Source organism: Rhinoderma darwinii, assembly GCF_050947455.1.
Source record: "Rhinoderma darwinii isolate aRhiDar2 chromosome 4 unlocalized genomic scaffold, aRhiDar2.hap1 SUPER_4_unloc_4, whole genome shotgun sequence".
Classification (NCBI taxonomy): domain Eukaryota; kingdom Metazoa; phylum Chordata; class Amphibia; order Anura; family Rhinodermatidae; genus Rhinoderma; species Rhinoderma darwinii.
This window is the reverse complement of record NW_027461759.1, coordinates 121,297-193,385: the sequence shown is the minus strand read 5'-3', so window position 1 is coordinate 193,385 and position 72,089 is coordinate 121,297. Positions and strand designations below refer to the sequence as shown.

The window sequence follows — 72,089 nt, the reverse complement described above, 5'->3', positions numbered from 1 at the left end:
TAGTCACATTCCCAAACAGTCTCAGCACAACTAGAGAGATTTATCGTTCAGGGGTCTGGGAAAGCTGGGTGACCACCATTACCCCTCCTACTGGAGTGTGAGAGGTTCATTAGTCACATCCCCAAACAGTCTCAGCACAACTAGAGAGATTTATCGTTCAGGGCTTTCCCAGTACAGTTGCATCATGTGTGCTTCATACAAGGGGGGGGGGCCCGTCGGGGGTCACGAGAGCGGGGGTCTGTGAGATAGAGAGTGGGACAGACAGAGACACACACCTTACCTGCAGTGCAGCTGGTCTTCAGTATGGCGCCTGCTAACTCCCTGCAAACAGCTGCTCTGCTGTGTGACTCTGACCTGCGTCTGCGCAGTACAGAGACAGAGAGCAGAGTCAATGGAACGGCTCCCGTTCATTGACTCCTATGCCCTGTAGCTGCCGTATTCCATCTCTGTATGCGTCGTTAATCGACACATACAGAGATAAAAAAAAAAATGGCAGCCCCAATAGAGTAAAAGAAAGAAAAAAAAGAAAAAGTACAACACAAATAAATAAAATTTATTTTAATGACATACTAAAAGCAATATTATATAGAAAAAAATAATTTTGTGATCATCCTACCATATATCCAACTTTACAGGTGTTTAGAAAGGTGCGGAGTAGAGAGGGAATATCACAACAGTTACCACCCCTCACTCCGGTTTTGGGTAACCCGGAATTTGGCCCAGGTGTAAAGGATCTGCCAGGCACAGCTTCGGGGTTAACTTCCAGAGGTAATCAGTCTTCACCTGAGTCTATCTCTCTGAGACTGACTCCAGCTTCCACCACTCAGGCTGGCAGGCTTAGGAGTGGGAGAGCCTATCGCAGCCTGGCCAGACTCAGCTAGCTCCCGCCCTCTGTCTATTTATACCTGCCTTTCCTGTTCCTCCTTGCTTGTGATTCTTTCCGTGTGGTTTCCTGGCCCAGCTACAGCTCCGAACAATTTGATCCTGCTCCATTCTGACCCTGGCTTTCTGACGACTCTTCTGCTCTGCGTTTTGTACCTCGTGCTCTCCTGGTTTGACTTGGCTCGTTCACCACTCTGTTGCTCACAGTGTTGCCGTGGGCAACTGCCCCTTTCCCTTTGCTTTATATTCCCTTGTATGTTTGTCTTGTGCACTTACTGAGCGTAGGGACCGCCACCCAGTTGTACCCCGTCGCCTAGGGCGGGTCGTTGCAAGTAGGCAGGGACAGAGTGGCGGGTAGATTAGGGCTCGCTTGTCCGTTTCCCTACCCCTATCATTACATAATCACAAGCCCATATACCTAGTCTACCCTGGTCCCTGACACTACTATGGACCCCCTTGAGACCCTGGCTCAGCAAATGCAGGGTCTCTCCCTACAGGTCCAGGCCCTGGCTCAGAAGGTCAACCAGCCTGATGCTACCTTGGTAGTTCCCCTCACCTCAACTCCTGAACCCCACCTCAAGTTGCCCGACCGGATCTCAGGGGACCGGAGGGCTTTTCTCTCCTTTCGGGAGAGTTGCAAGCTTTACTTTCGCTTAAAGCCCCACTCCTCAGGTTCTGAGAGCCAGCGAGTGGGTATAATTATGTCCCGGCTCCAGGACGGGCCCCAAGAATGGGCCTTCTCCTTGGCTCCTGAACTTTCCTCCGTTGATCTTTTCTTTTCTGCTCTCGGACTCATTTATGACGAGACTGACAAGACTGCCTTTGCCGAGAGTCAGCTGGTGACCTTACGTCAGGGTAAGAGACCTGTTGAGGAGTATTGTTCTGACTTTAGGAAGTGGTGCGTAGCTTCTCGGTGGAATGACCCTGCCTTAAGGTGCCAGTTTAGGTTGGGTCTGTCGAATGCCCTGAAAGACCTGCTAGTTAGCTATCCCTCTTCTGACTCCCTAGACCAGGTTATGGCTTTAGCGGTACGACTTGACCGACGTCTCAGGGAACGACAACGCGAACGTTTATGTGTTTTCTCCTCCGACTCCCCCATGATGCCTCCCGAGGTTCCGTTGCTTCGTTCTTCCCCGGAAGACTCAGAGGTACCTATGCAACTCGGGGCCTTCGTGTCCCCCCAACAACGTAGAGATTTCCGCAGGAAGAATAGTCTCTGCTTCTACTGTGGGGATGACAAGCATCAAGTGAACAACTGTCCTAAGCGTAAGAATGCAGCCAGAGAACTTCCGCGCCTAAGTGATCATCGGGGAGGTCACTTGGGCGCACAGGTATTTCCCGTAAATATGAAACGTAATAAGATCTTGCTTCCCTTTCAGGTCTCTTTTGGTGGTAGGTCTGCTACCGGCAGCGCCTTCGTGGATTCAGGGTCCTCTGCTAATATCATGTCTGTGGAATTTGTTATGTCACTTGCTATGCCTTTGATTGATTTGCCTAAACCTGTCCCGGTAGTGGGTATCGACTCCACTCCTCTTGCTAATGGTTATTTTACACAGCATACCCCTGTTTTTGAACTCCTTGTTGGCTCCATGCATTTGGAGCAGTTCTCTGTACTGTTGATGCAGGGATTATCGTCCGATTTGGTTTTAGGCCTTCCCTGGTTGCAGTTGCATAATCCCACGTTTGACTGGAATACTGGGGAGCTTACCAAATGGGGTAATGAATGTTTGACGTCATGTTTTTCTGTTAATTCTATTTCTCCCCCTGAGGAGGTGAACACGCTACCTGAGTTTGTTCGGGACTTCGCTGATGTTTTCTCTAAGGAGGCCTCCGAAGTGTTACCTCCTCATAGAGAATACGATTGCGCTATCGAATTGGTACCAGGAGCTAAGCTTCCTAAGGGTAGGATATTTAATCTTTCTTGTCCCGAACGTGAAGCCATGAGAGAGTATATCCAGGAATGCCTGGCCAAGGGTTACATTCGCCCCTCTACTTCTCCGGTAGGTGCTGGCTTCTTCTTCGTAGAGAAGAAGGATGGTGGTCTTAGGCCATGCATTGACTACCGTAACCTGAATAAGGTCACTGTAAGGAACCAGTATCCCCTTCCTTTGATTCCTGATCTCTTTAATCAGGTTCAGGGGGCCCAATGGTTCTCTAAGTTGGATCTACGGGGGGCGTATAACCTTATCCGCATCAAAGAGGGGGATGAGTGGAAGACTGCGTTTAACACGCCCGAAGGTCATTTCGAATACCTCGTCATGCCCTTTGGGTTGTGTAATGCGCCGGCGGTCTTCCAGAATTTCATAAATGAGATTTTGAGAGATTACCTGGGGATATTTCTTGTAGTGTACCTTGTTGACATACTGGTGTTTTCCAAGGACTGGCCCTCCCACATTGAGCATGTCAGGAAGGTGCTCCAGGTCCTTCGGGAAAACAAACTGTTTGCAAAAACCGAAAAATGTGTGTTTGGGGTACAGGAGATACCATTTTTGGGTCAAATCCTCACTCCTCATGAATTCCGCATGGACCCCGCCAAGGTTCAGGCTGTGGCGCAATGGGTCCAACCTGCCTCCCTGAAGGCGTTACAGTGTTTTTTGGGGTTCGCTAATTATTACAGGAGATTCATTGCTAACTTCTCGGTCATCGCTAAGCCTCTTACGGACCTCACTCGCAAAGGTGCTGATCTCCTCCACTGGTCTCCAGAGGCTGTCCAGGCTTTTGAGGTCCTTAAGAAGTGCTTTATCTCGGCCCCGGTGCTGGTTCAGCCCAACCAAATGGAGCCATTTATCGTGGAAGTTGACGCATCCGAGGTGGGAGTGGGTGCTGTCTTGTCCCAGGGTACCAGGTCCCTCACCCATCTCCGCCCCTGTGCCTACTTCTCCAGGAAGTTTTCGCCCACTGAGAGTAACTATGATATTGGCAACCGCGAACTCTTAGCCATTAAATGGGCATTTGAAGAGTGGCGCCACTTCCTGGAGGGGGCTAGGCACCAGGTAACGGTCCTTACCGACCACAAGAATCTGGTTTTCCTAGAATCTGCCCGGAGGCTAAACCCGAGACAAGCTCGATGGGCGCTATTTTTTACCAGATTCAACTTTTTGGTTACCTATAGGGCTGGGTCTAAAAATATTAAGGCCGATGCACTGTCGCGTTGCTTCATGGCCAGCCCTCCTTCGGAGGAAGATCCTGCTTGTATTTTGCCTCCCGGTATAATCATTTCTTCTATTGATTCTGATTTAGTCTCTGAAATTGCAGCTGATCAAGGTTCAGCTCCCGGGAACCTTCCTGAGGACAAGCTGTTTGTTCCCCTGCAATACCGGCTAAGGGTACTTAGGGAAAATCATGACTCCGCACTATCTGGTCATCCAGGCATCCTGGGCACCAAACACCTCATTGCCAGAAACTATTGGTGGCCTGGGTTGCCTAAAGACGTTAAGGCCTACATCGCCGCTTGTGAGGTTTGTGCTAGGTCCAAGACTCCCAGGTCCTGACCAGCGGGCTTACTACGTTCGTTGCCCATTCCCCAGATACCTTGGACACATATCTCCATGGATTTTATCACCGATTTGCCTCCATCCCAAGGCAAGTCGGTGGTGTGGGTGGTAGTAGACCGCTTCAGTAAGATGTGCCACTTTGTGCCCCTCAAGAAACTACCCAACGCCAAGTCGTTAGCTACCTTGTTTGTCAAACACATCCTGCGTCTCCATGGGGTCCCTGTAAATATTGTTTCGGACAGAGGGGTACAATTTGTTTCTTTGTTTTGGAGAGCCTTCTGTAAGAAGTTGGAGATTGATCTGTCCTTCTCCTCTGCTTTCCATCCTGAAACCAATGGCCAAACTGAGAGGACTAATCAATCTCTAGAACAATATTTAAGGTGTTTTATCTCTGACTGTCAATATGATTGGGTCTCATTCATTCCCCTCGGTGAATTTTCCCTTAATAACCGGGTCAGTAACTCGTCAGGGGTCTCCCCCTTTTTCTGTAATTTTGGGTTTAATCCACGGTTCTCCTCAGTTTCACCTGGTAGTTCCAACAATCCCGAGGTAGAGGTCGTTCATCGTGAACTGTGCACAGTCTGGGCCCAGGTTCAGAAGAACCTAGAGGCTTCCCAGAGCGTACAAAAAACTCAGGCTGATAGAAAACGTTCTGCTAACCCCTTGTTTATGGTCGGGGATCTGGTGTGGTTATCATCTAGGAACTTGCGTCTTAAGGTCCCGTCCAAGAAGTTTGCTCCCCGGTTTATTGGGCCGTATAAGGTCATTGAAGTCCTCAATCCTGTCTCCTTCCGGCTGGAGTTACCCCCATCTTTTCGTATACACGACGTGTTTCATGCCTCCCTCCTTAAACGCTGCTCCCCGTCCTTAGCTCCCTCGAGGAAACCTCCTGTTCCCGTTCTCACCCCTGAGGGGGTGGAATTCGAGGTGGCCAAGATTGTGGACAGCAAGATGGTCCAAGGCTCCCTCCAGTACCTGGTCCATTGGAGAGGATACGGGCCTGAAGAGAGGACTTGGGTACCCGCCCGGGATGTTCACGCTGGGGTATTGGTCCGGAAGTTCCACCTTCGTTTCCCCAGTAAACCAGGTCCACTTAGAAAGGGTCCGGTGGCCCCTCATAAAAGGGGGGGGGGGGTACTGTAAAGGATCTGCCAGGCACAGCTTCGGGGTTAACTTCCAGAGGTAATCAGTCTTCACCTGAGTCTATCTCTCTGAGACTGACTCCAGCTTCCACCACTCAGGCTGGCAGGCTTAGGAGTGGGAGAGCCTATCGCAGCCTGGCCAGACTCAGCTAGCTCCAGCCCTCTGTCTATTTATACCTGCCTTTCCTGTTCCTCCTTGCTTGTGATTCTTTCCGTGTGGTTTCCTGGCCCAGCTACAGCTCCGAACAATTTGATCCTGCTCCATTCTGACCCTGGCTTCCTGACGACTCATCTGCTCTGCGTTTTGTACCTCGTGCTCTCCTGGTTTGACTTGGCTCGTTCACCACTCTGTTGCTCACGGTGTTGCCGTGGGCAACTGCCCCTTTCCCTTTGCTTTATATTCCCTTGTATGTTTGTCTTGTGCACTTACTGAGCGTAGGGACCGCCGCCCAGTTGTACCCCGTCGCCTAGGGCGGGTCGTTGTAAGTAGGCAGGGACAGAGTGGCGGGTAGATTAGGGCTCACTTGTCCGTTTCCCTACCCCTATCATTACACCAGGTCTGTCAGATCAGACCTTTAAGATATGGGTACAGCAGGGGCATTTTAGAGTAAGTCATTTTTATAGGGGCAATGCATGGCTGCGTGCAGGGTCGCCATCAGGAATTTCAGGGCCCCCTACAGCTAAGTTTTCTGGGCCCCCCTACCGTGGCACCGCCTGTTAACGGTACTCCGTCCAGCACTATATCATGCTACCCAGGGCCGCCTTCAGGGGGGGTATTATGGGTACTGATGTGAGAGGTCCGGCCAAACCTAATTGAAAGGAGGGCCCGGCAACTGCCGCGACTTGCCTTTGGTAGAAAAAAAACTGGCCCCTGCAATGGGGCCCGTTTTTTTCACCAAAAGAATGTCGTGAGCTGCGGGCCCCCCTTTCAATTAGGTTTGGCCGGGTCTCTCACATCAGTACCCATAATACCCCCCCCTGATGGCGGCCCTGGGTAGCATGGGGGTCGTCATGGGGGCCGTCAAACACTGCCGCCCATGTGAACGATCGCGCGCACACGCAAACTCCCGCGCATGCGCACCTGCAACCGCCTGGAACCGCGCACCGAATTTTGAGGCAGATTTTTACCTGCCCACACTATCTTGCCGCGTTTTTTGCCCGTGGCGATTGAGGACAGCAGACAAAAAACGTAGGGAAAAATGCATTTTCTGCCTCCCATTGATTTCGATGGGAGGTCAGAGGCGGAACCGCGGCAAGAAAGGACGTGCTGCTTTTTCTTTTTTCCGCGACTGGCTCCCATTGATTTCAGATTAAATCAATGGGAGGCGGTTTTGGAAGTTGTTTGGTGCTGATTCTGACGCAGTGTCCGAGTCAATATCTAGGCCCAAAAACTCTGAACTGGGCCTTATTGTTAGGGCTTATTCAGACGAACGTGTAATACATCCGTGCAACGTGCGTGATTTTCACACGCCTCGCACGGACCTATCTAACTCTACGGGGCCGTGCAGACTGTCAGTGAGTTTCATGCAGCGTGTGTCCGTGTGTCCGCTGTGTAAAACTCACGACATGTCCTATATTTGTGCATTGTTCGCGCATCACGCACCCATTGAAGTCAATGGGTGCGTGAAAATTACGCCCAGCACTTCCGCAGCAGTATAAACTATGACTGAAAACAGAAAAGAACCACGTGCTACAAACATACAAACAGAGTGTCATAATGATGGCGGCTGCGCGAAAATCACGCAGCCACGCATCATACGCTGCTGCCACACGGAGCTGTTATGGACCTTTTGCATGCGCAAAATGCCACGTTTTTGCGGACGCAAAAAGCACACGCTCGTGTAAATCCGGCCTTAGGGTAGGAACACACTAGGCATGAACAATGCGGATTTTATGCAACACATTTTATTGTGGAAAATCCGCAGCGTATTACAGTCGCAGCAGAGTGGATGAGGTTTGAACAAATCTCATCCACACGCTGCAAAAATAATGGACCTGCAGTGCGGCTTTTGGCTTTTTAAGCCGCAGCATGTCAATTTATTCTGTGGAATCGCCGCTCCTCTGTTGCGGAAATGCTGCGGTTCTGCCGCAAAAATCACACATGAGAAAAAAAAAGGCACTTTTTAAAATTTATAAAAAAGTTTAGACTTGCCCCGGCCGTAGTCCTGGTGACACGATCCTCTATTCTTAGCGCAGCCCGGCCTCCTGTCATGACGTTTCATCCCATGTGACTGCTGCAGCGGTCACATGGTCTACAGCGTCATCCCAGGAGGCGGGGCTACGTTCAGAAGAGAGAGATGCGTCACCAGGACTAGTCTAAACTTTTTTTTCCCTGCAGGATTCCCGCAGCGGACAAGCCTCACGAAACCTGCGCCACTATTTGGTGCGGTTTTGCTGTCGGAATTCCCTGCGGCTACCGGGGCGGATAACATGTGTAGTTTTACTCAGCATATCCGCCTAGTGTGTTCCTACCCTTATGATGTCGCTCCTGGAGCTGCTGCCGGTCTCTAAATAGGCAGTTGGTCCAGTAGAATTTGTAATTCTTTTTTTTTGTGAACCAGCTTAAAAAAATACAAAACTTTTGTGTTAGGGCCTGTTCACACTGGCGTAGCTATAGGGGTCGCAGCGGTCGCAATTGCGACCGGGCCCCGAAGCCAGGGGGGCCCACGGCCCCCCGCACCACATCAATAAAAAGTTACTATAGTAACTCGGGCCGCGGGCCCCTGTTACTATAGTAACATACTTTACTTACCTTCCTGGTTCCGGATCGCAGCGGAGGTCCTGACGTCAAGCGCTGTGCGCAGCGCATGACGTCTCAGCGCTATGCCGCCGCGCACAGCATCGAGACTACAGAACTCCCGCCGCGGCCGAAGAGGAAGGTAAGGTTAGCCCTGACTGGCGGGGTCTGACTCCCGGGACCCGCCAATCAGCTGTTTTGAAGGGGCCGCAGCACTCGTACGAGAGCTGCTCCCCTTCATTCCTGTCACTTCATTCCGGTCACACTGTGAATCGGTGTCGGCGATTCACAGTGTGAGCGAGTAGTGAAATGAAGGGGAAGCAGCTCTCGTACGAGTGCTGCGGTCCCTTCAAAACAGCTGATTTGCGGGTCCCGGGCGACACATCAGCTATTGATGGCCTATTCTGTGGATAGGCCATCAATGTTTAGGGACTGCACAACCCCTAAGCCTACGATGTATCAGGCTTAGGGGGCCCATGAGACAGGATCACAGATTGTGTGATCCTGTCTGCTGGGCCCTGTATCTAAGCCAATCACATGGTAGGCTTAGATACATGGCCCATGCGTGATCCTGTCTGCTGGGCCCTGTATCTAAGCCTACCACACTGTAGGTTTAGATACAGGGCCCCAGCACACACTAATCTTATACTGTATAAGATTACTGTCTGCTGGACCCTGTATCTAAGCCTACCTTGTGGTAGGCTTAGATACAGGGTCCCACAGACAGTATCACACATGGGCCCTGTATCTAAGCCTTAGGGTATGTGCACAGACACTAATTACGTCCGTAATTGACGGACGTATTTCGGCCGCAAGTACCGGACCGAACACAGTGCAGGGAGCCGGGCTCCTAGCATTATAGTTATGTACGATGCTAGGAGTCCCTGGCTCGCTGCAGGACAACTGTCCCATACTGTAAACATGTTTTCAGTACGGGACAGTTGTCCGGCAGCGAGGCAGGGACTCCTAGCGTCGTACATAAGTATGATGCTAGGAGCCCGGCTCCCTGCACTGTGTTTGGTCCAGTACTTGCGGCCGAAATACGTCCGTCAATTACGGACGTAATTAGTGTGTGTGCACATACCCTACCACATGTGTTACTAATCATTTTTTGTGTGTTTTCTTACAGGTTCGGTCGTTGGACTACGGCGGATTCCAGGACTACTTCGATGACAGCTTTTTTTTTTATTAATAAAATGGTTAATGAGGGTTGTGTGGGTTTTTTTTTTATTTCAATAAAATATTTTTTCTATGTCTTTGTGTTTTTTTTTTTAAACTATATTACTACCGCCTTAGTAATGGCCGCCGGCTGATTGACAGCATCCATTGCTAAGGCGGGGCTTAGTGTTAACAGGTATAGAGGCTAACACTAACCCCCATTATTACCCCGTTACCCACCACCACCAGGGGTGCTGGGAAGAGCCGGGTACCATCCAGTACTTGACCATCTGTAGTGATGGTTGGCCACTGGGGTGGCCGCAGGCTGGTATTATCAGGAGGGGAAAGGTCAAAAACAGTGGCCCTTCCCATTCTGGTAATGCTGCCTGCTGCTGCTTTATTGTATCTGGCTGGTTATGAAAATGGGGGGGACCCCACGTCATTTAAAAAAAAAAAAAATAATTGGAAAGAACGATGTCGGGTCCCCCCCAATTTTCATAACCAGCCAGATACAACACAGCAGCAGCAGGCAGTATTACAAGGGTGGGAGGGCCACTGTTTTTGGCCTTCCCCAGCCTAATACTACCAGCCTGCGGCCACCCCGGTGCCTGCCCGTCACTACAGATGGTCGGGTACTGGTTTGTACCCGGCTCTTCCCAGTACCCCTGGTGGCGGTGGGTACCGGGGTGATAATGGGGTTTAGTGTTGGCCTCTGCACCGCCTAACATTAAGCCTCGCCTTAGTAATGGAGGTTGTCAATCAGCCAGCGGCCATTACTAAGGCGGTAGTAATAAAGTTTAAAAAGATACAAGCACATAGAAAAAATATTTTATTGAAATAAAAAAACACAACCCTCATTAACCATTTTATTGAGAATAAAAAAAACGCCGTCATTGAAGTCCTCAAATCCGAAGTCCAACAACCGAACCTGTAAAAAAAACACAAACACAAAAATAATCAGTAACACATAAAGAAGCAAAATGTCAGCGAGCTGTGATACAGCTGCGAGCTGTGATACAGTCTGCTGAGCTGTGTATCTAATCCAATCATGTATGATACTGTCTGCTGGGCCCTATATCTAATCCGATCATGTGTGATACTGTCTGCTGGGCCACTGTATCTAATCCTATCATGTGTGATACTGTCTGCTGAGCTGTGTATCTAATCCTATCGTGTGATACTGCCTTCTGAGCCACTGTATCTAATCCTATCATGTGTGATACTGTCTGCTGAGCCACTGTATCTAATCCTATCATGTGTGGTACTGTCTGCTGAGCCACTGTATCTAATCCTATCATGTGTGGTACTGTCTGCTGAGCCACTGTATCTAATCTTATCATGTGTGATACTGTCTGCTGGGCCACTGTATCTAATCCTATCATGTGTGATACTGTCTGCTGAGCTGTGTATCTAATCCTATCATGTGTGATACTGCCTTCTGAGCCACTGTATCTAATCCTATCATGTGTGATACTGTCTGCTCAGCCACTGTATCTAATCCTATCCATAGTTTATAGGGTCGTAGTGCTATAGATATGCTATGCTGTCTCATATACACACTATTTTTTGGGGCGGACACATATGTATTGGGGCTATTTCCCGGACATTTTAAGCCCTGAGGGTATGTTCACACGGCAGCGTCCGTTACGGCTGAAATTACTGTGCTGTTTTCAGGAGAAAACAGCACCGTAATTTCAGCCGTAATGGCATGTGGAGGCGTCTTTTGCTGCGTCCATTACGGAAGTAACTGAAGCTGGTTTTCCATGGAGTCCATGGAAAACGGCTCCATTTACGTCTGGAGAAGTGACAGGCACTTTTTTACGCGCCGCCTTTTGACAGCGACGCGTAAACAAAAATGACCGTCGGCACAGAACATCGTAAGACCCATTCAAATGAATGGGCAGATGTTTGCCGACGCTTTTGAGCCGCATTTTCGGACGTAATTCAATGCTAAAACGCCCTAATTACATCCGTAAATAGTGTGTGTGAACCCAGCCTTAGTGACGCCCCCGGCTGCTAGTGCTGCATTGTTGGGTCACTTAGGAGACCCAGCGATGCAGCTGAAAGTGGACCGTCGGCCATGAGAAGTTTGCGGGGGGGGGGGCCCAGTAAGAATTTTTGCATCGGGGCCCATGAGCCTCTAGCTACGCCCCTGCCTGTTCACATCACCGTTCGCTTCCGTTCCGGGGTTCCGTCTGAGGTTTCCGTCGGGTGAACCCCGCAACGGAAAGTGAAAGTGACAGCACAGCTTCCGTCACCCTTAGCGCAGTCGACTACGCTATTGATTCCGTCCGAAAACCTGCCGGAACGGTGACGAACGGAAACCATTAGCGATGTTTCCGTCACCATTGATCTCAATGTTTCCACAATAAAATGTGTTGCATAAAATCCGCAGTGTTCATGCCTAGTGTGTTCCTACCCTAAGGCCGGATTCACACAAGCGTGTGCTTTTTGCACGCGCAAAAAACGTGGCATTTTGCGCATGCAAAAGGTCCATAACAGCTCCGTGTGTCAGCAGCGTATGATGCGCGGCTGCGTGAGTTTTGCGCAGCCGCCATCATTATGACACTCTGTTTGTATGTTTGTAGCACGTGGTGCTTTTCTGTTTTCATTCATAGTTTATACTGCTGTGGAAGTGCTGGGCGTGATTTTCATGCTCCCATTGACTTCAATGGGTGCGTGATGCGCCAACCACGCACAAATATAGGACATGTCGTGAGTTTTACGCAGCGGACACACGCTGCGTGAAAATCACTGACGGTCTGCACGGCCCCATAGACTAACATAGGTCCGTGCGAGGCGCGTGAAAATCACGCACGTTGCACAGACGTATTACACGTTCGTCTGAATAAGCCCTAACAATAAGGCCCAGTTCACAGAGTTTTTGGGCCTTGATATTGACTCGGACACTGCGTCAGAATCAGCACCAAAAAACTTCCAAAACCGCCTCCCATTGATTTAATCTGAAATCAATGGGAGCCAGTCGCGGAAAAAAGAAAAAGCAGCAAGTCCTTTCTTGCCGCGGTTCCGCCTCTGACCTCCCATCGAAATCAATGGGAGGCAGAAAATTCTTTTTTCGCTGCGTTTTTTGTTTGCTGTCCTCAATCGCCGCGGGCAAAAAACGCGGCAAGATAGTGTGGGCAAGTCAAAATCTGCCTCAAAATTCTTTAAGGAATTTTGAGGCAGATTTTTTTTTGCCTGCAAAATACTGTGTGAACAGGGCCATACATAAACAGCACTTTGAGATAATTTACTCACCGTGTCAGAAGAGCTGCTCCCACTCCAGTCCTCTTCCGGCGATGTCTTCCAGGTGAGGTCTTCGGTCCAGACGTCCAGTCCTTCACCTCCAGCCAGGCTCCAGGTAAGTTTTGTCCATGTGTGACCGTGGCTGCGCGAACTTCGTTCGCGGGTGCGCGCACCGGCGGTCTCGAGTGCGGCCGTTCGTGGGTGCGCGCTCGTGACTGCGCATGCGCGGGAGTTTCCTTGTGCGCGCGATCGGTCGCGCGCGGGCGGTTTGACGGCCCCCCCATGGGGAGGGGGCCCGCAGCAGCTCACGACATTCTTTTGGTGAAAAAAACGGGCCCCATTGCAGGGGCCCGTTTTTTCCTACCAAAAGAATGTCGCGGCAGTTGCCCGGCCACCCTTTCAGTTAGGTTTGGCCGGGCCCCTCACACCAGTACCCCTAATACCCCCCTGATGGCGGCCCTGGCTGCGTGGAGAAGAGCGTTCCCAGCCAGAGGGTCTCCCGGACGCGTCCCAATGGCAGGCGTTACAGTTGACTCATTACTTGTCAAGACTACCTACACCGGCTTCCTATGACCGAGCTCTATCTTCCTTTGAAACTATGTGTTCTCAAACGGGGCATGTGAGACGGGCCCTGTCCAGTCTTTACTGCGTGCTGCTCACTCCTGCTGAGGATTTCATCCCACCATATATTACGAAATGGGAAAGAGATCTTCAGATTACTCTAACACAAGAGCAAAAAGAAAAGATCATGCTCCTCACACATAAGGCGTCTATTAGTAACGCCTATCAGGAAACCAGTTTTAAAATACTATCCCGTTGGTACAGAGTCCCACATGTGCTACATAAAATGTTCCCGGATGTTTCTCCTTTATGTTGGCGATGCGGCAGAGAAGAGGGAACGCTTTTACATATATTCTGGAGCTGTGAGAACCTTCGCACCTATTGGTCAGAGGTTCAAGATATCATTCTGGAGATCACAGGAATCTCGCTGGGAGATGATCCGGCATGGATTTTGCTGCACCACCACGATATACCTGTGGGGCGCTACAGGAAGATGTTAGTGAGACATTTGCTGAACGCAGCTAAGGCTTGTATTCTCGGGGGGTTGGAGATCCTCTGAGCCTCCTGTGACTAGACAATGGCTGGAGCGCAATCACGAAATTCGGAGAATGGAGGAGTTGCTCCATTCCGCACCCGAACGAGCAACACAGTTTCAGAAAACCTGGTTCTATTGGTTTGACTTCTGCAAGTCGGGCAGATACAAGAGGGCCATGGGTGAACTGATTAGTGGAGAACCAGGGAGCTCTTGAGTTCTCTCTGGTCTGTGATGTGCTGTGGGGGGGGGGGGAAGAGTGAGGGGAGAACATCTCCCCTTCTCCCGCTTAAGATTTTCCCTATACCCCCCCCCCTTCCTTTTGTCCTTCTACCCTTCGTTTACTTCCCTATTTGAATCAATCGTTACTAAGAATTGACTGAGATGTGGGTGATGGAGGGGCAGATGAGGGTGTAATGCTGGTATTCCTGTCTTGCTATACTAATGCTTGTAGTGTATTGATGGTACTATGTTGGGAGGACTTTGATTGCATATTTACTTATTGTTGTTGAAATATAGGTTGGAATGATCGGCCCTCATGGGCTTTTTCTGTACCCATGTCACCCCCTTTTCTTTTTCTGTATCCCCATTTCTTTTCTTGAAAATAAAAAAATTGAAATATAAAAAACAAAAAAAACAAAGGAGGAAACCCAGCGTCTGGTGATGTCCATGGGTTCCAGACTTCAGGCCATCATTGCCTGCAAAGGATTCTCTACAAAGTATTAAAAAAAAAAAAAATGGTAATGTTAATTTGTCCAATCACTTTTGATCACCTGAAATGAGGAGGTTGTGTAGAAAAATGGTGGCAATTCCTAAACTTTTCACAGGAGATTTTTGTTTAACCCCTTGAAATAAACCTGAAAGTTTCAACTTCAATTGCATCTCAGTTGTTTCATTTCAAATCCAATGTGGTGGCAGCAAAACCCAAATCATGAAGATTGTGTCACTGCCCAAATAATTCTGGACCCAACCCACACACCCACCCACACAGCAAACACTCTGAACAAGCATAGCTGCAGTGTAAAGAATGGGGGTGGGACAGAGCAAGAGTATTGAACTACAGCGAAGCTGGAGTCATTGATCATATCCAAGCCCTTATGAAGATTAGTCTAAAATGATGAAGATCAAAGTTATAATATACATTTTTTTTTTATTTGAAAAAATTAACAAATCTTCACAGAATAAAAACAGGAAGCGGATCATAAACTCAGCAGAACAATTAGAAGGTCGGCCAGATCAGGTTTCATTAGCGGTTGTGTCCAGCGTCTTTGTTAGCGGTTTTGTCCAGCAGTGCCGCCTTGTGGTCATTTTCTGTGCTACATCCTGGACCCCTACAACCCATTACATAGCTGGACAGAAAAACGACTGCACTACCACCCTGCAAACTGCAGTGGCAGCCATATTGGTTGTAACAACTTTCCCATGAACAGATAAAACAAAGAAAAAACCTCCACTGTAACCAGTGTCAGGAGGGGGCGCTAAAGCCGGTTTACTCTTCCAAACTGGATCTTTTATGCAATGGTAAAACTTGTATTTCCCAATAGATTTTCTCCATTAATATAAAACTATTTACACGTGATCATTCTTCATCAAATCTTGAGAGATAAAACGGCAGCGTTATCACAGTTCATACGGGATGCCTCGGATTCTCCGTGCGAGCTGCATGTCCTTCACAAAGAGAGTGCCCCTATTGGCCTGGTGACTGAAGAGGTAAGAATCTTCAAAGAGACTCACGAGGAAGTCCTCAGCTGACTGTGGATACAGAAGAGCATTAGTCCCTCTTAAAGTGACAGCACTCCCGGTATAATTTACTACACAGCTCGAAGGACTGATCAGATTTCACTTTTATGAGCTGTTAGCTAGAGTGATGGTGGGGGGGGGGGGGGGGTCTGGCCTCTGGAACTCCCACAATGCATTACAACCCCTATGCAAATGTCCCGCTAGGGCATATGGATGTGTTAGAGGGGGCGGGGGCTGAGTAGTGAACCACTGCAAAGAGCAGCTCCCTCTCTGGTTGACCCATGCGTTACATGGACAGTGCATTGTATGAGATACTGACCTCTTGTAGCGCCATAAGTGCGGTGCTTTGCCAGTAGTAAAACACGCCGCGGGAATACTTCAGGCAGATCTCTCTCACCTGCAAGAATAAAAGGGGAATATCACTGACAATAAAGAGGAGCAGCCGCAGAGGACACATCCACTCACCAGGTGGAAAAACGGGGTTTTCTGAATGAGCAGATTGGTTGATTTTTGGTACTTTCTTATTTCCATCAGCGCACGGGCTCCTGGGCGGTAACGTCTTCTTCGTTGCGTGCTCGGTCTGTGACTTGTTTCCCCTCTACCTGTAAGAAAGAAATCCATAATCACAGCTGAAAATGAATCTCCCGCTACATGGAAATTCACTGTCTGGCCGGGTTCACACGTAGGGTAAACACGGCGGATTTTCTGCAACCGATTTCATTGCGGAAACTCCACAGCGTAATACAGAAGCAGAAGAGTGGAGGAGATTCAAACAAATCTCATCCAGACGCAGCGGAAAAAAACCGCCAAACTTACCCAGATCTCTCTGCTCCTGCGTTCAACCCGGCCTCCAAGGATGATGTCTCATCCCATATGACTGCTGCAGAACATCAGAGGGACACGTCACCATGGCTACGGGTAAGTATGGGTTTTTTTGGTTTTTTTCTACCTTCTATGGACATTCCAGCCGAAAAACTGCAGTTTTTCAGCCAGAATTACCTCCGGAGCAGCCCAGGGCCAATACGCTGTGTACTTTTACGCCGCGTATCTGCCCTGTGTGAACATGGCCTATTACCTTAATGTCCCCCAAGGAACATCAGGTAAACAGATTTAAAACAGAACATGCTACCTGCAGCCACCACTAGAGGGAGCTCATTGTATATGGTTGTACATTGAACTTGGTAACAAAACAGTATGCAGTGAGCTCCCTCTAGTGGTGGCTGCAGGGAGACAAAATTATACCATGTAACTGTCTACGCAGGAGATTTAGAGCTCCATTTCAGAAAACTGTGCTCCAACTGCTGTAAAACGACATTAAGAAATTAATCAGCACAGAATGTTGGACCTAAAAAGGATATAAATGTGGACGAGGGGTTAGAGTCAGTTCACACATTACGTAAATACGGCATATACCTGTATTATAATGCGGAAAAATCGGCAGCATAATACAGTAGCAGCAAAGTGGATGAGATAAAACACGTCTCATCCACACGCTGCATAAACGGAGTAGAAAAAAGGCTCAGAAATTGACGTCACAACATCGCGCCTGCCTGCGCGGAGCCGCTCACGGCAGAGTGCATAATTGGGCAAAGAGCAGTCAAACTTGACTATTTCCGTCGATCACATAGGGAATGAATAGAGCGGTCGGACTGCAGGTTGGAAATTCTTAGATCCCTCATTTCATAATATATCTTCATGGGTGTGAGCTGTGTTCTCAGATTCCCTTCCCAGGGCCATATAGTAACGTGCTTCCTGCAACCACCACTAGGGGGAGACAATTGTGCACATGCATACAGCTCCTGTTGTGCCTATACAAATCAGTCCTCAGTTTGCTCCCCCTAGTGGCGGCCTTGTGCTACAGAAATTTCTGTATGTAACAGATTTTTACCTGCATAGAAACGAACCCTCTAAGATATAAAGCTGAGAAACGGATTACAATCTAGTATTACACGACCCGAGGTTATCTGGAATTCATTTTTAAAATAAAATATATAATGAGAGTGATAAGATGATCAAGGTGCAACTTTCTCTTACTTGGCGGAGATTGAGGAGGAGCTGCAGGTTTCTTCTGCGGCTGCGCCGACTTCCTGCGGGACGAGCTTTTCTGTGGTGGTTTCATGATGATGTAAAACGCTGCTGAGAGTCATACAATCAGTTAAGCAGATAAGAGACGGTGACAATTCAGCAGAATCACAGGTGACGTAGGATAAACGGAGCGGTTTTATACTGACTGATGCCACCAATGCAAGTGACAAGAAAGTGATGACATTGACGGTGAAGATATGAGATTGCCGGATGTCAGTAATTAACGCACGCTGCATCAATGAATACAATAGATCCTCGTGGCATCAATTACCAGAACAGCGACATCAATGATCTATTTAATAATGCGGCAACAGAAGAGCTACCCGCAGCAGATCCCGCAAGCAATGGGCAGATGTTTGCAGACGTAATGGAGCCGTCTTTTCAGGCGTGATTCGAGGCGTAAAACGCCTGAAAATAGGTCGTGTGCACAGAACCTTACAGAGAATCCGTAATCCAGACAAAGGTGGGAAATTTCAAACTGGAGCAAAGGAAAAGTGGAGCAGTCGTCATGGAAATGAAAGGCCGCAGCTGGAGGACGATGAGCTGTAACAACAATGCAGTACAAATATACAGAAATAAAACATCTAATAATCCATATCAGCCCCCCCACTCCCAGTAATGACCGTCAGCCCCCCACTCCCAGTAATGACCGTCAGCCCCCCACTCACAGTAATGACCGTCAGCCCCCCCACTCCCAGTAATGACCGTCAGCCCCCCACTCCCAGTAATGACCGTCAGCCCCCCACTCCCAGTAATGACCGTCAGCCCCCCACTCACAGTAATGACCGTCAGCCCCCCACTCACATTATAATGACCCCTCAGTAAAGCCACCATCAGCCTCCGTCCCCCCAGTAAAATGACCATCAGCCCCCTCCAGTAAAGCCACCATCAGCCTCAGTCCCCCCGCCCCCCGATAAAATAACCATCTGCCCCTCTAGTAAAGGGACCATCACAGACAGAAAGTGTGATTACCCCTGGGGAAGGAATAAATAAGGAGGTATAAGAACAACAACTACCAGCATGTCCAGGATGTTATGTGATATCAGAGAAAGTTTACAGGAGGAGGTATAAGAGGAGAGGACTACAACTCCCAGCATGTCCAGACTTAGTATGGGATATCAGAGGACATTACAGGGAGGAGGTATAAGAGAAGAGGACAACAACTCCCAGCATGTCCAGACTGTTATTATGGGATATCAGAGGACATTACAGGGAGGAGGTATAAGAGGAGAGAACTACAACTCCCAGCATGTCCAGACTTAGTATGGGATATCAGAGGACATTACAGGGAGGAGGTATAAGAGGAGAGGACTACAACTCCCAGCATGTCCAGGACGTTATTATGGGATATCAGAGGACATTACAGGGAGAAGGTAGAAGAGGACTACAACTCCCAGCATGTCCAGGACGTTATTATGGGATATCAGAGGACATTACAGGGAGGAGGTAGAAGAGGACTACAACTCCCAGCATGTCCAGGACGTTATTATGGGATATCAGAGGACATTACAGGGAGGAGGTAGAAGAGGAGAGAACTACAACTAACCACATTCCCCTGGCTCCATTTCTCACACAACTGCTAAGAAAGTAAAGAAAACCCATTTACCCTGCCCAGTGTTAATGGCTCCTCTCCCTCCGTCAGGCTTCTAGTGGGAAGCGGTGGGCGGTGCTTGTAACAGACGTCCGCGCGTCACGTCTGCTACAACGTCGGGGGCGGAGCTTGGAGCAAAAAAAATAAAAAAAATGTAAAATAAAATTTCGATTTCTTTTTTTTATTTATTTATTTTGCCGTGGATGAGCCGCGGCACCCCTGAACAGCTCTCGGCACCCCGGTTGGGAACCACTGGTATAGATTATATAATAGCCCCACAATATAAAAGCCAAGAAAAACCAAAAGGCTCCCGCACTGCGTTCTTCCAGGTTATGTATCGCCCCCTTGTGGCTAATAGAAGAAGTACACCAAATGTTCAAACCATCGCTAAAGCCAACAAAACTATATCCTGATGTTTGATCTCCCACAATCTATAATAATAATATAACCGCGCGGTCTCAATGACGTCATCAAGACCTCGGGCTGTAAAGAAAAGCCTGTTTATACCCCTGGGTTCCAGGATGGGTCTATTTTAGGCTCGATGGGTTTCTATCAAGTTCTATAGAAAATGCTTAGAAACGTTGTGATATAAAAAAAAAACCTTTTATTGACATTAAGACCCCTTTACCAATGCCGATAATCATACGAGCGCATGTTTTCGATCACGGGCAGCGACGATCAGACGATAAACTGCACTCATTGGTCAGCTGATCACATCTTTTATGCGTCCCAAAAAATCCTCGTTGTCCACAGTGTACAAACAGGGGATGTGCTGCCGACAATACGTAAACTGTACGAGCACGGACCATCGTATTAACCATCGCTCATCCCCGTACAGCGTGCGTCGGCTCGTGTAAATGAGCGCCGACTCACTGGATACATCGTTGATCGTGCAAGTTCCATCTAGTGAAAAACTGTAAACAGGGAGGAGGGGGATGCAGCTGCAGTTTCTTATGCCCCACGCACGCGACCGTATTTTTCATCAGTAATTACAGCAGGGACTCTCCCATAGAAGTCTATGGGCGCTTCCGTAAATATGGGCGGCTATGGATACGCATCCGTACTCTGACCGTATTTATGCTACGCACAGCTTACATATATCCTGATGTACTCCGCCCAGCTTACATATACCCTGATGTACTCCGCCCAGCTTACATATATCCTGATGTACTCCGCCCAGCTTACATATACCCAGATGTACTCCGCACAGCTTACATATATCCTGATGTACTCCGCACACTTACATATACCCTGATGTACTCCGCACAGCTTACATATATCCTGATGTACTCCGCACAGCTTACATATACACTGATGTACTCCGTCCAGCTTACATATACCCTGATGTACTCCGCCCAGCTTACATATACACTGATGTACTCCGCCCAGTTTACATATACCCTGATGTACTCCGCGCATATTACATATACCCTGATGTACTCCGCACAGCTTACATATACCCTGATGTACTCCGCCCAGCTTACATATACCCTGATGTACTCCGCACAGTTTACATATACCCTGATGTACTCCGCACAGCTTACATATACCCTGATGTACTCCGCACAGTTTACATATATCCTGATGTACTCCGCGCATATTACATATACCCTGATGTACTCCGCCCAGTTTACATATATCCTGATGCACTCCACCCAGCTAACATATACCCTGATGTACTCCGTACAGCTTACATATACCCTGATGTACTCCCCCCAGCTTACATATACCCTGATGTACTCTGCACGGCTTACATATACCCTGATGTACTCCCCAGTTTACATATATCCTGATGTACTCTGCGCATATTACATATACCCTGATTTACTCCGCCCAGCTTACATATACCCTGAAGTACTCCGCACAGCTTACATATACCCTGATGTACTCCGCCCAGTTTACATATATCCTGATGTACCCTGCGCATATTACATATACCCTGATGTACTCCGCCCAGCTTACATATACCCTGATGTACTCCGCACAGCTTACATATACCCTGATGTACTCCGCACAGCTTACATATACCCTGATGTACTCCGCCCAGCTTACATATACCCTGATGTACTCCGCACAGCTTACATATACCCTGATGTACTCCGCACAGCTTACATATACCCTGATGTACTCCGCCCAGTTCACATATACCCTGATGTACTCCGCACAGCTTACATATACCCTGATGTACTCCGCACAGCTTACATATATAATGATGTACTACGCACAGCTTACATATACCCTGATGTACTCCTCACATATTACATATACCCTGATGTACTCCGCACAGCTTACATATACCCTGATGTACTCCGCCCAGCTTACATATACCCTGATGTACCCGCACATATTACATATACCCTGATGTACTCCGCACAGCTTACATATACCGATGTACTCCGCACAGCTTACATATATAATGATGTACTACGCACAGCTTACATATACCCTGATGTACTCCTCACATATTACATATGCCCTGATGTACTCCGCACAGCTTACATATACCCTGATGTACTCCGCCCAGCTTACATATACCCTGATGTACTCCGCACAGCTTACATATACCCTGATGTACTCCGCCCAGTTCACATATGCCCCCACATTATAAGCTGAAATACCACTAATACACCAAGCAAAATCTGCGCTTCAAAAGCCAAATGGTGGTCCAACTGAGCCTGGCAGTGTACCCAAACGGCAATTTATGACCACATATGGTGTATTCTGGAGAACCCGCTTAACAATTTATGGGATGTGTGTCTACGGTGGTACAAGCTGGGCACAACACATTGGGCACTGAAATGGCATATTTGTGGAAAAAAGCCATTTTTAATCTGCAACATCTATTGTTTACTCATTTTTGCAAAACACTTGTGCGGTCAAAATGCTCACTACACCCCTAGATCAATTCTTTGAGGGATCTAGTTTCCAAAATGGGGTAATTTTTCGGGGGGTACCACTGTACTGGTACTATAGCTCAATGCAACATGGTGTCAAAAAACTAATCTTATAAAATCTCCACTCCAAATACTAAATTTCGCTCCTTCCCTTTAGAGCCTTGCTGTGTGTCCAAATAGCAGTTTATGACCACGTGTGGGGTATTTCCCTACTCTGAAGAAGTTGCTTTACAAATGTTACGGTGCTTTTTCTCCTTTATTTGTTGAGAAAATGAAATTTTTTTAACTAATGCTGTGTCTTATTGGAAAATAATGTCATTTTTCATTTTCACTGCCCATTTATAATAAAATATATGAGACACCTGTGGCGTGCTGAAAAAATAAAAAAGTTAGAGCTCTTTGAATGCGACTATAGAAAAACGAATAAAATAGCTCGGTCATTAGGGCCTAAAATGGGATGGTGACTAAGGGGTTAACGTCAGTTAGCACAATATAAATACATTTACAGTAGCTCCCCCTAGTGGCGACTGCCGGTAGCTTTCCACTGAAGTGTAGTAACCAGGACATGAGTCTAAGGGGGGATTCACACGAGCGTGAATTGGCAGCGTGTAGACCGCGTGGTTTTCGCGCGGCACGCAAGGCCCTATAGAAGTCTATGGGGCAGTACACACAGTCCGTGTATTTTGCGCAGCGTTTGTTCGCTGCGCAAAATACGCGACAGGTTCAATAACTCTGCGTATTTCACGCATCACGCACCCATTGAAGTCAATGGGTGCGTGAAAACCAGGCAGGTCGCACGGAATATCTTCCGTGCGAACTGCATGTTTGCGCAACAGCTGTCAAAAGGATGAATGGAAACAGAAAAGCACCACGTGCTTTTCTGTTTCCAAGCATCCAAACGGAGTGTCTTTGCGAGGAGCGAACCCCGACAACCGAAGCTAACTTCACCGGGTTCGGCCAAACTCGTTTTGGCCGAACCCGGCAAAAAGATTTCCGGTCCGCGACGTCGGAAGACATTCACTGTGCATGGTGCTGAAAGAGTTAAACTGTTTCAGCACCATGGACAGTGACTTGCGATCCCAAAATACATGAACCTGTAAAAAAAAAACGAAGTTCTAACTTACCGATTACTCCTGTCTCCTTCCTGCAGTCCGACCTCCCGGGATGACACTTCAGTTCAAGTGACAGCTCCAGCCAATCACAGGCCAAGCACAGGCTGCAGCCAATCACAGGCTGCAGCGGTCACTTGGACTGCCGCGTCATCCAGGGAGGTGGGGCCCGATGTCAAGAGAGGCGCGTCACCAAGGACGCGTCACCAAGGACGCGTCACCAAGGCAACGGCCGGGAAGTTCTCGATAAGTAGGAACTTTATCTTTTTTTTTTACAGGTTTTTCGCTGTTGTGTTCGGCATTCACTGTCGAGGGTGCTGAAAGATTTAGCTCTTTCAGCACCTTGGACAGTGACGGGCGTCGACAAGCCTCATCTCTATGATGCCGGCTGCGCGAAAATCACGCAGCCGCGCATCAGACACGCATGACACACGCAGCTGTCAAATGGTTTTTGCGCTCGCAAAACGCCGCGTTGTTTGCGCGCGCAAAAACGCAACGCTCGTGTGAATCTGCCCTAAGGCCTCATTTACACGAGCGGAATATACGCGCGTGCGACACGCATGCTTTTCATGCGTGTCGTACGCACCTATATTAGTCTATGGGGCAGTGCAGACAATGCGTGAATTTTGCGCAGCGCGAGTGCGTTGCGTAAAACTCACGACATGTTCTATAATCGTGCGTTTTTCGCGCATCACGCACCCATTGAAGTCAATGGGTGCGTGAAAACCATGCATGCTGCACGGAAGCACTTCCGTGCGAACTGCGTGATTCGCGCAAGAGCTGTCAAAAGGATGAATGTAAACAGAAAAGCACCACGTGCTTTTTTGTTTACAAACATCCAAACGGAGTGCCAAATTAGAGATGAGCGCACCGAACTTCACCGGGTTCGGCCGAACTCGTTTTGACCGAACCCGGCAAAAAAATTTCCGGTACGCGACGTCAGGAGACAGTCACTGTCCACAGTGCTGAAAGAGTTAAACTGGTTCAGCACCCTGGACAGTGACTTCCGATCAAAATATACATGAACGTGTAAAAAAAAAAAAGAAGTTCTGACTTACCGATAACTCCCGGCTTCTTCCTCCAGTCTGACCTCCCGGGATGACAATTCAGTCCAAGTGACAGCTGCAGCCAATCACAGGCCAAGCACAGGCTGCAGCCAATCACAGGCTGCAGCGGTCACATGGACTGCCGCGTCATCCAGGGAGGTGGGGACGGATGACAAGAGAGGGACGCGTCACCAAGGCAACGGCCGGGAGACCGGACTGGAGGAAGTAGGAAGTTCTTGGTAAGTATGAACGTCTTTTTTTTATTCACAGTTTGCTGTATATTGTGATCGGAATTCACTGTCGAGGGTGCTGAAAGAGTTACTGCCGATCAGTTAACTCTTTCAGCAACCTGGACAGTGACTGACGTCGACTAGCCTCATCTCTATGATGGCGGCTGCGCGAAAATCACGCAGCCGCGCATCATACACTGATGACACACGGAGCTGTCAAGTGCCTTTTGGCACGCAAAACGCTGCGTTTTTTAGCCTGCGCAAAATGCACACGCTCGTGTAAATGAGGCCTAAGGCTATGTTCACACAGAGTTTTTGCAGGAGGAATATCTGCCTCAAAATTCCGTTTGGAAGTTTGAGGCACATTTTCCTCTCCCTGCACGTCGATTTTTGCTGCGTTTTTCGCCCGCGGCCATTGAGCGCCGCGGCCATAATACACCGCGAAATACGCTTTCTCTACCTCCCATTGAAGTCAATGGGAGGTCAGAGGCGTAAACGCCCAAAGATAGGGCATGTCGCTTCTTTTTCTCGCGAGGCAGTTTTACTGCTCGCGGGAAAAAGACGCCGACGCCTCCCATTGAAATCAATGGGAAGCATTATAGGGCAGTTTTTGACGAGTTTTGCGGCGCGGTTTCCGCGTAAAAAAAACTCGTCAAAAAAACTCAGTGTGAACTTAGCCTAAAATGTTCTTTACACAGGACGATTATCGGGCAGACAAGTGTTCATATAACGCTCGTTGCTGATAATTGCGCTTTGTAAAAAGGGCAGCGATCCGCAGATGAACGAGCAAACACCCAATCATCTGCTGGTCGTATCGTTTTAAAAAAGTTAAATATTGTTGTCGGCAGCACATCTCCCTGTGTAAACAGAGAAACGCGCTGCCGACATGATAATAACGTATGGGGACGAGCGATCGGAGTAACGACCGCTCACCCTCATCCATAGCTCCGTGTTATTCATAGCTCCGTGTCATCCATAGCTCCGTGTTATCCATAGCTCCGTGTTATCCATAGCTCCCTGTTATCCATAGCTCCGTGTCATCCATAGCTCCGTGTCATCCATAGCTCCGTGTTATCTATAGCTCCGTGTTATCCATAGCTCCGTGTTATCCATAGCTCCGTGTTATCCATAGCTCCGTGTCATCCATAGCTCCGTATCATCCATAGCTCCGTGTTATCCATAGCTCCGTGTCATCCATAGCTCCGTGTTATCCATAGCTCCGTGTCATCCATAGCTCCGTGTCATCCATAGCTCCGTGTTATCCATAGCTCCGTGTTATCCATAGCTCCGTGTTATCCATAGCTCCGTGTCATCCATAGCTCCGTGTCATCCATAGCTCCGTGTTATCCATAGCTCCGTGTCATCCATAGCTCCGTGTTATCCATAGCTCCGTGTCATCCATAGCTCCGTGTCATCCATAGCTCCGTGTTATCCATAGCTCCGTGTTATCCATAGCTCCGTGTCATCCATAGCTCCGTGTTATCCATAGCTCCGTGTCATCCATAGCTCCGTGTCATCCATAGCTCCGTGTCATCCATAGCTCCGTGTCATCCATAGCTCCGTGTCATCCATAGCTCCGTGTCATCCATAGCTCCGTGTCATCCATAGCTCCGTGTTATCCATAGCTCCGTGTCATCCATAGCTCCGTGTTATCCATAGCTCCGTGTTATCCATAGCTCCGTGTCATCCATAGCTCCGTGTCATCCATAGCTCCGTGTTATCCATAGCTCCGTGTTATCCATAGCTCCGTGTCATCCATAGCTCCGTGTTATCCATAGCTCCGTGTTATCCATAGCTCCGTGTCATCCATAGCTCCGTGTTATCCATAGCTCCGTGTTATCCATAGCTCCGTGTCATCCATAGCTCCGTGTCATCCATAGCTCCGTGTCATCCATAGCTCCGTGTTATCCATAGCTCCGTGTTATCCATAGCTCCGTGTCATCCATAGCTCCGTGTCATCCATAGCTCCGTGTTATCCATAGCTCCGTGTGACCGGAGCAAACGAGCAGATATGTCATAAATGTCAGGTAGATTGGGGTTCCACCTCTGGGACCCGCATTCACTACTATGGGAGTTACGGAAACAGATCAGACAAAGCCAGAGATGGGACACTCATCTATCTGACATCCTATGGATACGTCATAAATGTGTCTGATGGGAAGACCCCTTTAATGAGTATATCAGTAATAGTATAACTAGCAAGTACCAGCCGCTACCCCTCCCCCCTCATTGCAACACCAAGTAAGGCCCCATGCGCACGACCGTATTTTCATCTATCCCGAAAAACTGTCCATATTGCATCGGTATATACGGATCCGTAAAAAAAAAGTGGGAGGATGCAAATGATGTCATCAGCATGTTGCATAGCAACGCTTCCATAAATACGGTCAGAGTACGGATGCGTATCCATAGCCGCCCGTATTTACGGAAGCGCCCATAGACTTCTATGGGAGAGTCCCTGCTGTAATTACTGAGGAAAAATACGGTCGCGTGCGTGGGGCATAAGAAACTGCAGCTGCATCCCCCTCCTCCCTGTTTACAGTTTTTCACTAGATGGAACTTGCACGATCAACGATGTATCCAGTGAGTCGGCGCTCATTTACACGAGCCGACGCACGCTGTACGGGGATGAGCGATGGTTAATACGATGGTCCGTGCTCGTACAGTTTACGTATTGTCGGCAGCACATCCCCTGTTTGTACGCTGTGGACAACGACGATTTTTTGGGACGCATAAAAAATGTGATCAGCTGACCAATGAGTGCAGTTTATCGTCTGATCGTCGCTGCCTGTGATCGAAAACAAGCGCTCGTATGATTATCGGCATTGGTAAAGGGGTCTTAATGTCAATAAAAGGTTTTTTTTTTATATCACAACGTTTCTAAGCATTTTCTATAGAACTTGATAGAAACCCATCGAGCCTAAAATAGACCCATCCTGGAGCCCAGGGGTATAAACAGGCTTTTCTTTACAGCCGAGGTCTTGATGACGTCATTGAGACCGCGCGGTGATCGTGTATTATAATTATTATAGATTGTGGGAGATGAAACATCAGGATATAGTTTTGTTGGCTTTAGCGATGGTTTGAACATTTGGTGTACTTCTTCTATTAGCCACAAGGGGGCGATACATAACCTGGAAGAACGCAGTGCGGGAGCCTTTTGGTTTTTCTTGGCTTTTATATTGTGGGGCTATTATATAATCTATACCAGTGGTTCCCAACCGGGGTGCCGAGAGCTGTTCAGGGGTGCCGCGGCTCATCCACGGCAAAAAAAAAAAAAAAATCAAATTTTTTTTTTACATTTTTTTTATTTATTTTTTCCTACAAGCTCCGCCCCCGACGTTGTAGCAGACGTGACGCGCGGACGTCTGTTACAAGCACCGCCCACAGCTTCCCACTAGAAGCCTGACGGAGGGAGAGGAGCCATTAACACTGGGCAGGGTAAGTGCGGTTTTCTTTACTTTCTTAGCAGTTGTGTGAGAAATGGAGCCAGGGGAATGTGGGTAGTTGTAGTTCTCTCCTCTTATACCTCCTCCCTGTAATGTCCTCTGATATCCCATAATAACGTCCTGGACATGCTGGGAGTTGTAGTCCTCTTCTACCTCCTCCCTGTAATGTCCTCTGATATCCCATAATAACGTCCTGGACATGCTGGGAGTTGTAGTCCTCTCCTCTGCTACCTCCTCCCTGTAATGTCCTCTGATATCCCATAATAACAGCCTGGACATGCTAGGAGTTGTAGTTCTCTCCTCTTATACCTCCTCCCTGTAATGTCCTCTGATATCCCATACTAAGTCTGGACATGCTAGGAGTTGTAGTCCTCTCCTCTTATACCTCCTCCCTGTAATGTCCTCTGATATCCCATAATAACAGTCTGGACATGCTGGGAGTTGTAGTCCTCTCCTCTTATACCTCCTCCCTGTAATGTCCTCTGATATCCCATAATAACAGTCTGGACATGCTGGGAGTTGTAGTTCTCTCCTCTTATACCTCCTCCCTGTAATGTCCTGATATACCATAATAACAGTCTGGACATGCTGGGAGTTGTAGTCCTCTTCTCTTATACCTCCTCCCTGTAATGTCCTCTGATATACCATAATAACAGTCTGGACATGCTAGGAGTTGTAGTTCTCTTCTCTTATACCTCCTCCCTGTAATGTCCTCTGATATCCCATAATAACAGTCGACATGCTGGGAGTTGTTGTCCTCTTCTCTTATACCTCCTCCCTATAATGTCCTCTGATATCCCATACTAAGTGTGGACATGCTGGGAGTTGTAGTCCTCTCCTCTTATACCTCCTCCTGTAAACTTTCTCTGATATCACATAACATCCTGGACATGCTGGGAGTTGTTGTTCTTATACCTCCTTATTTATTCCTTCCCCAGGGGTAATCACACTTTCTGTCTGTGATGGTCCCTTTACTAGAGGGGCAGATGGTTATTTTATCGGGGGGCGGGGGGACTGAGGCTGATGGTGGCTTTACTGGAGGGGGCTGATGGTCATTTTACTGGGGGGACGGAGGCTGATGGTGGCTTTACTGAGGGGTCATTATAATGTGAGTGGGGGGCTGACGGTCATTACTGGGAGTGGGGGGCTGACGGTCATTACTGGGAGTGGGGGGCTGACGGTCATTACTGGGAGTGGGGGGCTGACGGTCATTACTGGGAGTGGGGGGCTGACGTCATTACTGGGAGTGGGGGGGCTGACGTCATTACTGGGAGTGGGGGGGCTGACGGTCATTACTGGGAGTGGGGGGGCTGACGGTCATTACTGTGAGTGGGGGGGCTGACGGTCATTACTGTGAGTGGGGGGGCTGACGGTCATTACTGTGAGTGGGGGGCTGACGGTCATTACTGTGAGTGGGGGGGCTGACGGTCATTACTGTGAGTGGGGGGGCTGACGGTCATTACTGTGAGTGGGGGGCTGACGGTCATTACTGTGAGTGGGGGGCTGGCGGTCATTACTGGGAGTGGGGGGCTGACGGTCATTACTGGGAGTGGGGGGCTGACGGTCATTACTGGGAGTGGGGGGCTGACGGTCATTACTGGGAGTGGGGGGCTGACGGTCATTACTGGGAGTGGGGGGCTGACGGTCATTACTGGGAGTGGGGGGGCTGACGGTCATTACTGGGAGTGGGGGGCTGACGGTCATTACTGTGAGTGGGGGGCTGACGGTCATTACTGTGAGTGGGGGGGCTGACGGTCATTACTGTGAGTGGGGGGGCTGACGGTCATTACTGTGAGTGGGGGGGCTGACGGTCATTACTGTGAGTGGGGGGGCTGACGGTCATTACTGTGAGTGGGGGGCTGACGGTAATTACTGTGAATGGGGGGCTGACGGTAATTACTGTGAATGGGGGGCTGACGGTCATTACTGTGAGTGGGGGGCTGACGGTCATTACTGGGAGTGGGGGGCTGACGGTCATTACTGGGAGTGGGGGGCTGACGGTCATTACTGTGTGTGCGGGGGCTGACGGTCATTACTGTGAGTGGGGGGGCTGACGGTCATTACTGGGAGTGGGGGGGCTGACGGTCATTACTGGGAGTGGGGGGGCTGACGGTCATTACTGGGAGTGGGGGGGCTGACGGTCATTACTGTGAGTGGGGGGGCTGACGGTCATTACTGTGAGTGGGGGGCTGACGGTCATTACTGTGAGTGGGGGGCTGACGGTCATTACTGTGTGTGCGGGGGCTGACGGTCATTACTGTGTGTGCGGGGCTGACGGTCATTACTGGGAGTGGGGGGCTGACGGTCATTACTGTGAGTGGGGGGCTGACGGTCATTACTGGGAGTGGGGGGCTGACGGTCATTACTGGGAGTGGGGGGCTGACGGTCATTACTGGGAGTGGGGGCTGACGGTCATTACTGTGAGTGGGGGGCTGACGGTTATTACTGGGAGTGAGGGCTGACGGTCATTACTGTGAGTGGGGGGCTGACGGTCATTACTGTGAGTGGGGGGCTGACGGTCATTACTGTGAGTGGGGGGCTGACGGTCATTACAGGGAGTGGGGGCTGACGGTCATTACTGTGAGTGGGGGGCTGACGGTTATTACTGGGAGTGAGGGCTGACGGTCATTACTGTGAGTGGGGGGCTGACGGTCATTACTGTGAGTGGGGGGCTGACGGTCATTACTGTGAGTGGGGGGCTGACGGTCATTACAGGGAGTGGGGGGCTGACGGTCATTACTGTGAGTGGGGGGCTGACGGTCATTACTTTGAGTGGGGGGCTGACGGTCATTACTGTGTGTGCGGGGGCTGACGGTCATTACTGTGAGTGGGGGGGCTGACGGTCATTACTGTGTGTGCGGGGGCTGACGGTCAGTACTGTGAGTGGGGGGGCTGACGGTCATTACTGTGTGTGCGGGGGCTGACGGTCAGTACTGTGAGTGGGGGGCTGACGGTCATTACTGGGAGTGGGGGGCTGACGGTCATTACTGGGAGTGGGGGGCTGACGGTCATTACTGGGAGTGGGGGGCTGACGGTCATTACTGTGAGTGGGGGGCTGACGGTCATTACTGGGAGTGGGGGGCTGACGGTCATTACTGGGAGTGGGGGGCTGACGGTCATTACTGGGAGTGGGGGGGCTGACGGTCATTACTGGGAGTGGGGGGCTGACGGTCATTACTGTGAGTGGGGGGCTGACGGTCGTTACTGTGTGTGGGGAGATGACGGTCGTTACTGTGAGTGGGGGGGCTGACGGTCATTACTGTGTGTGCGGGGGCTGACGGTCATTACTGGGAGTGGGGGGGCTGACGGTCATTACTGTGAGTGGGGGGCTGACGGTCATTACTGTGAGTGGGGGGCTGACGGTCATTACTGTGAGTGGGGGGCTGACGGTCATTACTGGGAGTGGGGGACTGACGGTCATTACTGGGAGTGGGGGGCTGACGGTCATTACTGGGAGTGGGGGGCTGACGGTCATTACTGGGAGTGGGGGGCTGACGGTCTTCAAGTGGTTTCCGCCTCTGACCTCCCATTGAAATTAATAGGAGGCAGAAAAAACCTGCGGCGCTCGTTTGGTGCTTTTTTGTCTGCGGTTTTTGCATTCGCTTCAACGGCTTAAAAAAAATGTGGGAAAAAAATAAATAAAAAAAAGTCAAACAGCGCTGTCAATTCAAAATCTGCCTCAAAATTCGTAAATGAATTTCGAGGCAGACTTTTAGTTTCTGCCTTACAAAAAAACGTTGTGTGAACATAACCTAAGAGTGTACTGCTTGTTTTTCCCCATTTTTTGTCGTTTTGTAAACAATTTTTGGTAGGGGTGCCCTGAGAATTATTTTTTTTCCCTGGGGTGCCTCGAGCCTGAAAAGGTTGGGAAACTCTGATGTATACAGTCGTCCTGGTGTATCTGGCAGTTTTCTAGAGTTCAGTGTATAATCATTGATAGATACGGTGACGCTGACATCACGCCGGGCAGCACGTGCGTCCTCATGAATTATACAGGATACAGACAATATTATTAAAGAGGAGCCGTCACTTCTCCTGACGTGTCTGTAAGGCTCTGTTCACACGCAGTGAGCAAAAACGTCTGAAAATACGGAGCTGTTTTCAGGCGAAAACAGCTCCTGATTTTCAGATGTTTTTTTAACCACTCGCGTTTTTCGCTGCGTTTTTTACAGCCGTTTTTGGAGCTGTTTTCACGAGTCTATGAGAAAACGGCTCCAAAAACGTCCCAAAAAGTGTCCTGCACTTCTTTTGACGAGCCGTCATTTTGCGCGCCGTATTTTGACAGCGACACGTAAATTTAAGGCTCGTGCGAACAGAACATCGTAATTCCCATTGAAAGCAATGGGCAGATGTTTGTAGGCGTATTAGGGGCGTTTTTTCAGCCGTAATTCGAGGCGTAAAATGCCAGAATTAGGTCTGAAACCACTGCATGTGAACATACCCTTATAGTAAATACCTGTATTCCCCATGAAATAACTATTCTGGAGCGTATTTTCTCAGATCTCTGGCTTGTGCCATTCCTCTGTGGTTCCTCCTAGAAATGTATGTATTAATAGATAACCTGGTGTTGTCATTCTCCTCATCAAAGGTCGTGTCCCTACAGTCTCTCTTTCAGCACTGATTGGACGTTGTCAGTTTGTGTAGGGACACACCCCCAACTGGTAACACACAGCTGTCAATTCTTACATTTCCAGGAGGAATAACAGAGAAACGGCACAAAGCAGAGAGTCCTAAGAAAAGTTGCGCACTCGACTGAATGTTTCTTCTCCTCGTCTATCGTGTGTGTTGATTTTATACATTTTCGCTGCTGCCTGTCTAGAGATCATATGGATTATTAGATGTTTTATTTCTGTATATTTGTACTGCATTGTTGCAGCTCATCGTCCTCCAGCTGCGGCCTTTCATTTCCATGACGACTGCTCCACTTTTCCTTTGCTCCAGTTTTAAATTTCCCACCTTTGTCTGGATTACGGATTCTCTGTAAGGTTCTGTGCACACGACCTATTTTCAGGCGTTTTACGCCTCGAATCACGCCTGAAAAGACGGCTCCATTACGTCTGCAAACATCTGCCCATTGCTTGCGGGATCTGCTGCGGGTAGCTCTTCTGTTGCCGCATTATTAAATAGATCATTGATGTCGCTGTTCTGGTAATTGATGCCGCGAGGATCTATTGTATTCATTGATGCAGCGTGCGTTAATTACTGACATCCGGCAATCTCATATCTTCACCGTCAATGTCATCACTTTCTTGTCACTTGCATTGGTGGCATCAGTCAGTATAAAACCGCTCAGTTTATCCTACGTCACCTGTGATTCTGCTGAATTGTCACCGTCTCTTATCTGCTTAACTGATTGTATGACTCTCAGCAGCGTTTTACATCATCATGAAACCACCCCAGAAAAGCTCGTCCCGCAGGAAGTCGGCGCAGCCGCAGAAGAAACCTGCAGCTCCTCCTCAATCTCCGCCAAGTAAGAGAAAGTTGCACCTTGATCATCTTATCACTCTCATTATATATTTTATTTTAAAAATGAATTCCAGATAACCTCGGGTCGTGTAATACTAGATTGTAATCCGTTTCTCAGCTTTATATCTTAGAGGGTTCGTTTCTATGCAGGTAAAAATCTGTTACATACAGAAATTTCTGTAGCACAAGGCCGCCACTAGGGGGAGCAAACTGAGGACTGATTTATATAGGCACAACAGGAGCTGTATTATGTGCACAATCGTCTCCCCCTAGTGGTGGTTGCAGGAAGCACGTTACTATATGGCCCTGGGAAGGGAATCTGAGAACACAGCTCACACCCATGAAGATATATTATGAAATGAGGGATCTAAGAATTTCCAACCTGCAGTCCGACCGCTCTATTCATTCCCTATGGGATCGACGGAAATAGTCAAGTTTGACTGCTCCTTGCCCAATTATGCACTCTGCCGTGAGCGGCTCCGCGCAGGCAGGCGCGATGTTGTGACGTCAATTTCTGAGCCTTTTTTCTACTCCGTTTATGCAGCGTGTGGATGAGACGTGTTTTATCTCATCCACTTTGCTGCTACTGTATTATGCTGCCGATTTTTCCGCATTATAATACAGGTATATGCCGTATTTACGTAATGTGTGAACTGACTCTAACCCCTCCACCCACCCCCCCCGCCAGTCCCCGCAAAAATGTTCTTGCATCAAACCGGTCCTCGGTGCAAAATAGGTTGGGGACCACTGACATAGAGAATGACTTGAGTGACCACCCTCTGGGACCCGCACTCTTGTTAACAACCCGCAGCGATCCGGCATTTATCACCTATCTTGTGGATAGGTGAAAAATTATTTTCGTGGTACAACCCCTTTAATCAGGTATCAATGGGGCTTGATGGACCCCAAATTATCAGTCATAGAAGAGTATCTAAAATTTGAACGTCCACATTTATATCTTTTTAGGTCCAACATTCTGTGCTGATTAATTTCTTAATGTCGTTTTACAGCAGTTGGAGCACAGTTTTCTGAAACGGAGCTCTAAATCTCCTGCGTAGACAGTTACATGGTATAATTTTGTCTCCCTGCAGCCACCACTAGAGGGAGCTCACTGCATACTGTTTTGTTACCAAGTTCAATGTACAACCATATACAATGAGCTCCCTCTAGTGGTGGCTGCAGGTAGCATGTTATGTTTTAAATCTGTTTACCTGATGTTCCTTGGGGGACATTAAGGTAATAGGCCATGTTCACACAGGGCAGATACGCGGCGTAAAAGTACACAGCGTATTGGCCCTCGGCACCGGAGGTAATTCTGGCTGAAAAACTGCAGTTTTTCGGCTGGAATGTCCATAGAAGGTAGAAAAAAAAACATACTTACCCGTAGCCATGGTGACGTGTCCCTCTGATGTTCTGCAGCAGTCATATGGGATGAGATATCATCCCTGGAGGCCGGGTTGAACGCAGGAGCAGAGAGATCTGGGTAAGTTTGGCGGGTTTTTTTCGGCTGCGTCTGGATGAGATTTGTTTGAATCTCCTCCACTCTTCTGCTTCTGTATTACGCTGTGGAGTTTCCGCAATGAAATCCGTTGCAGAAAATCCGCCGTGTTTACGCTACGTGTGAACCCGGCCAGACAGTGAATTTCCATGTAGCGGGAGATTCATTTTCAGCTATGATTATGGATTTCTTTCTTACAGGTAGTGGGGAAACAAGTCACAGACCGAGCACGCAACGAAGAAGACGCTACCGCCCAGGAGCCCGTGCACTGATGGAAATAAGAAAGTACCAAAAATCAACCAATCTGCTCATTCAGAAAACCCCGTTTTTCCGCCTGGTGAGTGGATGTGTCCTCTGCGGCTGCTCCTCTTTATTGTCAGTGATATTCCCCTTTTATTCTTGCAGGTGAGAGAGATCTGCCTGAAGTATTCCCGCGGCGTGTTTTACTACTGGCAAAGCACCGCACTTATGGCGCTACAAGAGGTCAGTATCTCATACAATGCACTGTCCATGTAACGCATGGGTCAACCAGAGAGGGAGCTGCTCTTTGCAGTGGTTCACTACTCAGCCCCCGCCCCCTCTAACACATCCATATGCCCTAGCGGGACATTTGCAGAGGGGTTGTGATGCATTGTGGGAGTTCCAGAGGCTAGACCCCCCCCCCCCCCACCATCACTCTAGCTAACAGCTCATAAAAGTGAAATCTGATCAGTCCTTCGAGCTGTGTAGTAAATTATACCGGGAGTGCTGTCACTTTAAGGGGAGATTCACACGAACGTTGCGTTTTTGCGCGCGCAAACAACGCAGCGTTTTGCGAGCGCAAAAACCATTTGACAGCTGCGTGTGTCATGCGTGTCTGATGCGCGGCTGCGTGATTTTCGCGCAGCCGGCATCATAGAGATGAGGCTTGTCAACGCCCGTCACTGTCCAAGGTGCTGAAAGAGCTAAATCTTTCAGCACCCTCGACAGTGAATGCCGAACACAACAGCGAAAAACCTGTACAAAAAAAAGATAAAGTTCCTACTTACCGAGAACTTCCCGGCCGTTGCCTTGGTGACGCGTCCTTGGTGACGCGTCCTTGGTGACGCGCCTCTCTTGACATCGGGCCCCACCTCCCTGGATGACGCAGCAGTCCAAGTGACCGCTGCAGCCTGTGATTGGCTGCAGCCTGTGCTTGGCCTGTGATTGGCTGGAGCTGTCACTTGAACTGAAGTGTCATCCCGGGAGGTCGGACTGCAGGAAGGAGACAGGAGTAATCGGTAAGTTAGAACTTCGGGTTTTTTTTACAGGTTAATGTATTTTGGGATCGCAAGTCACTGTCCATGGTGCTGAAACAGTTTAACTCTTTCAGCACCATGGACAGTGACTATCTCCTGACGTCGCGTACCGATAATTTTTTTGCCGGGATCGGCCAAAACGAGTTTGGCCGAACCCGGTGAAGTTCGGTACGCTTGTCCCGCTTCGCTCATCGCAAAGACACTCCGTTTGGATGTTCGGAAACAGAAAAGCACGTGGTGCTTTTCGGTTTTCATTCATCCTTTTCACTGCTGTTGCGCGAATCACGCTCGTCCCACGGAAGTGCTTCCGTGTGGTGCGCGTGATTTTCACGCACCCATTGACTTCAATGGGTGCGTGATGCGCGAAATACGCAGAGTTTTTGAACCTGTCGCGCTTTTTGCGCAGCAGACAAACGCTGCGCAAAAAGCACGGACTGTCTGTACTGCCCCATAGACTTGTATTGTCCATGCGTGCCGCGTGAAAACCACGCGGCCCGCACGGACCGAATACACGCTCGTGTGAATCCCCCCTAAGAGGGACTAATGCTCTTCTGTATCCACAGTCAGCTGAGGACTTCCTCGTGAGTCTCTTTGAAGATTCTTACCTCTTCAGTCACCAGGCCAATAGGGGCACTCTCTTTGTGAAGGACATGCAGCTCGCACGGAGAATCCGAGGCATCCCGTATGAACTGTGATAACGCTGCCGTTTTATCTCTCAAGATTTGATGAAGAATGATCACGTGTAAATAGTTTTATATTAATGGAGAAAATCTATTGGGAAATACAAGTTTTACCATTGCATAAAAGATCCAGTTTGGAAGAGTAAACCGGCTTTAGCGCCCCCTCCTGACACTGGTTACAGTGGAGGCTTTTTCTTTGTTTTATATGTTCATGGGAAAGTTGTTACAACCAATATGGCTGCCGCTGCAGTTTGCAGGGTGGTAGTGCAGTAGTTTTTCTGTCCAGCTATGTAATGGGTTATAGGGGTCCAGGATGTAGCACAGAAAATGACCACAAGGCGGCACTGCTGGACAAAACCGCTAACAAAGACGCTGGACACAACCGCTAATGAAACCTGATCTGGCCGACCTTCTAATTGTTCTGCTGAGTTTATGATCCGCTTCCTGTTTTTATTCTGTGAAGATTTGTTAATTTTTTCAAATAAAAAAAAAATGTATATTATAACTTTGATCTTCATCATTTTAGACTAATCTTCATAAGGGCTTGGATATGATCAATGACTCCAGCTTCGCTGTAGTTCAATACTCTTGCTCTGTCCCACCCCCATTCTTTACACTGCAGCTATGCTTGTTCAGAGTGTTTGCTGTGTGGGTGGGTGTGTGGGTTGGGTCCAGAATTATTTGGGCAGTGACACAATCTTCATGATTTGGGTTTTGCTGCCACCACATTGGATTTGAAATGAAACAACTGAGATGCAATTGAAGTTGAAACTTTCAGGTTTATTTCAAGGGGTTAAACAAAAATCTCCTGTGAAAAGTTTAGGAATTGCCACCATTTTTCTACACAACCTCCTCATTTCAGGTGATCAAAAGTGATTGGACAAATTAACATTACCATAAATGTTTTTTTTAATACTTTGTAGAGAATCCTTTGCAGGCAATGATGGCCTGAAGTCTGGAACCCATGGACATCACCAGACGCTGGGTTTCCTCCTTTTTTTTTTTTGTTTTTTATATTTCAAATTTTTTATTTTCAAGAAAAGAAATGGGGATACAGAAAAAGAAAAGGGGGTGACATGGGTACATAAAAAGCCCATGAGGGCCGATCATTTCAACCTATATTTCAACAACAATAAGTAAATATGCAATCAAAGTCCTCCCAACATAGTACCATCAATACACTACAAGCATTAGTATAGCAAGACAGGAATACCAGCATTACACCCTCATCCGCTCCTCCATCACCCACATCTCAGTCAATTCTTAGTAATGATTGATTCAAATAGGGAAGTAAACGAAGGGTAGAAGGACAAAAGGAAGGGGGGGGGGGTATAGGGAAAATCTTAAGAGGGAGAGGGGGAGATGTTCTCCCCTCACTCTCCCCCCCCCCCCCACAGCACATCACAGACCAGAGAGAACTCAAGAGCTCCCTGGTTCTCCACTAATCAGTTCACCCATGGCCCTCTTGTATCTGTCCGACTTGCAGAAGTCAAACCAATAGAACCAGGTTTTCTGAAACTGCATTGCTCGTTCGGGTGCGGAATGGAGCAACTCCTCCATTCTCCGAATTTCGTGAATGCGCTCCAGCCATTGTCTAGTCACAGGAGGCTCAGAGGATCTCCAACCCCCCGGAATACAAGCCTTAGCTGCGTTCAGCAAATGTCTCACTAACATCTTCCTGTAGCGCCCCACAGGTATATCGTGGTGGTGCAGCAAAATCCATGCCGGATCATCTCCCAGCGAGATTCCTGTGATCTCCAGAATGATATCTTGAACCTCTGACCAATAGGTGCGAAGGTTCTCACAGCTCCAGAATATATGTAAAAGCGTTCCCTCTTCTCTGCCGCATCTCCAACATAAAGGAGAAACATCCGGGAACATTTTATGTAGCACATGTGTGACTCTGTACCAACGGGATAGTATTTTAAAACTGGTTTCCTGATAGGCGTTACTAATAGACGCCTTATGTGTGAGGAGCATGATCTTTTCCCTTTGCTCTTGTGTTTGGGTATGTTCACACGGCCTATTTACGGACGTAATTCGGGCGTTTTTGCCCCGAATTACGTCTGAAAATAGCACCTCAATAGCGCTGACAAACATCTGCCCATTGAAAGCAATGGGCAGACGTTTGTCTGTTCACACGAGGCGTATATTTACACGCCGCTGTCAAATGACGGCGCGTAAATAGACGCCCGCGTCAAAGAAGTGACCTGTCACTTCTTTGGCCGTAATTGTAGCCGTTATTCATTGACTCCAATGAATAGCAGCGCTAATTACGGCTGTAATGGACGCGGCGTACAAGCGCCTGCACATGCCGGTACGGCTGAAATTACGGGGATGTTTTCAGGCTGAAACATACCCGTAATTTCAGCCGTAACGGACGCCCTCGTGTGAACATACCCTTAGAGTAATCTGAAGATCTCTTTCCCATTTCGTAATATATGGTGGGATGAAATCCTCAGCAGGAGTGAGCAGCACGCAGTAAAGACTGGACAGGGCCCGTCTCACATGCCCCGTTTGAGAACACAAAGTTTCAAAGGAAGATAGAGCTCGGTCATAGGAAGCCGGTGTAGGTAGTCTTGACAAGTAATGAGTCAATTGTAACGCCTGCCATTGGGACGGGTCCGGGATAACCCTCTGGCTGGGAAAGCTCTTCTCCACGCAGCCAGGGCCGCCATCAGGGGGTATTAGGGGTACTGGTGTGAGGGGCCTGGCCAAACCTAACTGAAAGGGGGCCCGGCAACTGCCGCGACATTCTTTTGGTATGAAAAAACGGGCCCTTGCAATGGGGCCCGTTTTTTTCACCAAAAGAATGTCGTGAGCTGCTGCTGCTGCGGGCCCCCTCCCCATGGGGGCCGTCAAACCGCCCTCGCGCGACCGATCGCGCGCACAAGGAAACTCCCGCACGTGCGCAGTCGCGAGCGCGCACCCACTAACGCCCGCACTCGAGACCGCACGCACCCGCGAAAGCCCGGAAGCGCGCACCCGCGATCGTCCGCGCGCGCACCCACGATCGCGCGCACTAGCGAACGAAGCACGCGCAGCCGCGGTCACACATGGACAAAACTTACCTGGAGCCTGGCTGGAGGTGAAGGACTGGACGTCTGGACCGAAGACCTTGCCTGGAAGACATCGCCGGAAGAGGACTGGAGTGGGAGCAGCTCTTCTGACACGGTGAGTAAATTATCTCAAAGTGCTGTTTATGTATGGCCCTGTTCACACAGTATTTTGCAGGCAAAAAAAAATCTGCCTCAAAATTCCTTAAAGAATTTTGAGGCAGATTTTGACTTGCCCACACTATCTTGCCGCGTTTTTTGCTGCGTTTTTTGCCCGCGCCGATTGAGGACAGCAGACAAAAAACGCAGCGAAAAATGAATTTTCTGCCTCCCATTGATTTCGATGGGAGGTCAGAGGCGGAACCGCGGCAAGAAAGGACTTGCTGCTTTTTCTTTTTTCCGCGACTGGCTGCCATTGATTTCAGATTAAATCAATTGGAGGCGGTTTTGGAAGTTTTTTGGTGCTGATTCTGACGCAGTGTCCGAGTCAATATCAAGCCCCAAAAACTCTGTGAACTGGGCCTTATTGTTAGGGCTTATTCAGACGAACGTGTAATACGTCCGTGCAACGTGCGTGCTTTTCACGCGCCTCGCACGGACCTATGTTAGTCTATGGGGCCGTGCAGACCGTCAGTGATTTTCACGCAGCGTGTGTCCGCTGCGTAAAACTCACGACATGTCCTATATTTGTGCGTGGTTTGCGCATCACGCACCCATTGAAGTCAATGGGAGCATGAAAATCACGCCCAGCACTTCCGCAGCAGTATAAACTATGAATGAAAACAGAAAAGCACCACGTGCTACAAACATACAAACAGAGTGTCATAATGATGGCGGCTGCGCAAAACTCACGCAGCCGCGCATCATACGCTGCTGACACACGGCGCTGTTATGGACCTTTTGCATGCGCAAAATGCCACGTTTTTTGCGCGTGCAAAAAGCACACGCTTGTGTGAATCCGGCCTTAGGGTAGGAACACACTAGGCATGAACACTGCGGATTTTATTCAACACATTTTATTGTGGAACATCTGCAGCGTATTACAGTCGCAGCAGAGTGGATGAGATTTGAACAAATCTCATTCACACGCTGCAATAAAAATGGACCTGCCGTGTGGCTTTTGGCTTTTTAAGCCAAAGCATGTCAATGTATTCTGTGGAATCGCTGCTCCTCTGTTGCGGAAATGCTGCGGTTCTGCCGCAAAAAGCACACATGAGAAAAAAAAAAAGGCACTTTTTTAAATTTATAAAAAAGTTTAGACTTGCCCCGGCCGTAGTCCTGGTGACGCGATCCTCTATTCTTAGCGCAGCCCGGCCTCCTGTCATGACGTTTCATCCCATGTGACAGCTGCAGCGGTCACATGGTCTACAGCGTCATCCCAGGAGGCGGGGCTACGTTCAGAAGAGAGAGATGCGTCACCAGGACTACGGCCGGGGCAAGTCTAAACTTTTTTTTTTCCTGCAGGATTCCCGCAGCGGACAAGCCTCACGAAACCTGCGCCACTATTTGGTGCGGTTTTGCGGGCAGAATTCCCTTCTGCTACCGGGGCGGATAAGCCGGAATGGTGACGAACGGAAACCATTAGCAATGTTTTCGTCACCAGTGAGATCAATGGTGACGGAAAAATCGCTAATGGTTTCCGTTCGTCACCGTTCCGGCAGGTTTTCGGACGGAATCAATAGCGTAGTCGACTGCGCTAATGGTGACGGGAGCTGTGCTGTCACTTTCACTTTCCGTTGCGGGGTTCACCCGACGGAAACCTCAGACGGAACCCCGGAACGGAAGCGAACGGTGATGTGAACAGGCCCTAACACAAAAGTTTTGTATTTTTTTAAGCTGGTTCACAAAAAAAAATAATTCCAAATTCTACTGGACCAACTGACTATTTAGAGACCGGCAGCAGCTCCAGGACATCATAAGGGTAGGAACACACTAGGCGGATATGCTGAGTAAAACTCTCGGTAGCCGCAGGGAATTCCGACAGCAAAACCGCACCAAATAGTGGCGCAGGTTTCGTGAGGCTTGTCCGCTGCGGGAATCCTGCAGGGAAAAAAAAGTTTAGACTTGCCCCGGCCGTAGTCCTGGTGACGCATCTCTCTTCTGAACGTAGCCCCGCCTCCTGGGATGACGCTGTAGACCATGTGACCGCTGCAGCAGTCACATGGGATGAAACGTCATGACAGGAGGCCGGGCTGCGCTAAGAATAGAGGATCGCGTCACCAGGACTACGGCCGGGGGAAGTCTAAACTTTTTTATAATTTTAGAAAGTGCCTTTTTTTTTTCTCATGTGTGATTTTTGCGGCAGAACCGCAGCATTTCCGCAACAGAGGAGCGGCGATTCTACAGAATAAATTGACATGCTGCGGCTTAAAAAGCCAAAAGCCGCACTGCAGGTCCATTATTTTTGCAGCGTGTGGATGAGATTTGTTCAAACCTCATCCACTCTGCTGCGACTGTAATACGCTGCGGATTTTCCACAATAAAATGTGTTGCATAAAATCCGCAGTGTTCATGCCTAGTGTGTTCCTACCCTAAGGCCGGATTTACACGAGCGTGTGCTTTTTGCGTGCGCAAAAACGTGGCATTTTGCGCATGCAAAAGGTCCATAACAGCTCCGTGTGGCAGCAGCGTATGATGCGTGGCTGCGTGATTTTCGCGCAGCCGCCATCATGACACTCTGTTTGTATGTTTGTAGCACGTGGTGCTTTTCTGTTTTCAGTCATAGTTTATACTGCTGCGGAAGTGCTGGGCGTGATTTTCACGCACCCATTGACTTCAATGGGTGCGTGATGCGCGAACAATGCACAAATATAGGACATGTCATGAGTTTTACGCAGCGGACACACGGACACACGCTGCATGAAACTCACTGACAGTCTGCACGGCCCCGTAGAGTTAGATAGGTCCGTGCGAGGCGCGTGAAAATCACGCACGTTGCACGGATGTATTACACGTTCGTCTGAATAAGCCCTAACAATAAGGCCCAGTTCAGAGTTTTTGGGCCTTGATATTGACTCTGACACTGCATCAGAATCAGCACCAAACAACTTCCAAAACCGCCTCCCATTGATTTAATCTGAAATCAATGGGAGCCAGTCGCGGAAAAAAGAAAAAGCAGCACGTCCTTTCTTGCCGCGGTTCCGCCTCTGACCTCCCATCGAAATCAATGGGAGTTTTTTGTCTGCTGTCCTCAATCGCCGCGGGCAAAAAACGCGGCAAGATAGTGTGGGCAGGTCAAAATCTGCCTCAAAATTCGGTGCGCGGTTCCAGGCGGTCGCGGGTGCGCATGCACGGGAGTTTGCGGGTGCGCGCGATCGGTCGCACGGGCGGCAGTGTTTGCCGGCCCCCATGACGACCCCCATGCTACCCAGGGCCGCCATCAGGGGGGGTATTATGGGTACTGATGTGAGAGACCCGGCCAAACCTAATTGAAAGGGGGGCCCGCAGCTCACGACATTCTTTTGGTGAAAAAAACGGGCCCCATTGCAGGGGCCTGTTTTTTTTCTACCAAAGGCAAGTCGCGGCAGTTGCCGGGCCCCCCTTTCAATTAGGTTTGGCCGGGCCTCTCCCATCAGTACCCATAATACCCCCCCTGATGGCGGCCCTGGGTAGCATGATATAGTGCTGGACGGAGTACCTTTAACAGGCGGTGCCACGGTAGGGGGGCCCAGAAAATTTAGCTGTAGGGGGCCCTGAAATTCCTGATGGCGACCCTGCACGTAGCCATGCATTGCCCCTATAAAAATGACTTACTCTAAAATGCCCCTGCTGTACCCATATCTTAAAGGTCTGATCTGACAGACCTGGTGTAATGATAGGGGTAGGGAAACGGACAAGTGAGCCCTAATCTACCCGCCACTCTGTCCCTGCCTACTTGCAACGACCCGCCCTAGGCGACGGGGTACAACTGGGCGGCGGTCCCTACGCTCAGTAAGTGCACAAGACAAACATACAAGGGAATATAAAGCAAAGGGAAAGGGGCAGTTGCCCACGGCAACACCGTGAGCAACAGAGTGGTGAACGAGCCAAGTCAAACCAGGAGAGCACGAGGTACAAAACGCAGAGCAGAAGAGTCGTCAGAAAGCCAGGGTCAGAATGGAGCAGGATCAAATTGTTCGGAGCTGTAGCTGGGCCAGGAAACCACACGGAAAGAATCACAAGCAAGGAGGAACAGGAAAGGCAGGTATAAATAGACAGAGGGCGGGAGCTAGCTGAGTCTGGCCAAGCTGCTATAGGTTATACGGCCCAATAAACCGGGGAGCAAACTTCTTGGACGGGACCTTAAGACGCAAGTTCCTAGATGATAACCACACCAGATCCCCGACCATAAACAAGGGGTTAGCAGAACGTTTTCTATCAGCCTGAGTTTTTTGTACGCTCTGGGACGCCTCTAGGTTCTTCTGAACCTGGGCCCAGACTGTGCACAGTTCCCGATGAACGACCTCTACCTCGGGATTGTTGGAACTACCAGGTGAAACTGAGGAGAACCGTGGATTAAACCCAAAATTACAGAAAAAGGGGGAGACCCCTGACGAGTTACTGACCCGGTTATTAAGGGAAAATTCAGCGAGGGGAATGAATGAGACCCAATCATATTGACAGTCAGAGAGAAAACACCTTAAATATTGTTCTAGAGATTGATTAGTCCTCTCAGTTTGGCCATTGGTTTCAGGATGGAAAGCAGAGGAGAAGGACAGATCAATCTCCAACTTCTTACAGAAGGCTCTCCAAAACAAAGAAACAAATTGTACCCCTCTGTCCGAAACAATATTTACAGGGACCCCATGGAGACGCAGGATGTGTTTGACAAACAAGGTAGCTAACGTCTTGGCGTTGGGTAGTTTCTTGAGGGGCACAAAGTGGCACATCTTACTGAAGCGGTCTTCTACCACCCACACCACCGACTTGCCTTGGGATGGAGGCAAATCGGTGATAAAATCCATGGAGATATGTGTCCAAGGTTTCTGGGGAATGGGCAACGAACGTAGTAAGCCCGCTGGTCGGGACCTGGGAGTCTTGGACCTAGCACAAACCTCACAAGCGGCGACGTAGGCCTTAACGTCTTTAGGCAACCCAGGCCACCAATAGTTTCTGGCAATGAGGTGTTTGGTGCCCAGGATGCCTGGATGACCAGATAGTGCGGAGTCATGATTTTCCCTAAGTACCCTTAGCCGGTATTGCAGGGGAACAAACAGCTTGTCCTCAGGAAGGTTCCCGGGAGCTGAACCTTGATCAGCTGCAATTTCAGAGACTAAATCAGAATCAATAGAAGAAATGATTATACCGGGAGGCAAAATACAAGCAGGATCTTCCTCCGAAGGAGGGCTGGCCATGAAGCTATGCGACAGTGCATCGGCCTTAATATTTTTAGACCCAGCCCTATAGGTAACCAAAAAGTTGAATCTGGTAAAAAATAGCGCCGATCGAGCTTGTCTCGGGTTTAGCCTCCGGGCAGATTCTAGGAAAACCAGATTCTTGTGGTCGGTAAGGACCGTTACCTGGTGCCTAGCCCCCTCCAAGAAGTGGCGCCACTCTTCAAATGCCCATTTAATGGCTAAGAGTTCGCGGTTGCCAATATCATAGTTACTCTCAGTGGGCGAAAACTTCCTGGAGAAGTAGGCACAGGGGCGGAGATGGGTGAGGGACCTGGTACCCTGGGACAAGACAGCACCCACTCCCACCTCGGATGCGTCAACTTCCACGATAAATGGCTCCATTTGGTTGGGCTGAACCAGCACCGGGGCCGAGATAAAGCACTTCTTAAGGACCTCAAAAGCCTGGACAGCCTCTGGAGACCAGTGGAGGAGATCAGCACCTTTGCGAGTGAGGTCCGTAAGAGGCTTAGCGATGACCGAGAAGTTAGCAATGAATCTCCTGTAATAATTAGCGAACCCCAAAAAACACTGTAGCGCCTTCAGGGAGGCAAGTTGGACCCATTCCGCCACAGCCTGAACCTTGGCGGGGTCCATGCGGAATTCATGAGGAGTGAGGATTTGACCCAAAAATGGTATCTCCTGTACCCCAAACACACATTTTTCGGTTTTTGCAAACAGTTTGTTTTCCCGAAGGACCTGGAGCACCTTCCTGACATGCTCAATGTGGGAGGGCCAGTCCTTGGAAAACACCAGTATGTCATCAAGGTACACTACAAGAAATATCCCCAGGTAATCTCTCAAAATCTCATTTATGAAATTCTGGAAGACCGCCGGCGCATTACACAACCCAAAGGGCATGACGAGGTATTCGAAATGACCTTCGGGCGTGTTAAACACAGTCTTCCACTCATCCCCCTCTTTGATGCGGATAAGATTATACGCCCCCCCGTAGATCAAACTTAGAGAACCATTGGGCCCCCTGAACCTGATTAAAGATATCAGGAATCAAAGGAAGGGGATACTGGTTCCTTACAGTGACCTTATTCAGGTTACGGTAGTCAATGCATGGCCTAAGACCACCATCCTTCTTCCCTACGAAGAAGAAGCCAGCACCTACCGGAGAAGTAGAGGGGCGAATGTAACCCTTGGCCAGGCATTCCTGGATATACTCTCTCATGGCTTCACGTTCGGGACAAGAAAGATTAAATATCCTACCCTTAGGAAGCTTAGCTCCCGGTACCAATTCGATAGCGCAATCGTATTCTCTATGAGGAGGTAACACTTCGGAGGCCTCCTTAGAGAAAACATCAGCAAAGTCCCGAACAAACTCAGGTAGCGTGTTCACCTCCTCAGGGGGAGAAATAGAATTAACAGAAAAACATGACGTACAACATTCATTACCCCATTTGGTTAGCTCCCCAGTATTCCAGTCAAACGTGGGATTATGCAACTGCAACCAGGGAAGGCCTAAAACCAAATCGGACGATAATCCCTGCATCAACAGTACAGAGCACTGCTCCAAATGCATGGAGCCAACAAGGAGTTCAAAAACAGGGGTATGCTGTGTAAAATAACCATTAGCAAGAGGAGTGGAGTCGATACCCACTACCGGGACAGGTTTAGGCAAATCAATCAAAGGCATAGCAAGAGACATAGCAAATTCCACAGACATGATATTAGCAGAGGACCCTGAATCCACGAAGGCGCTGCCGGTAGCAGACCTACCACCAAAAGAGACCTGAAAGGGAAGCAAGATCTTATTACGTTTCATATTTACGGGAAATACCTGTGCGCCCAAGTGACCTCCCCGATGATCACTTAGGCGCGGAAGTTCTCCGGCTGCATTCTTACGCTTAGGACAGTTGTTTACTTGATGCTTGTCATCCCCACAGTAGAAGCAGAGACCATTCTTCCTGCGGAAATCTCTACGTTGTTGGGGGGACACGAAGGCCCCGAGTTGCATAGGTACCTCTGAGTCTTCCGGGGAAGAACGAAGCGACGGAACCTCGGGAGGCATCATGGGGGAGTCGGAGGAGAAAACACATAAACGTTCGCGTTGTCGTTCCCTGAGACGTCGGTCAAGTCGTACCGCTAAAGCCATAACCTGGTCTAGGGAGTCAGAAGAGGGATAACTAACTAGCAGGTCTTTCAGGGCATTCGACAGACTCAACCTAAACTGGCACCTTAAGGCAGGGTCATTCCACCGAGAAGCTACGCACCACTTCCTAAAGTCAGAACAATACTCCTCAACAGGTCTCTTACCCTGACGTAAGGTCACCAGCTGACTCTCGGCAAAGGCAGTCTTGTCAGTCTCGTCATAAATGAGTCCGAGAGAAGAAAAGATCAACGGAGGAAAGTTCAGGGGCGTCAGGAGCCAAGGAGAAGGCCCATTCTTGGGGCCGTCCTGGAGCCGGGACATAATTATACCCACTCGCTGGCTCTCAGAACCTGAGGAGTGGGGCTTTAACCGAAAGTAAAGCCTGCAACTTCCCCGAAAGGAGAGAAAAGCCCTCCGGTCCCCTGAGAACCGGTCGGGCAACTTGAGGTGGGGTTCAGGAGTTGAGGTGAGGGGAACTACCAAGGTAGCATCAGGCTGGTTGACCTTCTGAGCCAGGGCCTGGACCTGTAGGGAGAGACCCTGCATTTGCTGAGCCAGGGTCTCAAGGGGGTCCATAGTAGTGTCAGGGACCAGGGTAGACTAGGTATATGGGCTTGTGATTATGTAATGATAGGGGTAGGGAAACGGACAAGCGAGCCCTAATCTACCCGCCACTCTGTCCCTGCCTACTTGCAACGACCCGCCCTAGGCGACGGGGTACAACTGGGCGGCGGTTCCTACGCTCAGTAAGTGCACAAGACAAACATACAAGGGAATATAAAGCAAAGGGAAAGGGGCAGTTGCCCACGGCAACACCGTGAGCAACAGAGTGGTGAACGAGCCAAGTCAAACCAGGAGAGCACGAGGTACAAAACGCAGAGCAGAAGAGTCGTCAGAAAGCCAGGGTCAGAATGGAGCAGGATCAAATTGTTCGGAGCTGTAGCTGGGCCAGGAAACTACACGGAAAGAATCACAAGCAAGGAGGAACAGGAAAGGCAGGTATAAATAGACAGAGGGCGGGAGCTAGCTGAGTCTGGCCAGGCTGCAATAGGCTCTCCCACTCCTAAGCCTGCCAGCCTGAGTGGTGGAAGCTGGAGTCAGTCTCAGAGAGATAGACTCAGGTGAAGACTGATTACCTCTGGAAGTTAACCCCGAAGCTGTGCCTGGCAGATCCTTTACACCTGGGCCAAATTCCGGGTTACCCAAAACCGGAGTGAGGGGTGATAACAGTTGTGATATTCCCTCTCTACTCCGCACCTTTCTAAACACCTGTAAAGTTGGATATATGGTAGGATGATCACAAAATTATTTTTTTCTATATAATATTGCTTTTAGTATGTCATTAAAATAAATTTTATTTATTTGTGTTGTACTTTTTCTTTTTCTTTTTTTTCTTTCTTTTACTCTATGGGGGCTGCCATTTTTTTTTTATCTCTGTATGTGTCGATTAACGACGCATACAGAGATGGAATACGGCAGTTACAGGGCATAGGAGTCAATGAACGGGAGCCGTTCCATTGACTCTGCTCTCTGTCTCTGTACTGCGCAGACGCAGGTCAGAGTCACACAGCAGAGCAGCTGTTTGCAGGGAGAGAGCAGGCGCCATACTGAAGACCAGCTGCACTGCAGGTAAGGTGTGTGTCTCTTTCTGTCCCACTCTCTATCTCACAGACCCCCGCTTTCGTGACCCCCGACGGGCCCCCCCCCTTGTATGAAGGACACATGATGCAACTGTACTGGGAAAGCCCTGAACGATAAATCTCTCTAGTTGTGCTGAGACTGTTTGGGAATGTGACTAATGAACCTCTCAGTCTCAGCACAACTAGAGAGATTTATCGTTCAGGGGTCTGGGAAAGCTGGGTGACCACCATTACCCCTCCTACTGGAGTGTGAAAGGTTCATTAGTCACATCCCCAAACACACTCCAGTAGGAGGGGGTAATGGTGGTCACCCAGCTTTCCCAGACCCCCGAACGATAAATCTCTAGTTGTGCAAAATCAAGTGTAATCAAGCATTTTTTTTAATGTGCTTTTTGGCACGTAAAATGTGCAAAAAATACACGGCGTGTGAACCGGTCAACTGAAAAGTCATTCTCTTCACTTTCATCATTTTAAGGGTATGTTCACACGCAGTGTTTTCAGCTGAAAAATCGGAAGCAGGACGCCTGCAAGCGTCTGCCCATTGGTTTCAATGGGAGATACGCCGTTCTGTTCCGACAGGGCGTTTTTTACGTGGTCGTTTTCCAAAACCGGCACGTAAAAAGATGCCCGCCAAAATGAAGTGTACATCACTTCTTGGGACGTTTTTGGAGCCGTTTTTAATTGACTTTATAGAAAAACAGCTCCAAAAACGGCCGTAAAAACGTGAGTTAGATTAAAAAATGGCTGAAAATCAGGAGCGGTTTTCCCTTTGTTTAGTAAGCGTGTGAACATACACTTAGCCTTTTGGTGTTTCCTATAACTTCTGCCAGATGCAGAATCACACCCAAAATGGCTGCCGGACACTGCTTAGCAATTTGAAGACACCTTTTCCTGGCTTGTGGGAGGGGGGGGGTGAGATTCCCTCCCACATTTACGGCAGCTGTGAGTCAGGTTGCTTTGCCTTATTCACCTTGCTGTAATTCTGGGAAGTTCTCCCCCTGGTGGCCAACATAGGAAAACATGTCAAATTATTATTTAATTTTTAATACTTTCCACCATATGGAAGAAAAAAAAAAATACAGCAAAAAACTTAAAAAATATAATAGCAATAAGTAACAACACTTAAAAAAAAAAAAGTTTAATTTGCGACACATTCCCTTTAAGGCAGCAGAATAGGCTAGTAAAGCTCTGTATATTGGCACACACCTCACACTCCATTACGGACCATAATTGCAGATAAAAATACTCATCCATTCATTTCTATTGCAAATGGACACCTCCTATATTTACAGGGCCACCTGATCGCATCCTGCAATATTGACACAGATTAAAGAGAACCTTTAATCTTTAACCCCTTAACGACCAAGGACGAAAATGAACGTCATGGTCGGCTGCTAGTTCCCGCACCATGACGTTCATTTTCGTCCGCATTTCAAACTGTCACTCTGTGTAAACACAGAGTGACAGACCCGCGCTGACAGTTGTCCCCGACAGCTGAGACATCAGTCTTGCCGGACAGCGGACCATCGCCGCTGATTTCGGCAGTTAACCCCTTAAGTGCGGCGACGGAATGCCGTCGCCGCATTTAAGTGGTTTGAAGCACATCAGCAGCCCCCACGAAGTGATCGTGGGGGCTACCGATGCTTGTCACGGCAATCGGAGGTCAGATAATGACCTCCGGGTTGCCATGCACGGAAGTCTCGGAGGAACAGCCTCCGGCCGTTCCTCCTCTGCTTCCTGTCAGTGTGACAGTCACGTCACAATGACAGTTAGAGTACATTACACTACGTGTGTAGTGTAATGTACTCTAGCAGCGATCAAAGCTGCAAGACTAAGTGTCCCCTAGTGGGACAAGAAAAAAAAGTAATAAAAATGTTTTTAAAAAAGTGTAAAAATAAAAGTTATAAGTTCTATAAACACTAAATGCTTTTTTTCCTATAATAAAACTTGAAAATGAACACGTTAAAAAAGTACACATATCTGGTATCACCGCGTTCGTAACGACCCCGACTATAAAACTATAATGTTGTTTTTCCCGCACGATGAACACCCCAAAAAAAAATCAATAAAAAACTACGACAGAATCGCAATTTTTTGGGTCACCACCGCTCCCTAAATAAAGAATAAAAAGTGATCAAAAAGTTGCATGTACCCGAAAATAATACCAATAAAAACTTCTATCCGTCCCGCAAAAAACAAGCCCTTACACAGCTTTTTTGACTAAAAAATTAAAAAATTACGGCTCTCAGAATATGGTGACACAGAAATTTTTTTTTTTATAAATAAGTCATTTTATTGCGCAAACGCTAAAAAAAAGGACCAAACCTATATACATATGGTATCGCCGTAATCGTACCAACCTGCAGAATAAAGTAAAAATGTCATTTATAGCGGTGAACGCCGCAAAAAGAAAACCTAAAAAACGGTGTCAGAATTCCTGTTTTTTGCTCAGGATTGCAAAAAAATTGAATAAAAAGTGATCAAAAAAAATCGCATGTCCACCAAAATGGTACCAATGAAAACTACAGATTGTCCCGCAACAAATAAGCCTTCACACCACTCTATTGATGGAAAAATAAAAAAGTTATGGCTCTTGGAAAGCGGTGAGTGAAAATCTAAAATATGAAAGCAAAAAATAGATCAGTCCTGAAAGGGTTAACTCATTTCTAATGAAAAAACGTATGACAACATGTTGGGTATTTCCGTACTCGGGAGAAATTGCTTTATAAAAAAATGGTTGTTTTTTTCCTCCTTTATCCCTTGTGAAAATGAGAAAATGCAACATTTTAGTGGAAAAAATGTTGATATTAATTTTCGCGCCCTAATTCTAATAAACTCTGCAAAAGACCCGTGGGGTCTAAATGCTCACTATACCCCTAGAAAAATTCCTTGAAGGTTTTTCCAAAATGGGGTCACTTTTGGTGGGTTTCCACTGTTTTGGTCCCTCCAGTCCATTGCAAATGCGACATGGCACCGAAAACCATTCCAGCAAAATCATAAATCCAAATGGCGCTCCTTCCCTTCTGAGCCCTGCTGTGGGTCCAAACAGCAGTTTATTACCACATATGGGGTATTGTCGTAATCGGGAGACATTGCTTTACAAATGTTGGGGTGCATTTTCTTCGTTATTCCTTGTAAATAATAAAAATTTCTATGTTGTTTCAGAAAAAAAGTACATTTTAATTCTTAGAGACTAATTTCAATATATTTAGCGAAAAACCTGTGTGGTCAAAATGCTAACTATACCCCTAGATAAATACCTTAAGGGGTCTAGTTTTCGAAATGGGGTCGTTTATGGGGAGTTTCTATCATTCTGGCAGCTCAAAGCTTCTCCAAATGTACATTGGGGCCTAAAACATTTTCAAGCAAAATATGAGTCCTGAAAGCCTCCGGGTGTTCCCTTCCTTTGGGGCCCTGCCGTGTGTCCAAACAACGCATTAGGGCCATAATGTGGGTATTTTTGAAAACAGGAGAAAGAGGGTGATAGATTTTGGGGTGTGTTTCTTCATTTTCATGGTCGCTTTACAAAGAAATCGGTCTTCAAACTGATACTTTTATGAAAAAAGTGAAATTATTATTTTTTTCACCTGATATGCATTAAATTTAGCAAAGAACTGTGGGGTCAAAGTAATTACTATACCCCTAAATAAATACCTTATGGGGTCTAGTTTTCTAAATGGGGTCATTTATGGGGAGTTTCTATCGTTCTGGCAGCTCAAAGCCTCTCCAAATGTACAGTGGGGTCTAAAACATTTTCAAGCAAAATATGAGTCTTGAAAGCCTCCGGGTGTTCCCTTCCTTTTGGGTCCTGCCGTGTGTCCAGGCAGCGCATTAGGGCCACAATGTGGGTATTTTTGAAAACAGGAGAAAGAGGGTGATAGATTTTGTGGTGTGTTTCTTCATTCTCATGGTCGCTTTACAAAGAAATTGGTCTTCAAACTGATACTTTTATGAAAAAAAGTGAAATTTTTTTTTTTTTCACCTGCTATGTATTAAATTTAGCAAAAAACTGTGGGGTCAAAATACTTACTATACCCTTAGGTAAATACCTTAATGGGTCTAGTTTTCTAAATGGGGTCATTTGTGGGGGTTTCCATCACTCTGAGACCTATGAGCCTCTGAAAACCTGGCTTGGTGCAGGAAAACAAAATGTACTTCAAAATGTATAAAATTATTATTCAATTTGTAAGTCCTCTAAATTGCTGAAAATTTATTTTATTTTTTCAAAAGTGCTGCCAAAATAGAGTAAAGAGATAGAAATATATATTTAATTAAAAAAATTGTACAGTATGTATGTACATATGTGACATATTGCAGTTAAAAATAGGGGAAAATGGTAATTTTTACAAAATTTCTTCCATTTTTCTATTTTTTAATTAATTTCCGCAAATCGTATCAGTCTACTTTTACCACTAAAATAAAGTACAACATGTGACGAAAAAACAATGTCAGAATTACTTGGATATTCAAAACTTTCACAGAGTTATTCTCTGATAAAGTCAGACATACCAGATTTGACAAATCTGGCTTGGTCATTAAGGTACAAACATGCCCGGTCATTAAGGGGTTAAAGGGAAGGTGTCGCGCAGATTTTTTTTTTTTATATGTTATTGCTTTTAGTATGTTATTAAAATAAATTTTATGTATTTGTGTTTTTGTGTTGTACTTTTTTATTACTATTACTTTTACTTCACTTCACTATGTGGGCTGCCATTTTATTTTCATCTCTGTATGTGTCGATTAACGACACATACAGAGATGGAATATGGCACATACATCCCCATAGAGAATGCGAACGGGAGCCGTTCCATTCACTATAGCGTACGCCGTCTGTGTGGGAATGGCACATGCGCCGCTCCCACACAGTCCAAAAGGAAGGTCTTCGGCCGAGCGACATCCGGCGCCATTTTCATGTGGACCGGAAGTCACGGCCGGACAGTAAGATGACTACTTCCGGTCGCGGCTTCCGTCCATATGTTCAGAAGCAAGGACTAGGAGCGGACGGAGCGGCGGCGGCAGGAGCAGGTAAGTTATGTTTGTGTATGTTCGTGTTATACTGTGTATTTACCACTGTATCTAATCCTCCTACACTGTACATTTGCTCAAAAAATGGCGACACACAGTGTAGGAGGTTTGAACATTCAACCCCCTCCTTTCTCCTGGCACTAGCCAGGATAAAGGAGGGGGGATTGTTTGAGTACGCTAAAGCGAGTGTGTCTTCTCCAATTTTGCAGCATAAAGCAATGAGGTTGCTTTACCACATGCCAATGCTGCAATTTTGGGAATCGCTCCCTCTAGTGACCAGCACATGGAAATGTTATAAATTAGAATCTAATTTATAATATTTCCTGACTTGTGAAAAAATGTTAAAAAATTAGAACAATGTTTAATCATTTATATACTAACAGTTTAACTAAAAAAAAAAACAAAAAACATTTTTCTAGCGACACATTCCCTTTAAGCTAAAGAAATGCAGCTCGATCGCGTTGAGATCTGGTGACTCAGTCATTGCAGAATATTCCACTTTTTTGCCTTATATACTCCTGGGTTGCTTTCGCAGAATGTTTTGGGTCATTGTCCATCTGTCCTGTGAAGCAACGTCCAATCACCTGCTGCATGTGGTTGAATCTGAGCAGAAAGTAAATCCCTGAACACTTCAGAATTCATCCGGCCGCTTCTGTCTTCAGTCACATCATCAACAAACACTAGTGACCCAGTGCCAGGCAGCTATGCATGCCCATGCCACCACACTGCCCCCGCCATGCCACCACATTGCTACACATGCTATACATGTATTACACAGGATGTGGTGTGCTTTGGATCATGAGCCGTTCCGAGCCTTCTCCATACTTTCTTCCTCCCATCATTCTGGTGCAGGTTGATCTTAGTTTCATGCTGTTCCAGAACTGGGCGGCTTCTTTACTTGTTGTTTAGTAAAGTCTAATCTGGCCTTTCTGAGGCTCATTAATGGTTTTCACCTTGTGAACCCTCTGTATTTGCTCTCATGAAGTCTTCTCTTTATGGTGGACTTAGATACTGATCCACCTACTTCCAGGAGAGTGTTCGTCACTTGGGTAGATGTTGTGAAGGGGTTTTCTTCACCATGGAAAGGATTCTGCGATCATCCACCACTCTTGTTTTACGTGGACGTCCAGGCCTTTTGGAGTTCCTGAGATCACCAGTGCGCTCTTTTTTTTTCTTTTTTTTTTTAAGAATATACCAAACTGTTGATTTGGCCACTCCTGACATTTGTGCTTCTCTCTGATGGATTTCTTCATTTTTTTTCAGCCTAGCGATGGTCGGTTTCACTTGCATTGAGAGCTCCTTTCACCTCATGTTGTGGGTTCACAGCAACAGCTTCCAAATGCAAATCCCACACCTGGAATCAACTCCAGACCCTTTACCTGCTTAATTGGTGATGGAATAACGAGGGAATAGCCCATGCAGCCCATTAAATAGCCTATTGAGATAATTGTCCAATTACCTTTTGGTCCTTTGAAAAAGAGGCAGCTACATATTAAAGAGCTATAAGGGTATGTTCACACGGCCTATTTTGGGTATTTTTTCGGGCCGCATAACACATTGCCTTGTTGTGCCAATAAAGATTTTCTAGACCCGCTGTAAACCATTTTACCCGTAAGTCACAGGCTACAGCGGGGGTTCCCAACCAGTGGCTCATGAGCCACCTATTGCCTGCTGTATGGCTGACCATAGGAGTCCTTCGTAATGACCATGTGAATCGTCAATTTACATTGTTCCAGCAGAATGGGTGCTGGTCTCGGTGCAAGTCGCCTTAAAGAAGTGACCACATCTAATGCTTGGCGCACTGGTCGTCACTTTTTTAGTGCCAGTGTCATTTTTATTATTTCTAGTTTTTGAAGTAAAGCAGTTTTAGTAATAAAATACCACAAAAAAACCCCGGACCCTCACATACCTTGACCCCAGAAGCTGAGACGATAGATGTGGCCGTATTTCTGGGCCAGGCGCATGAAATGTCGAGGAAGATCACTGCGCCCCAGATCCATCAGATTCCCGATAAATGGCAGTGGTGCGGGACGCGGAGGGCGCTGGTTCTGGTCGAGTCCTGACAGGCGACATTTGGAGTGGGAACATCTTAAGTATAGAAAGAAGAGGACGACGAGGGCCGGCAGCAGCAGAGGGACCATAGTGAAGCTGAAGACTTAGGCCTCATGCACACGACCGTAGCCATATGCACGGCCGTGAATTTCGGGTCGGCCGGCTGCGGACTGTCAGCCACGAGCCGCCCGCAAATCGCGGGACATGCACATGGCCGCGGCCATTATTTTCAATGAGCCCGGATCGCAGAAGACAGCCGTAATAAGACAGGTCCGTTCTTTCTGCTTAGCGGGCTCCCGGGCCATGCACAGACCGTAAAAACTACGGTCGTGTGCATTGCCCCAGAAAAATGAATGGGGCCGCAATTCTCCCGTGGATTTTCGGGGGAATTGCGGCCGCAAAAGCACGTTCGTGTAGATGGGGCCTTAGGAGATGCTGGGTGTATATGTAGAGACAGGCGTAACCTTGAGGACAGGAAATATACAGAGGGAGGCATGGAGATTGATAGGAGAGGAGGAAGCGGACACAGGGTGAGCACTCAGTGTGGAGAAGACACATTTTATGCACAGCCATAAATTGAGTGGAGTTCCCCTTTAATAACCTCACCAGGTGGCAAGGCCCTGGCATGCTGGGAGTCGTAGTTTCACAACCGCTGCACATGCCCAGTACAGTGGACTCCTCAGCCTGGGATCACTGCAAGTCCAAATTACATTGGCGGCAAGATTTGGGGGCTCTGAACTCCTCTCTACAGCAATCTACAAATTATATCACATCGCCTACAGGTCCTGCGCACTAAATTGCCCAGGTGCTGTGCGGTTTATCTATAGGGTGGATGGGGCCCTTTAAATGATGGAGTTTCTATTCACAGCCCAAGATCCTGTGACCGTGACCTTCCCCTGTGTTTTATCGCTTCATCTAATGAATGACAGGACTGTACTGACCTTGGGCGCAGACGGAGGGTGAGCGGAGAATAAGTCAAGGAGAGATGAATGATGGATAAGACAAATGAAACGAGGCCTCCGTGTGTGTAATGTAATATGCAGTGTTTGTGTGTGTGTGTGTATACACATACACATACACACACACACATTATACATACACACATATATATATATATATATATATATATATATACAAACACACATATATATACATATATACACACACATTATATATATATGTATATATATATATATATATTACATACACACACACACACACACATATACAGTATATACACACACACACATATACATATATAAGTATACATATATAAGTATATATATATATACACACATACATATATATATATACACAAATACACTACCGTTCGAAAGTTTAGGGTCACTTAGAAATTTCCTTATTTTTGAAAGAAAAGCACAGTTTTTTTCAATGAAGATAACATTAAATTAATCAGAAATACACTCTATACATTGTTAATGTGGTAAATGACTATTCTACCTGCAAACGTCTGGTTTTTAATGCAATATCTACATAGGTGTATAGAGACCCATTTCCAGCAACCATCACTCCAGTGTTCTAATGGTACATTGTGTTTGCTAACTGTGTTAGAAGGCTAATGGATGATTAGAAAACACTTGAAAACCCTTGTGCAATTATGTTAGCACCGCTGTAAACAATTTTGCTGTTTAGAGGAGATATAAAACTGATCTTCCTTTGTGCTAGTTGAGAATCTGAAGCATTACATTTGTGGGTTCGATTAAACTCTCAAAATGGTAAAAAAAAGAGAACTTTCATGTGAAACTCGACAGTCTATTCTTGTTCTTAGAAATGAAGGCTATTCCATGCGAGAAATTGCCAAGAAACTGAAGATTTCCTACAACGGTGTGTACTACTCCCTTCAGAGGACAGCACACACAGGCTCTAACCAGAGTAGAAAGAGAAGTGGGAGGCCACGCTGCACAACTGAGCAACAAGACAAGTACATTAGAGTCTCTAGTTTGAGAAATAGACACCTCACAGGTCCTCAACTGGCAGCTTCATTAAATAGTACCCGCAAAACAAACGCCAGTGTCAACGTCTACAGTGAAGAGGCGACTCCGGGATGCTGGCCTGCAGGGCAGAATGGCAAAGAAAAAGCCATATCTGAGACTGGCTAATAAAAGGAAAAGAATAATATGGGCAAAAGCACACAGACATTGGACAAAGGAAGATTGGAAAAAAGTGTTATGGACAGACGAATCGAAGTTTGAGGTGTTTGGATCACACAGAAGAACATTTGTGACACGCAGAACAACTGAAAAGATGCTGGAAGAGTGCCTGATGCCATCTGTCAAGCATGGTGGAGGTAATGTGATTGTCTGGGGTTGCTTTGGTGCTGGTAAAGTGGGAGATTTGTACAAGGTAAAAGGGATTTTGAATAAGGAAGGCTATCACTCCATTTTGCAACGCCATGCCATACCCTGTGGACAGCGCTTGATTGGAGCCAATTTCATCCTACAACAGGACAATGACCCAAAGCACACCTCCAAATTATGCAAGAACTATTTAGGGAAGAAGCAGGCAGCTGGTATTCTATCTGTAATGGAGTGGCCAGCGCAGTCACCAGATCTCAACCCCATAGAGCTGTTGTGGGAGCAGCTTGACCGTATGGTACGCAAGAAGTGCCCATCAAGCCAATCCAACTTGTGGGAGGGACTTCTAGAAGCATGGGGTGAAATTTCTCCCAATTACCTCAGCAAATTAACAGCTAGAATGCCAAAGGTCTGCAATGCTGTAATTGCTGCAAATGGAGCATTCTTTGACAAAAGCAAAGTTTGAAGGAGAAAATTATTATTTCAAATAAAAATCATTATTTCTAACCTTTCTCAATGTCTTGACTATATTTTCTAGTCATTTTGCAACTCATTTGATAAATATAAGCGTGAGTTACCCCAAACTTTTGAACGGTAGTGTATACAAAAAAAGATAAGGCTACATGTCTATATTCTCCCAGTGATCTGCATGTGAGTGTAAAAGCCCTTTAGGCCTCTTTCACACCAAGTTTTTTTTTAACTGCGGTTTTTAATATACTTATATTACTTATATAGGTCAGGTCTCTATGCTCTATTTTCTCATGAGCTTCTCAGAGGGGGGTTACCAGGAACTAGGAAACCCCTCTAGGTCTATTCATGCTCAGGGCCGACCTTATGGGTGTGCGACCTGTGCCATTGCACAGGTCTCCATTCCCCTGCTTGTGTTTCAGAAGCACCCGGGCCTGGCGAATCAGCAGCTGCATTTCCGTCCGGTCGCTTCTTCGGTCAGTGGCGTCACTATCGTTGTAGCAGCCAAAGCGGCTACTAGCGGCAACACCGGGCATGAGGGTGCAGGTGCCTCCCGCCTGGACGGCACCCCCATGTTATCTCCCTGATCTTCTATCTACTAGGCCAGTGGTTTCCAACCAGGGTGCCGCGAGAACACTTCAAGGGTGCCGCAACATTCCTCTGAACCACGGCCATGCTTTCTCTCCTCCTCCTCACAGCGTGCAGTGCATGGGAGGAGAAGGGGATTTTTTGCAGCCTCTGTAGATGGCACCCCCCACCCCACCTTCCTGTATATAGCACCCCCCCCCGTTCCTGTACATAGCTCCACTGTAGCTCCCTGAAGGAGCGGAATCCCCCTGTGGCCGGGGATTATATGGACAGTGACATCAGGGGCAACTCGTGAAGTGGAATCCCCGCCTACAGGGTTGCTGGCGCAGTGATTTGGCTCCAGGCGAAGCCCCTGACGTCACTGTCAATAAAAGGACAGAGACGTCAGGAGCTTCTCATGGAGTGGAATCCCCGGTCACAGTGTCGTCAACGCTGTGGATGGGGATTCCGCTTCAGGAGTTGCCCCTGATGTCACTGACAGAGACATCAAGCTCTCCATCCAGGAACGGAAACCTCAGCCACAGGGGGATTCCGCTCCTTCAGGGAGCTATAGTGCCGCTATCTACAGAAGGGGGGTGCTACCTACAAGGGGGCTGTGTGGCACTACCTACAAGGGGGCTGTGTGGCACTACCTACAAGGGGGCTGTGGGGCACTACCTACAAGGGGGCTGTGGGGCACTACCTACAAGGGGGCTGTGTGGCACTACCTACAAGGGGGCTGTGTGGCACTACCTACAGGGGCTGTGTGGCACTACCTACAGGGGGCTGTGTGGCACTGCCTACAAGGTGAAGGTGGGGGATTATGGCATTGTCTACAGGGACAGGTACGGGGGCACTATCTACAGGGGGACACTATCTACAAGGGGGGGTGGCTGTGTGTGGCAGCCAGGGGAGGTGGGCATTATACTGTATGGAGGCCACTAGGCGGACATATTATACAGTGTAGGGGCACTACAGGGAGCAATATACTGTGTGACACTTAGGGGGCATAATACTGTGTGGGCAGCATTAGGGGACAAAATACTGTGTTCTTGAATAATATATATTAAATATTATTATACTGTATGGGGGCACTAAAGGAGCATTCTACTGTGTGTGGGGCACTAAAGGGGCATTATACTATGTGGGGGCACTATATAGGGCATTACACTGTGTGGTGGCATTATACTTATTTATGGGGCATTTATGATGGGGTGGACCGCCGAAAGATAATTTCGCATGGGACATCATCTATCCTAAGGCCGACTCTATTCACGCTAATAGGATATACAGAAGGAGATTGCTATCAAGAGGCAACCCCTTTAATGGAAGACATAAAATTACAAATCTGCACTATTTCTATTCATTTCTTCTCTTTTCTCTATTAAGTAAAAATTAAATAAACATAATAATAATCACAGGCACTCTACAATAGTTATGTGATTTAAGTAAATAATAACATGTCATTAATGTCATTTTGAAAAAATTAAAAGGAAAAGGTTCTATCGTACCACCCGCATGCTTGCCTGGTTAAAATATGGTCACTGTATGTGGTCTACTTTGTTACCAAGTCAACCTCAAGTGTTTGACTGATTCTGATTTAATGTAAATATATTTATGGGCCTACTATTATATTATTATTTGTGTTTCAGTTTGTACTGCATTTACATAATGTAGCTATTAGTATGTAGTACATGTTATTTATCATACTAAACTTTCTGAATTTGCATGGTGTTCATGTATAACAAAAAAAATATTCTTCTAATTTAATGCATTATATTATCATTGGTGTCATTATAATATACTACAAAATAAACTCAAGCAGGAATAGATTTTTTCCTTTTGGACAGTAGAAGCTTCATATTACTAAGATCTCTGTAAAGCACTATTTCTTTCATTGTTTAAGTATCGCCTAAAGAAGTCTGTTTGCTTTTGAGACAAATACTACATAAATTAGACGTTATATTAGACTCATAAAAAAAATGATCACTAATTTATACAATTATTGCCTTTCCTATATTATCTTGGTCTCTAACACAGGAAATAGATTCCAGATGACAACTAGTGATGGTAGCCATTACAGCTCTGCTCAGCTGACAAACTCAGCATCGCTAATGTACGTACACGACCGTTCAAAAGTTTGGGGTCATCCAGACAATTTTGTGTTTTCCATGAAAACTCACGCTTATATTTATCAAATGAGTTGCAAAATGACTAGAAAATATAGTCAAGACATTGACAAGGTTAGAAATAATGATTTTTATTTGAAATAATAATTTTCTCCTTCAAACTTTGCTTTCGTCAAAGAATGCTCCATTTGCAGCAATTACAGCATTTCAGACCTTTAGGGTATGTGCACACGCTAGCTACGTTTTACGTCTGAAAAGACAGACTGTTTTCAGGAGAAAACAGCTGCGTCGTTTCAGACGTAAAAGTTCCTCGCATTATGCGAGGCGTCTGTGACGCTCGTAAATCTTGAGCTGCTCTTCATTGACTTCAATTAAGAACGGCTCAAATTACGTTGCAAATAAGTGTCCTGCACTTCTTTGACGAGGCAGTCATTTTACGCGTCGTCGTTTGACAGCTGTCAAACGACGACGCGTAAATGACAGGTCGTCGGCACAGCACGTCGGCAAACCCATTCAAATGAATGGGCAGATGTTTGCCGACGTATTGTAGCCCTATTTTCAGACGTAAAATGAGGCATTATACGCCTTGTTTACGTCTGAAAATAGGTTACCTTCTGTCTTTTATCGCTTCATCTAATGAATGACCAGAAAAGCAAAAAGCACGGCGCCACATAGTGCAGGTCAATGGGGTTTAAATAGAATATTGAACGTGGTCTATTATGCTCACCACGATAGTGCTTGGAAAAGGCAATGAAAAAGTCCACAGGTGCTGCTGCCAGGATCCAAACCGGTAAACCAGGTGGTCACCGCTAGTTAGAACGTAAAGAGGTAGTGGAAAAAGGGAGGATCCCGTGAGGCGCTGCTGCATGGCTGTTGAAGGAACTCAGCGATGGTAGACAAAATGATATAAATAAATATATGTTTATTGAAAAACATTAATAATAATGGCTACGCGTTTCAACGCTGTACTAGCGTCTTCCTCAGGCCGTTAAAATTACATACAAAAGAGGTTGCTTATATATCAACGGAAATCTAAGCACACAGGAAGGAAAAAAAAGGGGTCAAAAGGGGAAAGGTCAAAGAATGATTGTGACGTCATAAATAACATCTATATCGGAAAATTGTTTAGAATTGTTTATGACGTCACAATCATTCTTTGACCTTTCCCCTTTTGACCCCTTTTTTTTTTCCTTCCTGTGTGCTTAGATTTCCGTTGATATATAAGCAACCTCTTTTGTATGTAATTTTAACGGCCTGAGGAAGACGCTAGTACAGCGTTGAAACGCGTAGCCATTATTATTAATGTTTTTCAATAAACATATATTTATTTATATAATTTTGTCTACCATCGCTGAGTTCCTTCAACAGCCACGCAGCAGCGCCTTACGGGATCCTCCCTTTTTCCACTACATCACACACACACACACGCACACACACATATACAAACATATATATACATACACACACACATTATATATATATATATATATATATAACACACACATGTGTATATATATATACACATACACACATATACGCTACCGTTCAAAAGTTTAGGGTCACTTAGAAATTTCCTTATTTTTGAAAGAAAAGCACAGTTTTTTTCAATGAAGATAACATTAAATTAATCAGAAATACACTCTATACATTGTTAATGTGGTAAATGACTATTCTAGCGGCAAACGTCTGGTTTTTAATGCAATATCTACATAGGTGTATAGAGGCCCATTTCCAGCAACCATCACTCCAGTGTTCTAATGGTACATTGTGTTTGCTAACTGTGTTAGAAGGCTAATGGATGATTAGAAAACACTTGAAAACCCTTGTGCAATTATGTTAGCACCGCTGTAAACAGTTTTGCTGTTTAGAGGAGCTATAAAACTGACCTTCCTTTGAGCTAGTTGAGAATCTGGAGCATTACATTTGTGGGTTCGATTAAACTCTGCAAATGGCTTGAAAAAGAGAGCTTTCATGCGAAACTCGACAGTCTATTCTTGTTCTTAGAAATGAAGGCTATTCCATGCGAGAAATTGCCAAGAAACTGAAGATGTCCTACAACGATGTGTACTACTCCCTTCAGAGGACAGCACAAACAGGCTCTAACCAGAGTAGAAAGAGAAGTGGGAGGCCCCGCTGCTCAACTGAGCAACAAGACAAGTACATTAGAGTCTCTAGTTTGAGAAATAGACGCCTCACAGGTCCTCAACTGGCAGCTTCATTAACCCCTTCCCGCTACTGGACGTATTATTAGGTCATGGTAGCTGTATCGTTCGCGCTCCATGACCTAATAGTACGTCTCGGGAGTAACGGCCGTTTCGGCCGTCCACCCGACACAGGAGCTGTGACAGCTGATGTCTCGTACAGCAGCTGTCACAGCTCCTACAGCGGGGACCGATCGCTGTGTCCCCGCTGATTAACTCCTTAAAAGTCGCATTCAATAGAGATCGCGGCTTTTTAGGGGTTAAGCTGCCATCGCCGGCCTGCTACACGATAGCGGCCGGCGATGGTGACTATTTCAACCGGACACCAAACAATGGAGTCCGGTTATGCCATCGACGGAAGCCTAGTGGGTCCTGACAAAGTCAGGATCCACTTTTCTTGCTATCAGTGAGTAGCTGACAGCTCTAATACACTGCACTACGCATGTAGTGCAGTGTATTAGAATTGCGATCAGGGCCTCCTGCCCTCAAGTCCTCTAGTGGGACAAAGTAATAAAGTAAAAAAAAAAGTAAAAAAAAGATGTGTAAAAATAAGAAAATAAAAGTAAGTAAAAATCCCTCTTTTTACCTTATCAGTCCTTTATTATTAATAAAAATATATAAATAAACTATACATAATTGGTATCGCCGTGTCCGTAACGGCCTGAACTACAAAATTATTTCATTATTTATGCCGCACGGTGAACGCCGTAAAAGAAAATAATAATAAACCATACCAGAAACACAATTGTTTGGTCACTTCACCTCCCAAATAATGGAATAAAAAGAGAGAAAAAAGTCGCATGTACCTAAAAATGTAACTTATCGAAACTACAGTTCGTTACGCAAAAAATAAGTCCTCGTACGGCTTTATTGATGGAAAAATAAAAAAGTTCTGGCTCTTAGAATAAGGTAACACAAAAAGTGAATGATTTTTTACAAAACGTATTTTATTGTGCAAACGCTATAAGACATAAAAAAAACTATAAACATCTGGTATCGCCGTAATCGTATCGCCCCGCAGAATAAAGTGAATATGTCATTTATAGCTCACGGTGAACGCTGTAAAAAAAATTGAATAAAAGAACAATAGTAGAATTACTGTTTTTTAGTCACCACGCCACCTAAAAATAGAATAAAAACTGATCAAAAAGCCCAAGAAAACTACAATGAATTCCTCAAGGGGTCTAGTTTCCAAAATGGGGTCACTTTTCGGGGGTTTCCACTGTTTTGGCACCACAAGACCTCTTCAAACCGGACATGGTGCCTAATAAAAAAGATTCCTCAAAATCCACTAGGTGCTCCTTTGCTTCGGAGACCGGTGCTTCAGTCCATTACCGCACTAGGGCCACATGTGGGATATTTCTCAAAACTGCAGAATCTGGGTATTAAGTATTGAGTTGCGTTTCTCTGATAAAACCTTTTGTGTTATAAAAAAAATGGTATAAAAATGTACATTTCACCTCTACTTTGCTCTAAATTTCTGTGAAACACATAAAGGGTTCATAAACTTTCTAAATGCTGTTGTGAATACTTTGAGGGGTCTAGTTTCTAAAATGGGGTGTTTGATAGGGGTTTCTAATATATGGGCCCCTCAATGCAACTTCAAAACTGAATTGTAAACTAAAAAAAAAATAAATTAGGCAATACTTCTCTTCGTACATTATACTGATAATATGCCGTGCCCACCCCGAGATTACCCCAGTTTTGACTTTTTGTATAAACGGAGACCCCTATTAGACCGTTTCAGTGCCCGGTTTTACCAAGCATACACCCCCAAGAAGTGTATTTCTATTGATGAGTCCTTGGTACATTTTAAAGGGAGGGTTCAATTCCGCGAGTACCTGCCGGGTAAGAGGGCAAGGTATGGCGTGATGATGTATAAGCTGTGCGAAAGTGCATCAGGGTATACCTACAGGTTTAGGATATATGAAGGGAAGGAAACCAGTAGTCAGCCCCCAGAATGCTTACTGGGAGTTAATGCAAAAATTGTGTGGGATTTGGTACACCCACTGCTGGACCAGGGTTACCACCTGTCCCTGGATTATTTTTATACCAGCGTCCCACTCTTCAACTGCCTCGCTTCCAGTCATGCGGCACTGCTAGAAGAAATCTGAGAGGCCTCCCTAAGACTCTGCTTGGGCAAACACTCAGAAGGGGTGAGAGCAGGGAACATTCTAGCAGCAACATATTGTGTGTCAAGTACAAGGACAAGAGAGATGTCCTTGTATTGACAACAATACATGGCCACACCAGTACCCATGTACCAGTACGAGGTACCAGTACAGAGACCCCCAAACCAGACTGCATCCTGGATTACAATAGGTACATGGGAGGGTTGGACTTGTCAGATCAAGTCCTGAAGCCCTACAGCACCATGCTATATGTAAAAGAAGTTGGCCGTGCACATCATACCGATGGATTTGTACTGTGGATAGGCCATCAATGTTTAGGGACTGCACAACCCCTTTAAGCCTACGATTTAGCAGGCTTAGAGGGCCCATGAGACAGGATCACAGATTGTGTGATCCTGTCTGCTGGGCCCTGTATGTAAGCCAATCACATGGTAGGCTTAGATACATGGCCCATGCGTGATCCTGTCTGCTGGGCCATGTATCTAAGCCAATCACATGGTAGGCTTAGATACATGACCCATGCGTGATCCTGTCTGCTGGGCCCTGTATCTAAGCCAATCACATGGTAGGCTTAGATACATGGCCCATGCGTGATCCTGTCTGCTGGGCCCTGTATCTAAGCCAATCACATGGTAGGTTTAGATACATGGCCCATGCGTGATCCTGTCTGCTGGGCCCTGTATGTAAGCCAATCACATGGTAGGCTTAGATACATGGCCCATGTGTGATCCTGTCTGATGGGCCCTGTATATAAGCCTACCACACTGTAGGTTTAGATACATGGCCCATGCGTGATCCTGTCTGCTGGGCCCTGTTTCTAAGCCAATCACATGGTAGGCTTAGATACATGGCCCATGTGTGATCCTGTCTGATGGGCCCTGTATATAAGCCTACCACACTGTAGGTTTAGATACAGGGTCCAGCAGACAGTAATCTTATACTTTATAAGATTACTGTCTGCTGGACCCTGTATCTAAGCCTAACTTGTGGTAGGCTTAGATACAGGGTCCCACAGACAGTATCACACATGGGCCCTGTATCTAAGCCTAACACATGTGTTACTAATCGTGTTTTTTTGTGTGTTTTCTTACAGGTTTGGTCATTAGACTACGTCGGATTCCAGGACTACTTCGATGACGGCTTTTTTTTTTTATTATCAATAAAATGGTTAATGAGGGTTGTGTGGGTTTTTTTTTTATTTCAATAAAATATTTTTTCTATGTCTTTGATTTTTTTTAAACTATATTACTACCGCCTTAGTAATGGCCTCCGGCTGATTGACAGCATCCATTGCTAAGGCGGGGCTTAGTGTTAGCCGGTGCAGAGGCTAACACTAACCCCCATTATTACCCCGGTACCCACCGCCACCAGGGGTGCTGGGAAGAGCCGGGTACGCTCCAGTACCTGACCATCTGTAGTGATGGTCGGCTACTGGGGCGGCCGCAGGCTGGTAGTATCAGGAGGGGAAAGCCCAAAAACAGTGGCCCTTCCCACCCTGGTAATGCTAGCCTGCTGCTGCTTTATTGTATCTGGCTGGTTATGAAAAATGGGGGGGACCCCACGTCATTTAAAAAAATAAAAATAAAAAATAATTGGAAAGACTGATGGCGGGTCCCCCCCCAATTTTCATATCCAGCCAGATACAACACAGCAGCAGCAGGCAGCATTACCAGGGTGGTAGGTGCCACTGTTTTTGGCCTTCCCCAGCCTAATACTACCAGCCTGCGGCCGCCCCGGTGCCTGACCATCACTGCAGATGGTTGGTACTAGTTCGTACCCGGCTCTTCCGAGTACCCCTGGTGGCGGTGAGTACCGGGGTAATAATGGGGGGTTAGTGTTGGACTCTGCACCTGCTAACATTAAGCCCCGCCTTAGTAATGGAGGTTGTCAATCAGCCAGCGGCCGTTACTTAGGCGGTGATAATAAAGTTTTAAAAGATACAAGCACATAGAAAAAATATTTTATTGAAATAAAAAAACAACCCTCATTAACCATTTTATTGAGAATAAAAAAAACGCCGTCATTGAAGTCCTCGTATCCGAAGTCCAACAACCGAACCTGTAAAAAAACACAAACGCACAAAACGTACCTGTATCTAATCCTATCATGTGTGATACTGTCTGCTGAGCCGCTGTATCTAATCCTATCATGTGTGATACTGCCTTCCGCGCCACTGTATCTAATCCGATCATGTGTGATACTGTCTGCTGGGCCCTATATCTAATCCGATCATGTGTGATACTGTCTGCTGGGCCCTATATCTAATCTAATCATGTGTGATACTGTCTGCTCAGCCACTGTATCTAATCCTATCATGTGTGATACTGTCTGCTGAGCCACTGTATCTAATCCTATCATGTGTGGTACTGTCTGCTGAGCCACTGTATCTAATCCTATCATGTGTGATACTGTCTGCTGAGTCATTGTATCTAATCCTATCATGTGTGATACTGTCTGCTCAGCCACTGTATCTAAACCTATCATGTGTGATACTGTCTGCTCAGCCACTGTATCTAATCCTATCATGTGTGATACTGTCTGCTCAGCCAATGTATCTAATCCTATCCATAGTTTATAGGGTCGTAGTGCTATAGATATGCTGTCTCCTATACACACATTTTTTGGGGGGCGGACACATATGTATTGGGGCTATTTCCCCTGACATTTTAAGCCCTGAGGGTATGTTCATACGGCAGCGTCCGTTACGGCTGAAATTACGGTGCTGTTTTCAGGAGAAAACAGCACCGTAATTTCAGCCGTAATAGCATGTGCAGGCGTCTTTCGCTGCGTCCATTACGGACGTAATTGGAGCTGTTTTTCCATGGAGTCCATGGAAAACGGCTCCATTTACGTCTGAAGAAGTGACAGGCACTTCTTTGATGCGGGCGTCTTTTTTACGCGCCGCCTTTTGACAGCGGCGTGTAAAAAAAATGACCGTCGGCACAGAACATCGTAAGACCCATTCAAATGAATGGGCAGATGTTTGCCAACGCTGTTGAGCCGCATTTTCAGACGTAATTCGAAGCTAAAACGCCCGAATTACGTCCGTAAATAGGGTGTGTGAACCCAGCCTTAGTGACGCCCCGGCTGCTAGTGCTGCATTGTTGGGTCACTTAGGAGAGTTTGCGGGGGGGGCTCAATAAGAACTTTTGCATCGGGGCCCATGAGCCTTTAGCTACGCCCCTGCACAGAAGAACATTTGTGAGACGCAGAACAACTGAAAAGATGCTGGAAGAGTGCCTGACGCCATCTGTCAAGCATGGTGGAGGTAATGTGATGATCTGGGGTCTGATGGTCAAACCCGACATGGAGGAGAGAGCGTAATAACTTCATGTAGGTAGCCATATATTCCTCATAAGACGTGAAGTACAGTGAAAGTGGAGCACCTCATGGAGCCCCTCTAAGTAGTTTATAGGGGAAATATATTGTAAGCTTGTCCCTAATATATATCCAGAACTCAAATCACCGCCAGCATTGTCCGCAGGATCCAGGCCGTGAATGGAGGGAAGTGAAAACTGCTGTCATGGCCGGTCACACTTTATGGCAGCCCCTATGCTCTCTCCATTCACAGAATACAGGGGGCCATAAATGTGGGCATCAATGTGAAATGTAATATCCCTGCAGCTGCGGAGCCCAAAAAAGCCGCCCTCTTCTATCAAGATGTTATCCTTCTTTTCTGTCATTTCTTAGTGACAATTAATATGGCCACAAGGAACTGCCGCCCAGCTTTCCCAGGCTCCTGAATGGCAACATTACCTCATTATCCGTCATGTCACTGTATAACGGGGTGATTTGGCCATACACCACAGATTATACAACAATAGTGGCTGCTGTTGGTCATCTGCGGCACTTTCATACCTGCCAAATAATGAGCTCAATGCATTTTTAGTAGATCATTATTGCGCAAAGGAGGGGGTTTGCCTGAAATATTGATCAAGTGGCCTTATAGGTCGATTCACACAATGCAGTCAAATTGTGGTTTATTGCTTTGTGGCAGTAAACTGCGATATGACGCACTGTGTGAATAGACTCATATACTGTGAATAGACTCATTCACTATGCAGACAGTAAGATTTAATTTGACTCCCACCTTCTCTCAGCTGGAGGACGCTAAGCAACTAGTCACGGACTCCATAACGGCGGGCATCATCTGTGACCTTGGCTCCGGCAGTGGCGTGGATCTTTGTGTCATTACACGTGAAGGGGCACAGGTATTAAGGGGTTACACCGAAATGGAGGCCAAGGGAAAAAGGTAAAATAATATAAGAGGCCATATACATATATAGGGTACCCCCATATCAATGCTACCTCGCTGACAATGTAATGTTGATGGTGGCAGTTTCCCCTGAAATCTCTTGTGGGGGAGAACAAGGATCGTCCATAATGGAGGGTTTATGTTTTAATCACTGTATAATGAAAAGTTCTGCAACTTTCTAATATACTATCAGCTCTAACTCCTCACCCAGTTCAAGATTTCTGCTTGCTTGCAGTGAATGGAAATATTAATTGTTTACATCCAGAAAATGAAAATCCGTTCTGACCTAACTCTGCTAGGGTCTATTCACATGGTGCAGTCAAATCGCGGTTTATATTTGTGATTACCATAACAATTTCATGGCAATGCACCACAACTTGATCACACCGTCTGACTGTGACAAGCAACGCACATTTTCAGCTTGACATAATGGGTTGCAACTATGCATGCTCCATTCACTGATAGCAAGCAGATATCTTGGAAATGATGAGAATTGAAGTACAAAGCACATTAGAAAGCTGCAGAACTTACATAAAACCCTGCAGTGCGTACATAGAATCAGCCCCTACGGCTGCTATGGTGCCCATGGGTCGGGGGCTCAGGTTAGCTCTACACTTATGATTGGTGTGGTGTCAGCTCCCAATGGGGGGGTCTTCTGCTGGATCTTCAGGGCCAACCGCAGGATCTTCTGGTGGGCCAGTACGACCCTGGGTGTGAATATACCATGAGCCATAATGTGAACATGTCCTGCCCCGTCCCCTATACATGCCCCCGCTGCGGACACTCCATCAGATGGTACCAATGTCGCATGGTCTACGTATAATCCTTCTCCCTACTCTCATCCCAGGTGCTCTTCTTATCGTTACCTGCGGGGCACCACCGCCGTCCTGAGCGAAACCGTAACTCGCTGCGATCTGGTGGAAGAAACCGTTCAACGAATGGACACGGCATAACCGGATCTGAGAGGGGAGGGGGCACGATGTACCAATATGATCCGCTTCATTATTACTAATAGTCGTGGGTTCAACCCGTACACGACAAAACCTGATTCTGCCGCCAAATCGCTTCACAATAGAGACAAGACGATACTGCGCTGCCTGCTGGACTGTTCTCTATCCATACGCCTATAATCAATATATTACATAATCTTGTTCTCTGCGGGGCCGGCCTCATATATGGGATTCGGATTCCCATCATTCACACAAGGATTTAATATGTGGGAACTTTCATATAATAAAGAATAAAACTACAACAACCAGGTCATTTGACGTCTGTATAAAAATAAAGATGAGTCAGGTCGTGCGGCGCACGTGATGTAAATACACTGAAATTCCCTTAATCCGGCTTCCGATCATGCAGAAAATCTGATAATTCAGCACTTGTTTCCAGAACAGTCTTGTATATTCACAAGACGCCTCAGGGACGCAGCAATGTTACATGACTGTAGTGCACAACGTACGGAAAATTCCTTTAATCTGGCATCAATGGGACTTTATAGGTGCTCGATTATCAGACGACACACAAAGGTATATGAAACTGACTTGTAAGCAGTCATAACTTGAAGCTCCCAATGTAAATCTGTATCAGGGACCCCCAATTATCATGTCCATGTATAGTACTGGAGTCCTCTAATGTGGCATGTCGGCCCCCCACTCCTCAGGGCCCAGCTTCACCCTTTCCATTATTTCAGAACAATATTTCCTTAGAGGAATTTCTTCATTGGTTCCACATTATACAGATTTGTGCTGGAAACAAGAGCCAGATCATCAGACGTTCTGGATTATCAAATGCCGGATTAAATTACATTGGATTTTAGTGAGTGAAAAGTCGACTAGCAAACACTATGGGCAATACATCTTCTTACACTGATCCCAGATCTCCAACATATTCTAAAAGACACTTAAAGAGGCTCTGTCACCACATTATAAGTGGCCTATCTTGTACATGATGTGATCCGCG

The 72,089-nt window shown here is 47.1% G+C and overlaps 2 protein-coding genes across 5 annotated transcripts; one reads left to right on the top strand and one right to left on the bottom strand.

Moving 5' to 3' along the window:
- Nucleotides 1–14,882: 14,882 nt before the first annotated feature.
- Nucleotides 14,883–19,273, bottom strand: LOC142684073 (histone H3-like centromeric protein A). 4 transcript variants are annotated; one of them, XM_075847459.1, is made up of 6 exons: nucleotides 19,184–19,266; nucleotides 18,017–18,120; nucleotides 17,527–17,628; nucleotides 15,958–16,094; nucleotides 15,812–15,889; nucleotides 14,883–15,504 (listed from the first exon to the last, which is right to left on the bottom strand). In XM_075847459.1, exons 3-6 carry the CDS (start codon nucleotides 17,609–17,611, stop codon nucleotides 15,373–15,375), a joined length of 432 nt encoding a protein of 143 aa, XP_075703574.1. In that variant the 5' UTR covers nucleotides 17,612–17,628; nucleotides 18,017–18,120; nucleotides 19,184–19,266; the 3' UTR covers nucleotides 14,883–15,372. The 4 variants fall into 4 exon arrangements, with proteins under 4 accessions (XP_075703574.1, XP_075703575.1, XP_075703577.1 ...); XM_075847460.1 differs by having other exon boundaries at nucleotides 17,527–17,625; XM_075847462.1 differs by lacking the exon at nucleotides 18,017–18,120 and having other exon boundaries at nucleotides 17,527–17,625; nucleotides 19,184–19,273.
- An 8,363-nt stretch (nucleotides 19,274–27,636) lies between these two features.
- LOC142684076 (histone H3-like centromeric protein A) lies at nucleotides 27,637–71,083 on the top strand. Its single transcript, XM_075847466.1, has 6 exons — nucleotides 27,637–27,888; nucleotides 33,268–33,366; nucleotides 35,061–35,197; nucleotides 35,266–35,343; nucleotides 69,976–70,127; nucleotides 70,978–71,083. The coding sequence occupies exons 2-6, from the start codon at nucleotides 33,282–33,284 to the stop codon at nucleotides 71,081–71,083; spliced, it is 558 nt and encodes a 185-aa protein (XP_075703581.1). The 5' UTR covers nucleotides 27,637–27,888; nucleotides 33,268–33,281.
- The last annotated feature ends 1,006 nt before the right edge of the window (nucleotides 71,084–72,089 follow it).

Excerpts from the sequence above, each read along its gene's own strand:
- LOC142684073 (XM_075847462.1), bottom strand. The coding sequence starts at position 17,611 with ATGAAACCACCACAGAAAAGCTCGTCCCGCAGGAAGTCGGCGCAGCCG. Across the intron at positions 16,095-17,526 it reads TCCTCCTCAATCTCCGCCAA|GTAGAGGGGAAACAAGTCAC; the intron begins GTAAGAGAAAGT and ends TCTTTCTTACAG. Across the intron at positions 15,505-15,811 it reads CACTTATGGCGCTACAAGAG|TCAGCTGAGGACTTCCTCGT; the intron begins GTCAGTATCTCA and ends CTGTATCCACAG.
- LOC142684076 (XM_075847466.1), top strand. The coding sequence starts at position 33,282 with ATGAAACCACCCCAGAAAAGCTCGTCCCGCAGGAAGTCGGCGCAGCCG. Across the intron at positions 33,367-35,060 it reads TCCTCCTCAATCTCCGCCAA|GTAGTGGGGAAACAAGTCAC; the intron begins GTAAGAGAAAGT and ends TCTTTCTTACAG. Across the intron at positions 35,198-35,265 it reads AAACCCCGTTTTTCCGCCTG|GTGAGAGAGATCTGCCTGAA; the intron begins GTGAGTGGATGT and ends TTATTCTTGCAG.